The sequence below is a fragment of the Accipiter gentilis genome, chromosome 2 (assembly GCF_929443795.1).
Source record: "Accipiter gentilis chromosome 2, bAccGen1.1, whole genome shotgun sequence".
NCBI classification, from domain to species: Eukaryota; Metazoa; Chordata; class Aves; order Accipitriformes; family Accipitridae; genus Astur; species Astur gentilis.
Genome location: NC_064881.1, coordinates 35,229,465 through 35,301,553, shown reverse-complemented (window position 1 = coordinate 35,301,553; position 72,089 = coordinate 35,229,465). Strand labels below are relative to the sequence as shown.

General features: G+C 38.9%; 1 protein-coding gene across 1 annotated transcript; it reads right to left on the bottom strand.

The window, feature by feature from the left end:
• Positions 1-26,019: 26,019 nt before the first annotated feature.
• On the bottom strand, positions 26,020-71,489 carry EMC2 (ER membrane protein complex subunit 2). The gene is made up of 11 exons (XM_049829690.1): positions 71,375-71,489; positions 65,713-65,826; positions 62,292-62,356; positions 57,869-57,954; positions 54,937-54,994; positions 42,192-42,277; positions 41,962-42,021; positions 39,412-39,493; positions 38,161-38,271; positions 35,685-35,789; positions 26,020-29,645 (listed from the first exon to the last, which is right to left on the bottom strand). Exons 1-11 carry the CDS (start codon positions 71,412-71,414, stop codon positions 29,559-29,561), a joined length of 894 nt encoding a protein of 297 aa, XP_049685647.1. The 5' UTR covers positions 71,415-71,489; the 3' UTR covers positions 26,020-29,558.
• Positions 71,490-72,089: the final 600 nt, after the last annotated feature.

The window sequence follows — 72,089 nt, the reverse complement described above, 5'->3', positions numbered from 1 at the left end:
CCCTTTGCCGCTCTGCTCGTAGACACAACAGAAGAATCAACTGCAAGGCTAACGTTCAGTTGTGCAGATGATGAGGTCCTCTGAACCCCATTTTCCTAAGCTGTCTTAGGTCCACAGACCCCACAACTCCCAAGTGAATCGCAAACAGCAGCTTTCCTGACAGACATCTTCAGCATTCGTCTTCCAAATGCCACAGAGTGCTGTAGATACTCATAACAAATACACACATGGCCTTTATTCATGAGTGGGAACAAGGATGAAAAGATGTTAGTTCCTATGTCTTCAACGGGAGCTCAGAGGCTGAAAAGAGAAACACGGAAAAAGCTGCTAAACAGAGCAGAGCAATTAAAATTATGTCCCACCTTGGTTTGTATACTTAGGACCAGTCAAGAAAAACAGGAAGCACATGTGGATATAATCCTTAGTAAGTATGTATATACACATTAAATTAAACTATTAAATAAAAGCAATTTAACTAAAAGAAAGAAATAATAAAATCTTACTTCTCCATTTCACAGCTACTGATCACTGCTCAGTCATACCAAAGAGGTTGGAAGGACCTGCGACAGTCACCTTGTCCAAACTCTTGCTCAAAGCAGGGATTATGCAATGGGGAAGACCCTTCACAGTTAGTGAGGATGGATATTTAAAGCAGATTAAGAAAACAGTAAAATAATACTAGGAGGGTGTACTCTTCAGTTCTACAGAAGGCCACAGGAAAAGAATTTGGTATTGGGTTTACAAACTAGTCCACTTAACTTCTGTTAATCGCCTGTTTTCCAGTGGTTTTACATTCCACTTTTCATCCATTAGCAATTTTGTTAGGAAAATCACGCAAAATATGTTCAAATCGTGTTTGGGAAAGGCTGTTTGCAGAAAACATGAAAGCAATTAGTTTTGACCAGCCTAGCTGCCAAATTAGCAGAAAGCACATTTCTAAAACAAATAGAAGAATACAGCTGGAAAACAAAATTTTAACTGATGCTTAACTAAGTGTTGGAAACTAAGCCTTCAAATTTGACAGTCAGTAGTAACAAAGTGACACAAAATTTAAATATTCAAGAGCTGTCCGCAGGAGTCAAAAAGATATTGAGCAATGAATACATACAAGGAGAACGAATGACTATGTATAAGGAAAGTGAGACAGAAGGGTGAAACATTTGCCAGCCCTTGGAGCTAATATACTACAGTCCTAAAACAGCCCCAGTGAGTGTTGTAGCTTATTTACACAAATTTGCTAAAATCCATTTAGCAAGATCTCTCACAATTTGGGTAGCACAACCCCAAGAGAATAATTGTCTTGCAATGACTTTTAAGCTGTTGCTACTGGATTTGTCTCTCTTGCTGCATATATCAAGTACTGATTTTGAAAAGTCCATATTCTCACTTGCATGATACTGTAATTCAGAGGGACTTCAGAAATGGTTTTGGTGCATTTCCTAGTGGCACCAAGAACATACGGCACTTTGCAACTGACTACAATTAATGAGGTCACACATGTAACTGATACATGAAATAATCCCAGACAAGTGAAAACCTTCCTTTCTTTTTACATCATCACAATTTTTTTAAAAGGCAGCTTTGGAAATAAGTCAGCTTTGCTGACTTCTAAATGGGTGGCAGTATCAGCCCTACCAAAAATGTATTTATAAGTACAATCCTTATGGGACAGTTGGCTGTATCTCAGCGTTACTGATGTACATGGGATCTGACCTTAGGGAACCTTGTGTAAGTACAGGATAACTCGGGGATGAATCAGGACCTGCATGTACCCATGGCCAGGATGCAGATCATTAGGCCTATCACGTGCAGCCTGCCAGGATGACAGGTATAGCAGGAGAATAAACTGGTATTAAAACATGTTAACGTATTTTTCATGCTGTAATGGACTAATTCTCATTTTCTCAGTTGCATCCTATGCAAAGTCTCTCTCTGATCCTTTCTCTCACGTGCTGACACTACTTCGGTGTCTTTACATGTATGCCCCGGGGCCCAGAGATAAATAAGAACAAATTATTTGGCAGAAGCCCAACGTCTGTAATTAGATCTATTAAAGCTTAAAATGCCTCTATTATTCTCGATTGAAAAACATGCAGTCAAAACACTTTTAAGAAAAGAAATTTATTGTTCCTCTCAAAAAACTTTGTGAAATATTTACCCCAACGTACCATCAACAAGACACGCGTTGAAGCCTTCCGCTAAACCTTCAATAAGAAAGAAGATCTCCTCCGGGGAAAGAGAGGAGCAGCAGATAAGCTTCAGAGGAGGAGAAAATCCCACCGTAGCAGCGGCGGCGGCCAGATCCTGCCTTGATCCGCAGCCTGCCTCACCCCTCGGTTTCGGCGGGAACGCACAGGGCCTAATCTAACCCATATGACAAACGAGCTTCCGTGCACCGCTGCGCGTTCGCCTCACATATCTACCCAGCGTCTCTTAATTTTAAGATAACGTAACGCATGTAATACTTGTTTTTCAGGCGTCATTGCTATCTGTAGTTTTCAGGCACAGGGAGTCGCAGAACTAAGTAACGAGTTTGTGCTATTTGTGCCACAACGGCTCCCAAAGTCCTCGCGGGGCCCGCTCTCCCACCCCCCTCCACGATCCCCCCCCCGCTGCCTGCCAGCAGCCGGTGCCCCAGCCGCCCACCTCGGGAGCGGGGGCAGCCCCCGCTGCGGGCGCCCACCCGCTGCGGGCAGCCCAGGACCGCAGCTCCCCGGCCGGCCGCTCGCTGCCCGCCCCACAGGCCGCGCCGGCCAGCCCCACACATTGCGGCTGGGGTGGGAAGGGGCCTCCGCAGGTCCCCTGGCCCGAGCCCCCTGCTGAAGCAGGGCCACCCAGAGCTGGCTGCCCAGCAGGGCCAGCCCCAGGCCGCCCCGGGGGGCACAGCCGGGTGAGGGTACGAAGGGCAACATTCGCCGTCCGGTTTTGGGCTGCCGCACCGCAACCAGAGAAATTACGGGTATCGGATTGCATCTGGCTGGTTTTGTGGCACAACCTTTACGACCGGAATCAACATTTTCTGACAGCGGCCTGCTGGCTTCTTTTTAATGAACGTAAAGGTTGGAAACATGTTGGTTCCGAGGTTAACCGTTGGTATTCTCTGTAGTGTGCAAAGCAGAGGCGCGATGTTTTTCATGTGCAGCCTCATGGCACTTACTTGCCCACGGTGTAACGCCCTCCCTCCGGCCACGGCTGAGCAGAGCCGGCATAAGCGGGAGGCCTTTTCCCTCTTTTAAATAGAGACTACAAACATACAATTTTTGTATTTCTTATACAGACTTCCCTATTTTATCACTGCTGCACGTATTTGAATAAAAGTCTCCAGCATACACTTGCACTGCCCTGCATACAAGATTTCTCCCTCTCTAAAGAGTCAGAGATAATTCCTAAGTCTCAAGGGTACGAACATATTACACAGCCCTGGACTTTTCAGCTTGATAAAAATAATCTCCATTCTTATCCAAATGTTTCAGAGCTCTGTCAGCAAACAAAGAGTAAATCTTCAAAGCCCCCAGCATCCACCCCCAAGGTATTAACCGAAGCTACATCTGTACCTAAAGTGGCAGAGCATCGGGATCAACGCGTTTATGGGGCTTTTCCTGGATCTCCCTCCAGCTGTTTGCAAACCTACCCGAGAGGTTGTCCCCGTGGCTAGGAACAAAGAGCAGGTAACAGCTCGGGGGACACCTGCACCCCACGGCCCCTGGGAGGAGGACGCGCTCCCTCCCCATGTCTGCCCCAGCCCTGCGACACGCTGCTCACGCAGGAGGGCTGGGCAGGGCAGCCCGAGCCGCTGAACTGCGGGGAAGCTGCACCACTGGCTCATCCATGGCTCCCCGGTGAGACCAAGCCATGGCAGGAGGTGCCAGGGCAAGTTTGCCAGGAGGTGGTGTGCGGGATCTCTCTCGTGTTTGTGCATTTACTCCTCTCTCTGCCTTACCCTCGTTCTCGTTAGCACCAGGCACAGGCAGCGGCTGAGCGTCTGTCAGGCAGATTGCGCATATGGCGCATTCCTGAACAACTTCAAACACCATTTCCAAGCGTGTGCAAGAGCTTCTATGCCATATTCCCGACTGTTGCTGTATCACCCTAGGTGGGCTGCTCAGGGTCTTTCTGCAGGTGTTTGGAGATAAAGCATATTCAAAGAAACATCCATGTCACATTATTACTGCTTCTCTCCCCTCTTTGTCTGATGCCGAAGGGGAAAGAAGGCAAAGTTAAAATACAGCAATTATGTTTACAATATCAAGGCATGTTCATGCAACCATTCGGTCAAGCCTGGGATATGTTGCTTGTCAAATTTCAGTAACATGTGTGTTTGCAAAGCAAGACTAAACTTAGAGAAGACATATGACCGATGTAGATGGAGACTAAGAAAATGATCAGGGTTAAAGAAAGGTAAGAGTTAAAATTACATGACAGTTTAGTGGCTGGAGATGTTATTTACAACTTTGGAGTAAAAATTTTTATTTATCGCTTTAGGTATCTTAAAGTGAGTAGTTTATGATGCAAAACTCCAGAACAGAAAGTAATTACATGTAATATGTTAATCTAGATGAGGAATTTTGCACTATCCATAATTAAGGAGAGTGACAGCATGCTAAATACTAGCTAATCTCTGGCAGGAAAGCTTGTTCCTGGAACCTGGGCAACCCAGTGGTGATCCATCTCCTACGTGCTTTTAAAACAGTAACAGAAAGGCTTCAACTTTTCCAGATTCTTGCAATGAAATCTCACACTACAAATATGCTTCCTGCAGCACACGCTGCGCTAACAAAAATCACATTTGTCATTGCTTTGGAAGAGGAATTAGCACTACAGTGACCAGAAGGAAAGCATTTGACTGTGCAAAAAACCTGTATTTGAATAAACCACCAAGAAAAAAAGTGATCTTCAGAAGTACCTAAGATTGACCTAAATATTCTCTTCTAGAGGGAAAAAGAGGTGCTTTGGCAGACTTCATCAAAAACGCCTCATGGCAAGCTGGCTTTGACTGTGCAATTCAAATTCATGCAGAGGAGATGCAATTCTCGTTAAGCTAAACCGAGGCATATTTTGATTTGACTGGACTTGGGGTTCAGTGGGTAGTCTGTGCAGTGAGCTGTTACCCCTTGGGCAGACACCCTGACTCCTTCTGCAATCAGAGAGTGAGCTGGAATAAACCAGCATGGGTTTTGGTCCTGAAACTGGAAGAGGAACCCTAATACACTCTGTGGACGATAAATGTGCCCCCCCGGGCTGAGGCAAATAGTGGGTAAAACTCTAAGGTATAAACATCCAGTTTGTTAGATGCTTTTGCTGTCTGTGAAGACTGTATGTGATGTGATGGCTAATGATGTAAATGTGCCCGGGTGTGCTCTCCGGCACTGAGACCAGCAGGCACTGGACAGTCCCACCTGCTCCATCAAACTCCCATACCTCACCCCAGAAAACATGGGCTGCAACTGGGCTGCACGCTGGGTGTGATACCCGGCCTGTGACAACTCCTGTGCCAGCTGAAGGGACCCTCCAAAATTTCCTGAGGCAGGGAGTGCCCTGGCTCCTGCCTAGTTTACTTGCATAAAGATAACTGTACACACAGCACGCTGCTCTGAAAATGCAGTATGCTTCACCTTTCCAGGCAATGGTGGTGTGCACATAGGCACGCAGTGCTGAGCAGCCGAACCGTCCTTGCTCACTTGTCAGCACCCTCGCAGACATACCCAGGGTCAGGGCAAACGAAGGCAGGATTTAAGCCAGCATCACCGTCAGCACTCAGCATCACACCACAACCTGGGTGCCTGCGTGCTCCGCCTCAACCAACAAGCGTAATACGAGTAAGGGGTGTACGGTATCATTTCAAAACACGAGTTTTCAGAAAACACAGGGCTAGCCAAGGAGCAGCAGAGGGGAGGTGCATCACACCCGCTGCTGCCTCTGCAGCTCTGTGCCCTGTCTCTGGTGGGCCCCTACGCAGCAACACTCACTACAGCTATACGGGGAGATCAAACCAGGCTGGGAACCGGGCTCAAGCGCCGGCATGCGGTTGTCCATGCTGTTTAGTTATGGGGCTGCTCTCACCCCAGGCAGCACTCGCCCAGGCAATGCCCCAGCACGCTGCGGGGGCAACGCGCGCCAGGGACTTTTCCCGGTAGGCAGCAGTCTGGGGGATGAAAGAATTGAGCTACAGGGGCACAACACGAGCCGCGGTGCCTGCCCTCGGGCTGTTTGATTTATGGGTGCCAGCCAAGGGTGCGAGCGCATGGTGAGGATGGGAGTGCAATGTGCGAGGCATTGTTAGCGAGAGAGGGAGCGTTGCAGCCCCGTAACCCTCCTGCCTCTGGCCCCCGAGCCTCTTGCGAGTCCGGCCCAAAGAAGGGAAGATGCTCATCCCAACATTTGCAAGGAAGCAAACAAAATGCCTTCACCTTTTTAATGCACTTCAACTTGGCTTTGTAAGTTGTGTGGTGCTGGCACAAGGCATGTTTTTACAAAGAAACATTATTTTTTAAAGTGGCAATAACCCTATCCTAATTAGTCATCTTACATTTATTAAAGCCGCTTTCTGAATAAATTGCATTTTAAGCATGATAGAATGCCAGACTTCAGGGGGAAAAAGTTTAAATTAACCAAATGCCTTGCAAAACTCAATGATGACTTTTATGACTCTTCGGGAATGAAAACGACTAAAACCTTTTTTTCCCCCTGTTATAAGCTAAAGTTCAAAAATTGGAGCAAGGTCACTTTTAAACAGACACATTCCACCCGATCATTGTTTAGGTGAAACAAAATGTGAAAGTCACTGCAGATTTATGCAGTAGCCACCAATGAAATTCTATTCGATATAAATCAATGAAATTGGATCTATTCAGATTGATGGGGATAGGGGTCAGGGAAGCATGCCCGTTCCTCAGCAGTCAAAGTGACAGACTGTGTAGGTTTTCCACAAATCTGACGTGGTTTCTTAATTAGAAACATAAAGGAAGCGGATATACAAATCCCACTGGTATCCGGTGGAAATGAGAGGAGAATGCCAAATGATAAACCAATATTTATAGGGGATTGTTTCCAAGAATTTATTACATTGTTTTTCCATTTAATTACCTTGAACTGGTCCTATAGAAATTCTATAAAGAATATAAATGTGCTCTTCTTTTAACAAAATAGCAAATTCCTGTTTAAAATGAGCTAATTAGTCTTACTAAATACATTTGAGATCTGCTGTGAAATCCCAAGGCTTAGTCTGCTTACAGCATAATCACCTTAGCTGACATCTCTCAATGGAAAAGTCTAACCTTTATGGGGCACTGGGAAAGACGATCTCATATATTATTCCAACATCTACAAATCTCTAAGGCAGCTGGATCCATTTTTAGAATAAGATCATACATATCGTATGATTTGTGGTTCATTATTTGCATTGAAGAAATTAATTGTGTGTTTGTAAAAGATGAAAGCAAGCAGCAAGAAAACTGTTTGCCATGAAAAATCACCTTGATTTTTTTTTTAAAGTAACTTTTTCTGAAAGAAATTTTTAGGGAGAGACTGGCTTTAGACTTATTTTTTCTAGCAGGGTTCAGAATTAAACAGGGACGAATATGTACCATTTCCTCTTAGTCATATCCTTGAACCAGATTCTGTTTTGATTTTAACTTAAAAAAAGCCATCTTGAGAAACTGCTGGAATCAACACCTACTTTGAAATCAGAATAGTAGTCAGGAGCTACTATTCCAGACCAACAAAAATGTAACAGTACATATGAAAACAGACAAACACTGTGAGGCAGCAGAAGATAGGGTATAGTTCCTGCAGAAAGAAGTAGGGTCAGGCATTTTTCTACGTACTATTATTTTTTAAAAATACTTTGTACTACAATAACACCTAAGTGTTACTACAATAACAGCTAGACTTGTCTCACTTACAAAAATATATCATCCCTCCTCCAGAAGAATTTAAACCCAAATTCACAAAAACTATTGAGCTTCATATGTCCTATTAAAATTCATAGCTCTGACAAGCTTAAACATATTTGCAAACCCCGGCTTTTCAATCAAATTTAAAACAAAAGGCAATGACTAGATATAGATCTGCAAGACAGTATAAATGACTATGAGCTATCAATAGTGAGTGACACTTCATATTTGTCTAGTTTCCCACAGGCAGCAGATAAAATGAAGATCTGCAACCTACCAAGTGGGTAATGGAAGCTGGAGTCAATCCTTTATACTGAACGACGGACAGGATGAAGATAAAGTTTTGAAAGGTTTTAAGAACTGAGACAAAGGTGCTTATTTTTGAAATGATAAAGAGGGAGCCAGGGAAGGGTTACAAAGAGAAGTGTCACGGTCAAAGCAACAAGGCAGAAAGATGACCCATGCAGCAATACGCTCAATGGAAGTGAAGGGCAAGACTGCATTTATCAAAACTAGAAAAAGTGTGTAGAGAAATCGAGACATGAGCCGATGAAAGCTACAGGGTGAGCTTTAGCTGGGCAGTTAGATAGGAAAGGCCATGTCTTAGAGATGCTAGGCAGACTTCAACCCGTTTTTCTCCCTGCAACCTCACTCCTCTTTCCAGGTGTGAAAACTTTGAAAGATGTGGGAAGGTGATGTGTCAAGTTAGGTGGAATGACAGACACGTGGTGCTGCTATCTGCAGGAACAATGATGGAGGGGAGGGTTAGAGGCTGGTAGGCTGGTATGCCGCTTCCTAGTATAAAGGGGGCAAGATATCTCAGTTACATACAGACCCTCAATGAACAGAACTGCGTTACAACCAGTGAACAATTTTTTGTCCCCCTTCACCAGATGCACACTTACTTGTTGCTATTTTATTACATAAAATGTGCCAGACGGTTTTCTGGCTTTGCACAGCACAGCTGATATCCATGCAGCTGTACCCTCCCCTTCCCTCCGCCAAGAGGGTGCTCTTGTCCATGCTGGCTCTTGGAACAGTCTCTTGGCCGTCTTCTTCCCCAGACTGTTGGGAATGCCCTTTCCATGGGCACCCTTCCATGGAGAAATGATGGTTGTCACAGCCCAAACCCTGCTAGAAAGCGTGCTACCAGTTACACCGCATGACTGACCGCACAGCAGTGCCGTGTCTTCTTTAGCTTGCTAGAAATTGTAAAGACTAATTCAGTTTACCAGACTAGTGCTACTTACTAGAGCCAACCTGAAAGCGTCCCTATCGCTGGGGGGAGTGGAGAGGATGGAAGGAAACGTGTAGTGGGGGGAGTTTGCAAAAGAAACCTCCTGAACAAATCCCAAGCTTAACTAACTCACGTGATAGAAACAGTATTACCAAAAGCCTCCCCCACTGCATAGTTACTACTAGTTGGAAAAATTCTGCAAGGGCCAACTTTCTGCATTAAGCTGTGGGCCTGACTTTTCACCCACTGCGGGCTGTGGGGCTGATCGGATCCATTTTACCTCTTATATAGTACTTCATACATATTATCAATCACCCTAGTACTAGGGAGATGCGAGCAAGCCCACCGCCCCTGTTTTACCTGGAAAATTAGGGCCAGATTGCATCATGAAGCTGTATGCTCATTGCAAAAATCACACCTTAAAGCTCTCCCGATTATTAGTATTTATTATCTGCACCACAGCATAGCCTATGCACCCTGAGCCTCAGTGTATGAGGTGCTATATACAAAACCAGAACAAAAAGATGATCCCATGCTCCAATGAGCTTATTCTGATCTGGCTGCTTAGCAATATTGAAATGTTTTGTTGAATATTAAGATTGAATAAACAGACAAGGTATGTGGCATGTACTCAAATATTTTTTAATGAAAATTTCTGACCCAAATGACCCTTGAAAGGTAGAAGCTGTCATTCTGAGAAATGTGTAGGGGCAGGCGTCATCTTTTACGATGCAGAATCTGACACGCTTTCAAAGCGCTGGCACCAAAAGTAAGAGAGACTTGGGGACAACTTTTGGCATAAACATTAAGGAAAACTGCCTAAACACTGGAAGAAGCAGAAAAGTTTACACCTTTTTGAGAATTTAAACTAATCTTCGGTGCTTCAGGGTGTTTTCCTTTAGCACAAGTATTCCGTCTTCTGTGGCGCTGTACAGTACATACAGCAGAGGATACCATTTTTGAGAAAGAAAATAAGCCTCATGATACAAATCCTGCTCACCACACTTAAGCAAACATTCTTCATACTGAATCCAATAGGGCGACTTATGAAAAGTAGAGAGGAGAATTTGGTCCATTATGTGACTATCAGATTTAAATTACACCAATAACTGAGATGCATGGGGTATCAGTGACAGGAATACTGGACCTAGAGTGTATGATTACTCAATTACTCCAATGTCTGTTGGATGCTTAAAGGCTAAAACAATTTTGGGTTCCTTCCAGTCAGTGCATATCACTGTCAGCTCTTCAGACAGTTTACCTTTCCCAAGAAGCTTTTGCTTACCTTATCACCTTCCCAGATCTGCTGCCTGCATTCTCCAATTACTGCACTTAACTGCAAGCTACGTTACATATACTTTACACTTCATCTTTATCTGTTCCATTTTGGTGATGTGATATTAGGCAAACATCTTAAACTTACAGCACTGGGCTTTAAGTCACTGACATCTTAGATTTATTTCCCCCAAAGTTTTCAGTTTTAGCAGGAGCTCAAATGTAGCAGTGAGAGAGTGGAGCAAGAAGCTGTAGCCATAATTGTGGAGGCAGTTTGGCAAATGGAAGTATTCTTAAAACACAAGGCAAAAGGGGGCAAAAATCTGCAATACTCTGTAGTTCTTACTTATGAAGGAGATCACAAAATTGAAAGTTGAAAAGAAAGCTGAAACAGGAGGCAATCTAAATCAAAAAGGAGAAACGTGTGAAGCAAGGGGGCTAATTAACCTAAGTTAAAATAAATCTATAAAAGAGAATACATTAACTGGAAATATTTCTTATTACTGTTGCAATTTCTATTTAAAAAATCTTAAAAGGAAAACAGCTATTCACAGAGTGAGACAGACATATCTATTTCCTCCATTAAACAGTTTTATCTGATTTAGGTTTACTCTGAAGTACCACTATTTGAAATGTAATGCATCATTCAGGAAAGTAACAGCCAAACCGTAGATCGCTCATAAAAGGAAAGCGGTTAATACTTAATATCCAAAATCTAACTGGTTTGTTTGTTCTAATTTGTCACATGGGTCTTAAACTTGCTTCTGTGTGCTGATAAAATGAATCCATAACCAAGTGGCTTCTGCTTCCATCGATCACATATTTTGAGAATAAGTCATTGCTTCTTACAAATGCTCACTAATTTCCTTGGTTTGCTATTTCTCTGAACACTTTTCTGCTCCAAAAATAAAGGAACAGTTTTGTAATGCAAATAAAAAATTACATCAAAGACAAATGAGACAAATTTATCACAGCCAATATATGCAGAAAACTCATATACCAATAAAGGGAAATAGTAAGAAAATAAGAAATGACTACAAAATAACCAAACTATTAAACTGCTTTTCTAATATTTTTAATATTAAAATACAGTTGTAATATGAGATAATAATACAGTGAAAATGCTGTCTAAAGGAAGTGGGGCTCTCCACATAACTTCAGAGTATTTCTAATCCTTATGCTTTCAGGGTAAGGTCTCACGACAAAGCTATTCAAGGAGGGCTAGAAACCTGAATACCTCTTCAGAGCCAGACTACAGTCAGAACTGGGTCTCTGAAAGAGACTTTACAGTCACTGTATGCACTGGTTTAAAACCATCTTTGGGTTACTGACATCTTCTTCAGGGAAGCACCTAAGCATTCACTTGACCATAAGCAAACGCTTAAATGCTGCTGACTGAAAAAACCACGCTTTCTTGAGAGGGTACCATCGGCACTACTGGTTGCTTAGCAGCTCTGAAAACCATATTTTTCCTGAAGGTGACCCTGTTTAAAATTAAATGCATGAAATTTTAAAATATCAAGTCCAAGTCACACACACATACCCCACCCATCTGTACATAAAACTAAATCATATAAATTCATGGAGTGCCTTGACCAATAAGGCCATATAAACACACTCCATTATTCACAATTTAAGAAAAAAAGCCTCTCTAGATAGCTATATTAATCATTGATTGGAACTTTGCAGACTTCAGAGCTAGTAACCCAAAACCTGCCTCAAATTAGAAAAAAATGTATGTGGTAGTAGTTAACGTTAAGGTGGAATTCTTCTGATTGAACTATTTATCTGGTAGTGTTTCAGATAATTAAACTGAGCTCTGAGTAATATGAAAACGTATAGTTATGGTCAGTTTTTATCTTCTAGCACTGCAGGGCTGCTGGGACTTGAAAATTATATGCAGGCAGGTTTGGAATGGGTCCAAGGTAGACCACACCGGACTAAGTAACATCTGGTGTATAGGGCTTAGGCTTTTTAAAAGTGTGTCTGGACAGCTGTAAAATAGAAATGACATACATCTCTGACTAAAGGCTATACGAAAAGTTGGCAGCAAGTTAATTATATGTTATTTGGAAAGGCACTGTTCTCGTCTCAAAGCTGGGTACAACCATCCTGGAATATGTGCAAAGACATTCCAGTTACGTTGTAAAGAATTTATTTTACATCAAGTGAATGAGAAATACTTGTAAAAGCTTCATCTTTGACTAGCATTTCTCCTGCCTCCCTTTCATGTTTAACAAGTTGAAAAAAACCCCAACCTTTGTCCAGCCCCAGGATGTTACCAACACAGAAAATATATAGATGACTTCAGAAACTGTTAACATGGTATGAAGTGCTGATACACATCAATCTAGTCCTCGCTGAATTTAAACAGTTATACTTTTCACTCTAAGTCTTCAGGTAAGAAAGGCTCTGCTGTAAGTCATGATGTACAAGCAATGTCTGCAACAAGTTGTCCCCGTACTTCTCTCCATACTAGTGTTTAAACATGACAGTGCTTTCTCCTGTGAATCCATAAAATCACCTTCCCATAGATTAAAGCAAAAGCCAGGGGGAAAGAGATGCTCTCCCAAGCCCTGCCCTGGGCATGTATGGTATGGTGGGGAAAGCTGTCAATGGTGGAAGGAAGGCAGCGGAGGCTAAAGTTTATCACTGCCTGTTTCTGGCCAACTCCAGTGCCAAAATTCATATTTGTGCATTTTCTAAAAACAAAAGCAAAACAGCTCCCAAGTGATTATAATCACTCTTGGAAACAAAGGCCAATGCCCACTTGTGTGTTTAGCACCGTCAGCCTGCTCTCCTTTCCTCTCTCCAAATCTTTGTGGCATTTCCCTGTTGAATGCTGTCTTAAATGGAAATGCCCCTGTGACAGGTCACGTATCATGACATATGTCCACAGAGCATGTTAGCGATTCAGAGCCCCTGAGCTTTACTGCAATGATACTGTGTAGGCAGGAAAGAGCATCTTAACTGGCATAAGGAAAATTGCCTAAAAAGGCTTCTCCATTTGGAAAGAGGTGGAGGGAAGAAAAGAGATGCATCTAAGAAACTTAAGAACTAATGTGTTTGAGCACAAGTCAGAACTTTTTTTAAAAAAATCCCAAGCAAATGACATTTTCATGATTTCAACAAAAACATCAAAAACAATTTTCTGTCATTTGAAATGCAAATTTTTGTCAGGAAAAAATATTTGGGCAGAAAAAAATGTGATTTATTTTTGCCGACACAAGTAAAAGGCAGAAAAGCAATCATGTCACTAAAATGACAGACTGTTTATAAAATAAGTTATGTATTTCGGTCATTTCAGATGTATGTGCAGTCAGTTTTACCATTCCTCAAGGAGAGCTGGTTGTTCCTGGGAGCAACTACAGGACGTATGCTGTGGTAAGGGATAGCCTAGACCTCAGCTTTCCAAGGTAACTTCCACCTCGCAGCTACATGCACTGAAACCGCAGAGCACACAACGAAGTGGTAGGTTGGGTTTTTTTAACAGAAGCAGTTGAAATTTCTATTGATCAAATTTGCCTTGACTGTACCAGGACTGGGACTCTGGCCACTTTGGAGTGACAGGAAAACTGCTGGTGCTCTCTGACAGAGAAGCTCTCGCTGCACTGAATTTCAGCATTTCAGACATTTCATTGCCATGAGTCAACGTGCAAGCACAGCGTGGAGAGTGAGCTCTCGGGGAGGTGGAGGTAGGGCAGTGCGGCTCACACTGAGGGCTCTGCCTCTTCATTCGGAGGGAGAGGAAGAAAGATTAATTTAATTAATTAATCTAACAGGAAACTCCTCATTAGAATCACAATGAAAAAGGTGCTTTATCTTTTTAATGAAGCTCATAGCTGACCCAAATGCATGCCTGAGACAGTAAGGATAATATATTGTTATATATACATAAAATAACAACTTTTTTTTTTTTTAATAAATCCTGTGATATGTAAAACATTGTCTTATCACCTGAGAGGCCCACGGGCTCCTCCTGCTGAGAGCAAACTTCTCGCAGCTAACCACTGGTTTGGGCGCCCAGCTAAGTTCCAGTTGTGGTAAACAAGTCCATTCAATACTTCAGTTAAAATTGGGCTGCATACGTGCAACGTGCCGAGTCATTAGTAGCCCTTGAGACTATAAGAGCTGAATCCTTTTTCTTCTTCTTTGCGTGCAATACAACACATTTTTTTCGAAAGGAATCACTGTATGCTGTCTCCTGCTGCAGCCACCCACCCAGCAAGGCTAAATGCTGGGCTGGGCTGGCCGGGGACACCCCATGAGGTCAGCTGTACACATGCACACCAGCAACCACGGCTCCTTGCTCCTGGCTGGCTGGAAGCCACTTTATGAAGGTTTGTGACCTGTTGCTTTCACAAATAGCCATACTGTGAAACTTCGAGAGACACCCCAGGACAAAGCACCTGCAAAATACACTTATTCCAGAAATATTTTTTTCATTTAACAGCATCTGAAACCATTAAGTCAGCAAATAATAGTGTTCCTGAAAGTGGAAAAAAATAAGCCAAGCCATTTTCCTTCCAAAGTCTGAAACATAATTCCTAGACTGCGAACATTGCCAATTTTTATCCCGCAATTACATTTTTGCTCATTTTAAATCTAAATCAATTGCAAACTGTGACTGAGATTTTACAGCATATCAACTCCATATTTAAAACTCAGTCACTAATTCCAATATGACAGATATCTTACAATAGGCAAAATGGACCTTTAACAGCAATGGTTTATATTTAAAAAGGGCTTAAAAAGGGTTAAGTAACTCTTTACAATAGGAATGCTCATGGCAAAGGTGAAGCAGGGAGAAGTTAAAATGCAAGAGCTTAGAAATAGTATGATTTTGTCTTCAGAGCAGAAGATTGCCTATGGAAATATGCCACTGCCCAGCGAAACTTTTCAAGTGACCAGGGTAAAGGATGAGCAAAAGTTTCACTATTAAGGAATGAGACTCGGTAACTGGTCCAGCAGATGCTGAAATGACAGCCGAGCAGCGCCGCCTTATACCCACTGTCTGTCTAAGAGATAAAGAAATGTAGAGAGGTGAAGGACTGGTAAGGTGAAAGACTAGGAAAACAAAATTTGCTGTGCAACAGTGTCACTTCACGCTTTCTCTTCAAAACGCTGCCCCACTCGCTTGAAGCAATGCTCCTGCTTTATGAAATGGTTGCAGGCATTTCAGTGTAGAGATATTAACACCACAGCCACATCACAGTGGCATGCTGAGCCGCAGGTTATTTGCTAACATTATGTTCTTGCTTCCCCATCTTACACTGTGCACTTAGGCTGGATACTCTAAACTCAGTCTCAGGTCAAAATCTTCTTTAAGCAGAGATGGCTACGTCTACCGTACCTCAGAGCTGCCCGCCTGCCTGTGTCTGCAGTGCCAGTGCCGTACGCTGCTTCCCTCCAAGCTTCCTCTGCGATGGCATCTTACCTGGGGGGGGAAAATTCATCCCTCCTTTGAGCTCCCCATATACACCAGCTAAAAGAAGGTCATGCTTTAAAATACCGACAGCTTATTATTTCACTACTTTTTCACTTTTACATGGAAAATACTATTACTTGCAAAGTATTCACAGCTTTTCTTCGCCATCTGAAAATATTCTTCCTGATTTGAAATATAGGGAGCATGGAAGAGGTCCAGCTACAACCTGAAATTCAGACCAGCTTCTAAGTAACACCACGGCCAGGGGTGGCTTCACACCGACCTGTAATTCACGAAAATCTTGATCAGTTTTCATAAGGCCCAAACACCTAGAAGGTCAAGCAAAAGGCAGTCATAATTTCTATAATAAATTTTGGAAAGAGTAAAAATAATGACATAAACCCACATCCCTGGGTGACCTATAAGTGGATTCACTCAGGAGCTGCAAGGTGCAGCTGTGGGCTACTGGAGGGAAACCCAGCATACCTTTACAGAATACATCCGAGGCATGACTGAACCCGCTCACAAACCTGAACTTGCCTCACATCCGCACTGGGTGGACACAAGCAAGCCCAAGATAGGAGGCGGTGCTTTTTTGTGACTGAACGTCAGGAGCAGAACCCTGGGCTCCCGGTAGCGTGGGTCAAAGCGTACACCAGCGTGTACCTGCCACGTGTGGACATAGCGTTACAGACTGGCAGTCGTCCCATGCTTCCAGGATCCCTTCATTTGCTGTCCGTGGTTAGAGACAATTCAGATCATATCTCTAACCAGCTTGCATGGAGTAATTGTTTCCATTTCTTGGTGTTTTTCTAGCTACCTTCCTGACAGTGCTTCTCATCCCAGTGCTGTCCTCGCTCTGTCTGGCCACACCTTGGCTCCTCTCGCCGTCCTACACGGAAGGCCAAACCCGTCCCTCCTGGCTGGTCACCTGGCCAGAGCAGTACAGGGGAGGGTCCCTGTCATTACAAATTTGCTCCTTCCCAAAAGACAGGAGTGGCTTTTGCTACTCCCTATGAGAAGGACTGTAACTTTAACCTGTAGAAACTTAAACTCACAACTCAAGTCATAGCTGAACCACAGCTACTGCTCCAGTGCATACCTCCAGCCACACGATGCGCTTAACCAAAACCTGTTTCAAGTCAACATAAACTGAACTGAAATCCATGCGGTAGTTTACCCAATGTAATTACAGCGAATTAGGTTTAATTTCTCATTTAGTTTACCGTGGCGAGCGCTCAGCATTGCCACTACAGCCCCCACCCATGACCGAAGCACCTGGCTGCTGGCTCTTTTTCCAGCGCACTTCTGCGTGTGCGCAGCTGTGGTTGGCGATTTCGCTGGATGACCTGGCTACTCTATGAACAATTTGACCAGATGACCAGGGTAACTAATGTCCTAGCTTCATCTCTCTCAACATCCGTACTTACAGTGGTTAATAACTACATTTAAACATAAGCCTTGCATGTAAGTTTTCAAAGGGCTTTTACTCTCTGCAAACTTGAATACCATGTTTTCAAACTAGTCACATGGAAAGACTATGCAGCAGGTGACACAATGAGAACCCAGCAACATCTCTGACTGACTTTTGCAGAAAGACTCTCCTTAGACCTGAAGCCTGCTATTAAATTCCTGCTGAAGCAATATTCCCAATAAAAAAGCACAGGATAGGAGGAGGAAGGTAATACAGCACCAGAAATAACGCACTGTAGAAGTTTATAGTTGCAGCCGTAACTGTACAACCTTCACAAACAGGCAATGAGGCTTAGCCCAGTTTTAGCCGAAGAGGCACTGGTCCTTCGCTACACTCCTGTCAAACCCCTCCAGCTCCCAGAGAATCCTCTGAGACACCGTGAGCAGGCACAGAAAAACATCTCCAGGCCAGCGTGCAGCATACGGCACCACGTGTTCCACGTACTCTGCTGGGCACCTCTGGGGCGTGTTCCTCATCGGGTTTGCTTTTGAACATAGCAGAAGGCTGGCATTCAAAAGCATCCTGGGTCTCCGAGCTTCACAAGCACGTGTGGGTTTTGTCTCCCAGACAAAAATCTTCTGTACAGCTTGGCTCTGGGGAGGGCTCTCTCACAATGAACAAGCACAGCAAGTTTGGATATACTATACCTCATCAAGTAGATGGTTTATCAGGACTTAAACCTGACTATACCTCATAAACATGTCCTTTCAAAGAGCCACTCGTAAACTGGAAACAACACATCCTGCAAAGGGGAAAGTGTGGCCTACAGTTAACTTATTTATTCCTATCTAACATACTACAGACGTCCTGATTTTTACAGCATTACATGTTTTGAACCTTTTCAGTAAAGTGGAGGTTTCTCATTTCAGCCTAACTGCTGTTAATCTGTTCCAAATGTTAACATTGCAAATAAGGTCTGGTTACCATCTCTGCCCCAAGTCGATAATAGGAACAGAGCTGATCAGCATCTGGTTTAGTTCAGAGTACAACTTGCTGCCTAATACTGCAGAATTTGGGTTGGAAGATCGTTGCATTTCATGAACACCACAAAAAAAATTAAACTAACAACACTCACATACAGTCATGTGTCATTATTTATTGCTCTATAGGCTTGCTAAAGATGGAATATCACATTACTAATTTTGGCAAATTCCAGCACACATAAACAGGCCAAAACCTCTTAACATAAATTGTGCCAGAGCTGCCTAATGATAATTAAAAAAATTCAGTCACTTACTTTCCAGACTTGTGATGGAAAAATAGTTTAAAAATAAGAGAAAATTTTAAATCAGTTTCTTATTTTGTCATGCACTTCGAATACTTGAATTGTTATGTGTCTGATTCATTGCAAGGCACTGGGCAATACAGCACTTTCAATATATAGAAAAACTATGGTTATAAATTAAAATGGTCTAAAATTGATTTATAAAATACAAATTATTATTTTAATGGAATATAATCATTGACCTAAAATTCACAACACCGAGTTCACGTTTAGATCAAAATAAAACCTCCTGCTGAATTAAATCAGAGCTGAATCCAACTCTCAGTATACAGAATAATTCATCTTGTGATTAGCTGTGACTACTCTAACGTTCAGAACCACTTCTCCTTTTTTCCTTCAGGCACTTTTTATACTTTATTCCAAATTCCTTTACTGTGTGATCTATCAATTTGCAGTTGATCATGTAAAAATTCTGCATACAAAGTATTTCAATTACATTTCTTTTGCTACTCTAAATGGCAGATTATCCTTTATAAGCTCAATGAAGACTACAGGATCAAAAGCTCCTGACACGTATAGAAAATAAACCACAAATAATTAATGAACATTTTAGGTTAGCAATACATGCTATCTTATATCCATCAACTATTCATACTAAAGTTCCATTTGAGCAAAAAAATTAATAACCACCTCAAATATTAGAAGACCATTTTTTAAAATGAATGAACAGAATGCTTAAAACATCTGGAGCCTGTATAAAATGTACATGAATTCTGCCAAATTTACCCTACACTTCCCTGTGACGCGAAGCACTGACTGGGGTGACCCACATGACATAAATTTCTTGTTACCTGTAAGAAATGACTAGACACAGAAATTACTTCTTTCACCAGACAGATGTAGCTGGTTGATCAGCCAACTAGTAACGTGATATTTATGAAGTTAAGCAAGATGAACTCATAAGCACTGTATTAATTTCATGCGACACCTACAAGCAGTGATTTTTTGGGTACAACAGATTCCATTGATCCTATTTTATGTTTGAGAAATCTGAAGCAGAAAAATCCTAAATTACTGAATTGCATCACGTTGCAGAGCCAAGTCAATAACTATACTCACAAAGTGGCAGGCTGCTTCATGCTAGTCACAAAACTGTACCATTGCCCATATTTTAGCAAGCTTTCTCTCATTGTAACAGATTAACTCCCCTTCCACTCTACAAGGGGAAAAATAATTAATCAAAGATGATTTCCAGCAAACTTACCTATTTTCTGCATACAGATTTCATCAGAGAGATTTTACACATTTACTTAAGGGGGGAGGAATAACCCCACAGACTGAGTGACTCCAGAGATGAGACATGCTACTAACAACACAAAGATCAGTATTTACAGGTGTCTTTTACAGAAAGATCAGCATAATAAGGAACCCTATCTACTAAACCCGGCTAAAATCATATACAAAAACCAAAATCCACCGACCTTAGGCAGGTAAGAAAAATAAACTAATGTTTCAAGATCTGTCTTTGCTGAAATGGCATGTGTCTTCCTTACCAGCACAAGTTGCATCATTTGTCCTCCGAGTCAAGCAACATGGTAAGTTAATTGATTGTAAAGAAATGAAGATGCATCTGTATGTCTGAAAGATAATCCACTTTATTCAAGCTCAGTTATCACTTCAGTAGTTTGCTGATATATGAAGTTCTCCATGAAAGAAAGGTGAAGTGTCTAAGCAAGGTTTCTTCTCCTTTCAAACTGCCAAGAGAAGCAAGACTATCTAGGTTGGCCCATCTCTCTTCTCACCTTTCTCTTCCTTTACATTTCTTAGAAGTTATTTTCCATATATTGTTTACACAATACAGAACTTAAGTTATCAGAAGCACCAAAATAGTTTTGTTAAGTTTTTTCTCTATGTTCCTCCCTAAAAAGAAATCTTTGCCAGGCTAACTTACTGCCTGGCTTCTCCTTTTTCACAGTCGTTACCTGAGCTGCAGCCTGCCCCTGCAAATGTCCATGTGTGTAATGACTTTCTTGGACAACCATCAGTGGATAAAGCTGGGACGCGGGCTCTGCAGAGTCAGCGAGGATTTCAGAAGTTTCTTCTCCTGGTTTACCTGCACTTGAGGAGCCTTGGCTGAATTTGGTCCCTGTGGGTAGCTGAGTCTGTACTGCCTTCTCTCAGATTTTCACCTGGGGCTCTCTCCTTCACTCCCCAGAAAGGAGAAGGGGGAAGGCTGTAGGGAACAGAGCTGCCCAAACACACAGGTGAACCCTGACCTTTCCCTCGCCAGATTTTGTTGGAACAGAAAGCTGGGCACAGAGAAGGCAGACAGGCTGCTCAAACAGCCCACCTTCACCTTTTCAGACACAGGCAAAGCTCCAGAAAATTGCCTATTCTGTGCAGCTGCCTGCATTGCCTGCTGTCCTGAGCTGCCTCAAAGCTCAGAGAAACCATTCACATCCACACAACACAAAGCGCATTATCAAGCAAAGAAAGGAAGCAAGCACCGAGAGCAGATTCATGTTTTCCTTTCCCTGTAAAGTTCCAGATTTGTTAGCGAAAAAGATGCAAGTTACTTGAGTATTTTTAATGCCTCTGAGCCACTGTATATTAAGTAAATGGTAAAGTCCACGTCCCGGTTGTGAAAGATTGCAAGTAATAGTGTAGTCATTAGGACCCATAAAAGCCAGATGCTTTCCACCAAGAAGCATTTGTTTCACTGGAGCTTTCTCAGGGTTGGGTTTATTTTAGGGAATTTTAGTGAGAGAGAAACCCAACCTATCAAAGCTAATTGGCCAATCTCTCCTATGGAGTTCTCCATTTTTCCAACCATCCACAGGCCAGAGACTGACTCAGCAACATGATGGTTAGGTCACTTGCTGGGAATACGAGAAACTCAAGTTCAAAGTTTCTCTCTTAATCAGGTAGACAACAGAAACCTCCATCTGCTACAACCCAGGGAAATGACTCAGTCATCAGGTTACCGGTAATCCAATGTGGAGTCAACCTTGTGGGTATGGCTTTTTCAGCAGTGAAAAGGATTCTGTTTTTTTTCTAATATGGAACAAAACCAGAAGTCAAACCCAATTTTATTGTAAAACTAAATTCTTGCATTCTGGCCAGCCCCCAGTAATATCACTTCCCATTTAAACAGTTGTCTTCATTCAGGGTGTTTATACTCCCCTCCCTCCCATCCCCACGGTGGCACTGAATTGTTGCTTCCACAGCTGTCTTCAGATCACTGGGGACCTGACAGCAGACGGACATCCTCCCGACACCTGTGATTCCTCTGCTTCATTTACCTGAAGTGATCAGAAATAAGTGAACGTACCCAATATCTGGCAGCCTTCTGGTATTTTTTGTTCACTGCCAAAGAACACACCCGCAGTTCTCAACAATCATTGAAAAGGAAACGGGACAAAACAACAGAAAAACCACCACCCTGGCATGACCAAACGTCATCCCTCAGTTCTCATGCGTGTCATGGTCAGCCACAGCATACGGACAGAAACCTTGCCCCAAAGAGCCACCACAAAAGATGTAACTGGTAGGAGGTAAGAGGCAAGAGACTGCAGGAATGGATGGAGCATGAAGGAAAAAAGACCACGTGGCTCCAGAGCCCAGCAGAGCACAGGCTTTGTTACATGTTCTCTATTTCAAGTAGACCTTTTACCTTACTAACTTCTACCATGTCCAGCCTCTGCAGCCTTTCTTGCATTAATTTTGTTTAAAATATTGTTCCTTCTGCATTAGTCAGCAGTCACTTTTGTCGCTTTCTTCCTATGATTTTACACATAGATAGCCATATATGAAAAGGCACTTCTCAATCACTTCCAAATACATAGCCAGGGCGATTGAGAAAACTATCTATTCTGCTTCCACTTAGGAGTCTGGCAAATGAAGGACACAAAAGAAAAGAAAAAAAGTCAGTGCCTAAATTTAAGAATCGAATCCATGTCTAAGCACTTAAGCACTTAAATATGTGGTTTGATTTTCAAAAAAAAATTTGGAATCAAAAAAGTGCCAGCAAGGCCAAATGGGAGCCGATGACTTGGAGAATTCCATTCCTTATTTTGTTGCCTAAATAGCAATCCAGGAATAGGGTCCAGGAGCTCATTTTAAACAAAATATTTGTATGAACGCTGGCTAGAGCTGGAGAGAATAAATTGGATCATTGATCCGCTCTGAAACGGCAAATCATTGGAATTTTTTAAAAAGCACTATTCGTATTATACAGGCCTTCAGCAGACAGCGTATGACAGCTGGGCATTGAAAGGACACGAGAAAGGTTGTTCTTGTCCTAAAGACAGATGCTAGAGCTGGGTAACAGGCCCTGCCACCCTGGCACAGAAGGCCCAGGTGCTCTCAACCTGGAACCTGCGTAAGACACTGCTCCTTGCACTAACCTCAGCCACCCACCAGTCTGTCAGGCTCCTACCCCTAAAAATTCCCTTTCTGTTACGTAGTTATACAGCTGAAACGCAGATATCAGCCAGCCTAAATGAACTTTCTTCACAGAGGGCTTTTTCTTCAGCAAACTTTACATTAGAAAAAGGGCCTAAGGAAAACCAGACATAAATCTCTTGCTATGCTAGGCTTCTTCATCCAATTCCCTCCCAAAGTGACGGTATCGCTTATCGATTTGCTCTCAAAGTTGCTCCCAAATGACCGCATCTACATCTCTGCTTTACTGAGAAGACGGTTTGTACGTGGAAAAGCCTTGATATTGCTTCAAACTACTCTGATAATAGGTGTAGCTGTTTCTTTCATATGGCTAATCAGGCTCAAAATTACTTGAATACGGGAGCTTCCCAAGAGGAGAAAATTATCTGTATTGGCAAAGGCTCCTTCCTCGGTCTGGGCGGTGCCTACGCTTAACTTAATCAAAGTTTACTTAAAAGCTTATTAGAGCTTTTGGCTCCATACTGACATCACATTTCTGGGAAGTTTTGATCAAAAAGCTTGGCATGGCTACAATTACAATATTGTTACAAGTCACTAAATATTATTGATACGTTTAAAACAGAAATTCTGTGTTCATTTTATACACAATTTATCTCAATTGCAGTCAGCAAGACCAAGGTTTTTGTAGGTTTTTCAGAATTTTCATCCTCCCTTTGAATCTTTCAAACATATTTCCAGCTTACAATAAAGCCTGCTAATAATGCCCAAGCAGCCTGCACAATAATCATTCAATAAAAAACAGGAATAACAAGGTCGACTACCAAATTAAAAGGACGCAGCAGCTATTGACTTTTAATAGACCTGCTAATAATTTTTCATGGTTTTCATTCTTGATTCTAACTTAAACAGAATAAACTGCAGCAGCTGTCCAGGGAAAGAGATACTGTTCTACTGGGTAGTTTTCTTACGCTGCTGCCCACATCGTGATCTATCCACACTTACTCGATTTCCAAAGTCTGAACTGAAACAAATATTCTCAGATGGCCAGTGACAGCTTTGAGTGTCATATCTGTATATAGTGCAATAAAAAACACAAAGCAACTTGTCAGACACACCACTGTGTCAAGCTCAATTACCTAAATAAACAGAGGTAATGGCTAATTTTACTTGCTGCTCACTTTTCTGAAACTGCCTCAGTGTTGATTTTTGCAGTCTCTTCCCAGGAGGATTACATCTGCCTGGTTTAAAGTTTCACTTCCAAACATCATGTCCAAAACCTAGAAGCTTGCTACAGAAAAACTGTATAAATTTGGGAATGGATCCTTCATTCTTTGGGGAAAACTAGCCTTGATCCCAAGAGGAATCTTACTCATGCAGGCCCTGTCTGTGGGACAAGTAGCGCTTCCACTGACGATGCAAATAGGTCGTGACCTGCCATGATGGAAGCCCATCAGGGACTTTTCCCAAGAGAGCAGTCACTCTAAATGTGTCTTTCTCCACTGGTAGCCCTGAGGCAGATGCCTACGTGCTAGCTGAACAGCATGAGGAACCCTAACATCAACAAGGTCACATTGAAAGCAGTTAAAACACACAGGGTCGAGGAGAAAAACATTTTTGCACTAGTTTTTTTTTTTTTTTTAAAGACAGCCTTACACTTCTCGTTATTTATGCAATGCAAAAGCACAGTGTATTTTGTCACCTTCTGCAGGGAAGAGAACTACTGGACCTATGCTGACTCACACAAGCTGAAAAGATGGCTCTTCCTCCCTCCAGGCCTCCCTTTGACCTTGGATTAAGGGCCTCCCATCTGGAAGTGTTTTCCCCAAGTGATTCACTCCATGCTCTTACACATGCACACAAAAGACCGGCCCACCGCCTGCAAGAACTGAACTGCAGTCACCGTGACACCATCAGTAATAGATCTTTCTACACATTTGCACGTCGCTCAGCATGGGTAAAACCCACCCTCTTACATTCTTTGTCAAGCACCCACAAAGGAGCTAAGCAGACTGCAGATGTTGAACAGGACAGGTCTGTTGTCTGATGTCCTTTCAGCCCAAGGCAAAGGCTCACGCACTGACCTTTAGGTGTGCACTGGTAATTGAGGGCACTGAAGCTAAGAATGTGCAAAACCTGCACAGATCCAGGATCAATCCAGCAAACTGATCCATCTGTACCCTCACCTCCACAGCCAGCTCCCGTGAAACGGGTAGGGTACCACAGCAGCATGAATCTTCTGCAAGATTCCCGCTGTGCAGAAGCCAAGGGGAGAAAAGTAAAACACAGAGGACAGTCCCCAGCAGGGGCAATAACCTGCAGGCAGCTTCATGCCAACATGCAGCCCTGCCAGCAGCTGGGTGGAGGCTGGCGTGCTGTGTTGAGTCTACGCACGCGTATCTGAGCACCGACTCTGTAGGCTCTGGGCAGTGCTGGTCCAGTCTTACTTAGCCCTTTTCAGTGGCAATGGTGCCTGCTCACCAGGAGTGCTAACCTCTGGGATCCTAGGTGCAGAAGAACGGCATTTTCTTAGCAACTTGCCACAGAAGTCCTACCATGACATAGGGGTTGAACAGGCCTTTGTGCTCCCTCCAGCCTTTCCTCCTTCCAGACAAGCATTAAAAGGATTGCACTGCTTTATACAGGGGATTTCCTCATCACAGAACAAAATAAATTCACCTATGAAGTCCACTGATAAAGGTTTTCCATTTCATATCCAGCAGCTGAAAAACAACTTCCTCTATCAGAGGTAGGTTTTGGGGGGTTGGATTTGTTTGTTTGGGGTTTTTTTACTGTTTTTGTGGGGTGGCGCTTGGGTTTTTTGGGGGTGGTTTTCTTTGTTTGGTTTTGTTTGGGGGAGTGGTTGTTTCTTTGGCTGGGTTTTTTAAGAGGCAGGTAGATTAATGACCATTTATTTCTGAAAACTGGTCTCTGCATTGAATCAAACTTCCAGCTGGTGCCTACCAAGAGGATACAGATCTATATGGGTACAGAGTCATTCCAGATAAGGCTAATGACTATTTTCAAGTAATTTATTCTCCATGTAGATTCATGTATGTGTAGTTAAGCAATAGTTAGTCCTAAAATTCTATTCATGCACTGAGCAATGCAAGTAATAAGCAATATTTCGAGACATATTAAGCAGTATTAGTTTTCAGGACAAAAACACATTCAAGAACTGTTCTAACACTCTTCCACTCTGACACCAACTCGAGGGAGGGTGGGAGAACTGCCCTTTCCCTGCAACCAGGATACATGTACGTCGCATAGCACTGCTGCACTGGAATCCGTATGGTTTAGATTTTAATGGAGTGTTGGTTTTAGAGCTGAATATATGGAAGTGCTTGAGTTACATGAAGAATTATTATTGCAAACCTGACTACAGCTACAGTTGGTGTTCTTGGAAGATGAGGGTGCAAGTAACAAGAAGCTAACAAATTCATGCCAGTAAGTCAAGTTTAATTTGCTTTCCTTTTCCCCTCCCTTCTAAAGCTGGCTGAAATACAAGTTCCACTGTAAATGCAGTGACTAGCAAACATGGATGCCATCACAAATACAGCCCTGCCAAGAGGAAGTCCTCCGTTGACTAATAACAGAGTTTCCAATAGCAACAGCAAGATATTCTGGGCACTGAACTGAAGAGATTTAGGGATATATTCTAAACAAGATGTGCTTTTTGCCGCTACAGAATATGAACTGTATAACGTTTTGGACAAAAGGTTTCTAAGAAGTCACCAGTAAGTAGGATTACAAAGGTAGAATCGGAGGTTTTGCTGGCTCTTCAATGACCTTTACTTCAACAGGTAACACTAACCTCTCCCTATCAACCCTATTATCAAAATATGGCTGCAAAAAATAAAGACAGAAGTCATCACTACACAGTTTGGCATTGCAAAGGTCTCAAGTTTTTGCTGTCAACTGAAACAATATGAAAACATAGCCTTTTATTTTGCAAAAAGGAGACTGTGTGCTTAATAATATTTTTGTGTAGCATTTGTCACTGTCAGAGCACAATACAGAACATAATCAAGTTCATTTGTTAACTAAGTAACCCATTCTTTGGAAACCTATTCTTTAATGCAAGATGGCGTCAGTGACCTATTACAAAATCATTTACTAGAACTGGAAAATTACTTTTATAAAGATCACATTATATCACAGTTTCTCTTCTGTACCCTTTACTTGCTGAGAGTGCAGGGCATTTTATACAGTTACTTCCCCTGCACACACAGGATTTTTTTTTTCATTTGAATACAGAAACCCCCTCAAATTTCCAGTGCTTCAATTCAATAGTTCTATCAAAGATTGCCCATGCATTTTCATGGGAGTAATATATTTTATCTTTGAAGTAAATACAAATTTGTCAGAAATATTTCCTAGGTCAATTTGTAAGCTCTACTATGTGGAAATTATGCCAAAATAGAAGCACAAATCAGAGTGCTAAAAAGTAATTTCAAAAAGATGCTAAGCAGTAGCGAAAACTAGAAGCTTCTAAGCAGCCAAATAAGATGAAATTTGTCATCAAAACACCGAAAACAAGAAACAGAACAAACCTTCTTACAGAGAAACTGATACACTATATGCCCAAGTCTGACATTGTTATGTTAAAAGTTGCCTCTGCATAAAAAGTTATATACAACACTTTCTAGCAGCATAGATGCCTGCTGCACAATACTGCACTGCTGTTTTTTAATACCTTGGAGGTAATATGTTATGCACCGCTAAGTAATTCTAGCCTACAGTACAGCTTCCCACCATTTTTAATTTTAGAATGCAACCAAGTTATTTGAGATGTAGGTAAAATAAAAAAAGACTAACAAGGGTTTAAAACTCTAGATGGCACACTCATACAGTAAAAGAGTATAAATCTGAACAGAAGTACATAGGTTCACCTATGGTATTTACTTGGTTTTCCACCCGAAACATACATAATCTATTTGCACATACTGTTCTGAGGCCAGTTTGTGAATTACTATTATAAAAGGATCTGCACTATTTCCCCAAGTTAGAATTGGGTGATTTAGTATAATACTATGCAGTATTTGCAGTTTTGTGTTTCAACAGTACTGAATTAAGTTAATTTAAGATTCCACATACAATTAATTCCCATGGCATAGCACCCATCCTGTCACACTACCATACTCCAACCTACTTCATGTATAATGGGATTGAGATCTTAAGTGTTTCTTAAAAGCACAGTCTTGTGCAACGACCACTTCAGTTACATACATTTTCAAGCTTTGAACTCACAGGGGAAGTTTTTGTTGCTGCTTTGTTTTTAAGCAGAAGCTCAGCTTTATTTCATTACATCAAGTCCAGGGTCATAAAAAGGACATTTCAATACACAGCCTTTAACTTACCCATCTATATAGAGTAGACAGTATAAAATCGGAAACTCCAAACAGCTTGGATGGTGGCAACAGTCATGAAAATGACATCACAATTTTTTTATCAGAATTTGTCAAGGGTATGTTGCTGCTGTTAGGCAATCCTACTGAAGCCACAACAAATGAAATGATAGCTGTGCAACTGAATAGCCACCATATACATCTGAACAACATCCAGAATGATCAGAACTGCAAAATGCCTGCATTAGGGGGTTTGACTCATCATCTGAGTAGATAAGTGCCTAAAGGCAAATACAAGATGGATTTACAGTGTGCTAGATGCTTCATGGTAATGGTATAAAAATACTTTTATCCTCCAGTAAGTACAAGGCAGTTGAACACGCTGTCTCACCCTTACAGTGCAGTAACACTTTGTTACTGTGGAGAAGCTAATATACCATAGCTTACACCACAGTGAAGGGGTACCCATACCACAGGTACAAAATTAGTACAGACCAGCATGCAGTCCTGCATTCAGATGGTTTTGAAATTCACGTGGAACCTATGTACAACAAAGGACACACAGAAGGAATAAAAAAAGTGCATTTGCATATACCGATCGGAGAACTATGTGAACGTGGAAGCATTTGCCCACAAAGCCACAGAGAAGAATGTCTTTGGCCTTAAGCCAGTATAAGAGCAGCTCTGAAGCAAAGTACACGAATAAGTTTTCTCCATTTCTACAGTACTGGATATCAACTCATTAATAAAACCATTAACATCATCTTTTTTCTCTAATAAAGTGTATTCATAATCACTCCTTGCTGTATGGTAAACATTTATCAGAAAGTGTATATCTGTAGCATGCTTTTACTCTTAAATAGGCAAATAAGATAAAAATTTCTAACATATGTTATTCATCTACATACATAAATTCATAATTGCCATTTGCAAGCCCAATAAATCACTGTAATTTTTTATAAGCATTTAACAAGTTTATTTCTACAAATTCTGGCTTAAAAGCAGGTATTGTAGATACAAAAATCTGAAGAGACTGATGTGCAGCACATGTCATTTCTTTATGTTATCTATCTGGATAAGTTACTCATTTCAGTGGGTATTTATCACATTTCTTGTAGCAGCAATAAATAGGCATTTTACTTTTCATAAAGCATTATTTTAGATAGCACTTTCATCAATACAAAATTAACTTTTAACGGCACTAGAGTAACATAACCCATAGGTCATTACAGGTTGATCATGGAATTGGAAAATTTAATATTCGTTCTCTGTGCGAACCTAAGACTGAGTGATTTGCAGGGTCTCCAACATGTCCTCCACTGCCTTCAAAGAGTATTTAGTTTCTTTCTTACTGCGACCTGCAAACTAATCAACAACAAAAAAGGATTGTTATTTGTCATATATCAGAAATTCTGTGCATAGATCCTGCGCAAATAACAGTTCTAAACATAAAGCACTAAAAATTAACTCTATTTACTACAAACGTAAAAGCACAGCCTCTTTATTGTTTCATTAAAACCCCGCATTTTTACTAGAATACAAGCTATATCACCCTTCTTCTAACAAGTAATGCAAATGCAACAGAACTCCTTAATTTCACTCATTTGCTCTGAATGTCAATATTTAGCACTAATAAATACTCCACTTTGAAATTTAACATTTATCTCAATAGAGATCTTCCTGCTGTTTGTTTGCTTTGCAAACTTTAATATAATTTTTATTTCAGACTTTATTTTTTTATGTGATCAAATTAGATTATATTTGTAATTTAAATAGTAGCAAGACTTGAATCTATTATTTATTTTTGTTATAGTGAGACAGAGAAAGTTCTGTTTATCAAAACCTACTATAAAATAATCCAGTCATCATGTAATTATATTTCACAGGTCAAAGTAACTATGAGTAATGACCTTGTATTTGATCACAACCTACTATTACAACAGCAATTTCAGGGAGCATTTGAAATAAAGTCTGTCTTGATAACAAAGAAAGATACAGCTCAATAAATACTACTTATGGCTTTAGATTCCCTAAGACACATGCAGCCAAGTTTGGGAAAGCAAAGAAAGGGGTAAAAGGGTAGGAGATGTTGATCACCCCATGCGGACCTCAAAAGGGTTTTTCTAACTGTACTGACAATTCCCATCACTCATCAGCCATATCTAACACAGTGGATTTATTGACTAGGTTGGTCTTCAGTCAAATGAAACTCTCAACCATTTTTAACACACCTGCATTAAAAAGTTTTGCATTTGGAGTTGGGAGGGGTGGTAAAGAAATTACAGAAGCAGTAACTGTAACTTGCTGCTAGTAAAATAGCCTATTCTCTACCTAAATGTTAACATCTAAACACTCAATAAATTTTCAATTTAATGTTTTTTATTTCAAATACCACTGGTGTCTTGCATAGTTAGTCCTTGATTTATAATGTGTCCCTTCTCTCTTGTAATTAACTTAATTTAGCAAACTCTTCATGACCTGTTAAGAAAGATTAAGTCATCAAACCCAGGTAATATCACACCAGCAACAAGCTGCAGGACCTGTTAACCTGCTTTTGACCCCTAGGCTACAATCTAATGTTGGGATTCCCAATCAGTACTGAGTTCTTAAAAAAACAGTTTTGGCACACTAAATGAAAAGCTATTTCAAATTAAATAGTTAGGAGAATGAAATGTTGTTATTGTGACATTTTATAATTAAGAGACATACTGAAAATTATGTATTTTTATATTTCCAGATGATGAACTGATGTGCCATGTTTGGCTCTAGTAGTATGTATAAACCCATTCTTCGGGTTGTGCAGTTTCCATAGTGACTTGCAACAGTCAATTTCAGAGGAAAATCAAAGCTCTCCCAGGTGAGAAGTAACTTGCTTAGCTCTGACATAACAGAATATCCTCTTTTTGTTCACACTAAACAAGAATAGTCCTAAGCAGATACTTGGGGAGTCCAAATCTTTTCACAAAAACAAGCAAATGAAAAAAACAGAACTCAAAATCCTCAACTGAAAAATTGTTTCAAATTCAAAGCATTCAGAGATTTCAATAAAAAGCACAGAAGCCTGAATATACTGTGGTCAAAAAGCATGCTTGACAAGACACACAGAAAGGAGACAGAGGAAAGCTTCAAAATAAGATGAATTTTACTTATTTTACTTCTCTTCAGGGACACTGAAAGCAAAACCGACATAAGACATTAGTTTAAAAAATGTTACTTGCTAGTTTCAAGACTGGTTGCCTTCATGATACTGACATGTACTTTAAGCTGAACAAATAAAACCAAACTCTGCGTCATAACAAACAGAAGTATACTTGGAAACGTAATCACTTCAAATTTGCCCTGACGAACAATTATTTTGTCTATTCTGCCATTACACAGCAATTTGACTGATTGAGCCGGAATCCATTTCTTAAAATCATGATTTAATTTTCTGTTTCCCAAATGGTTTGTAACAAAATCACCTCTCCAACCATAAATAACATGTGGACTGCTTAACACAGAAGAATTTAGCAATGTACCCAAGAAGCATGTATCTGGAAAATTACTATGAGTAGGATCACATTAAAGATTTTTGTGAGCATTAATCAAACTTGCCTGCCTCTGCTGAAACACTTCTACCAGAGGACATGCTAAACCAATTACCTAATCGAAGAGCACTAGGTAGCCATATTTTGTTTCGACGTTAAAGTAACTGTGACTCATGTCCTCAGAACAGATACACATTCTTCACAGGGTTTGCACAGAGAGAATAATTCAGTTTCCCAGTGATACAGCAAAACCAAGCTTGTAATAATAATAAACTTAAAATAATTCTTTGAATAGAGTACTTCGCTAACATCTGAAATGAAAGATTAAAACTAAAAAATATTTTTTTTCTGTTTTTTCCACCCAGTCAATTAAATTTAAGTGGCCTAGAGAATAATGACCATTTTTTTCAGAGCATATGTTAGCAGCCAGGAATTCCAGCTCCATACAGCAGCCCTAGCTACAAAACCTTTCTGTCTTCCTGCAAAAGTTTACATTTCTTCTAGATTAGGCACAGGTGAGAAGTACTAAGCACGGAGGGTTACATATTTAACATCAAAATAAGTATATTAACCAGATGGAGCGTCAAATATCTGTGCTTTTCAGAAAATTATTTAATTCCACTATTCTTTATCACCATGTTTTCCTGTAAAGAAACTGCTGTACAGTCTAACCAACATTGGTGAAAATAAGGTTTTCTTTTCACACCCAAAGACTGTTTTCTTTAAATGACAATAAACTAAAAGGTTCCTCTGATTTCATACAGGAATGCATAGGAAAAGCAAAAATCAAGTGCCAAAGCAAACTGCCTGAATAAGAGAATAAATTGAAAGAAGGGGACCAGTAAAAATATTTCAAGTATATTGCATATAAAATAAAAAAAAATGCAACTATAGCCAGTGCTGAATTTGAAAAAATAAAGGCAGTTTTCCAAAATTACTGAGCAAACTGTTCATAATTCAAGTTCAAATCCAGGCTGAAAATGAGGAAAGATCTCACTGTAAGACAATTGCTTGAAAATAACTTTTTGAATTAATAACTTCATATTTTAAAGTCACAAATTCATATAATTTGTCTAGGCACCCAAGCCAAGGTTCTAAATGCATCTTATTCTCTAGAACATGACTACCGGAAAAACTGCATTTAACAGTATAAGAAGGTCCAACTAATAAAATAAGTCAATGCCAAACTCAACAAGCTCTTAAGGCTCTTATTACAAAGTGCTTTGGATAATGCAAGGAAAGTGAGAAGGATTTATACAGATAATGTTAAGTATCTAGCTTAAAACCTGGCTAGACAACTCTCCACTAATGGAGGAATGCTGTAAGGGCTTCCACTGGCATAAGCGACCACGGTTACATCCCTAGGTCCAAAAGATGACAACTTCCAACCATCCAACACGTTAAGGGAGCAACAAATCAATACTGGCTCATAGGGGAAACTGCCACCTACTACATCACCAAACACCATTTGCTGTAGATGTTGGATGTTGTAAGTCTCCGACATACACACTGGAGTGGCCAAACCCTTCTGCAGTCATGTAACAAGCTCGGTAGGGTTGGGCTGGGGCAGTCCTGTCCAGCTGTAGTCACTAGAACTTCTTGCGGTACTTCTGGAAGGGGGTGTTCACGCCATTTGCTTGCCAAATACTAGCTTGAGCACTTACATTTTCTGTATGGCTAAATTCCCCCTATGACTCCAGTCAGATATGGTGTTCGTCATTTTAATGTCCCAAACAGCTAAAAAGAGCAGCTGAAGTATGCAACGTATCACAAAAGTATGAAGTCACAAAGAAGTTATGACATGTGGTTTAGATATATGTTAGTTGTGTTAACATGATCTGTTCTGGTAAGTCTAAACCAAAAATGCTTAATGTAGGATCCAAAAGAGTTTCATAGAAACAATGGAATTGCACTTTCCAGTGAAAAAAACACAAAAACAAAACCCAAAGAACAAAAAACCCACCCACTCACCCCCCATTACTAGTCATATTTTGTTTGAGATACTGTGATGTTAACAGAAAGCCCCGTGGAGAGAAGAAAAAAATAAGAAGAAAAAAAAAAAAGGGGACATGCTTATCTGGCTGTGAGTCAAGTAACTACAAACTGTCATAATTAAGCTTTCATTGTATTCAGAACCAGGAGATGCGTATTTCTAGGTCTTAACCTTGGTATGCCACCATTCCACAGCCAACACATCCTGATGCACCCTGAAAGGGGCTGTTTCCCAGAAGCGCTAACGGGTCTCTACTGCTGCTTTGAACTGGAAACTTCAGTTGCAATATTCACTTAAAACGTGTTCAAAACCACTCTAATCTAAGCAGTTCGTTTTATTAAGATGTAAAGCATGGAGTAATAGTTTTCACTCAAAATTCACACATCTTCTAAAACCTCTTTTGTTCTATCAGTGGTGAATCCACTGTGTATTCTGTTCTTCACGGGGTTTTGGGGGTTTCTTTTGTTTGTTTGTTTTTAAATCCTGCAATACTTGAGTTTTCCATCAATACTGTGCTTACAGGAATGCCAGACATACCGAGGTCAAAAGAAGTCCTGCTTATTTATGGGACATCAGACAAAGTTGGTAATTCATACACACCTTACTGTCATGAGCAGGTAAATGATTTATAATGAAAAGCAGGGACTCATTTAAAGAGCAAAACAGAGAAATAAACTTTATGCACACAAGTACAAAATGGTTAATTATGTCCTCAGGGATACAATATTCTTCACTGTAAAGTACAGTCAGAAGCTACAGGGCCAATCAGGGTAAATGGAAAATACTTCAAAGTTGTCATACATCGAAAACACATCAGCCACAAGGAGATGCACTCTTGGCAATGAATTGACATACAGTGTATTAAGAAAACTACACCGGCCATAAAAGAAAATCCTAATTTAATTCCATAATAGATGGAGCTGGTCAAAAGGCCATTCAGTAGTATTAACTGTGAAACAGTAGCAGCAAGAGAAAAATGAAATGTTGGCTTCTGATACTGAAATATTACAGTGAGAAAGAAGCATTACATGTATAACAGCTTTGCATTTAATACCAACATTTTTGCTCAGAAAAAGTTCAAGGGAGAACTGGACAGTATGATCTTGATGTTCAGGATTACTTACACATAAACTTTCATTGGCAGATCATTAAGAATAGCTGTAAGGGAGTCAAACATGTACAATTTTTGGGATGCACAGACAGCAGAACCTATGAGGTAAACCCTGTTTTCATTTGTAGTTATAGAAAAAATATAGAGGTTCGTAATACAAAAGCAAATCTAAATGTTTATGTATAACCTTTCAAATAGCTGAAAAGACTCCTAATGACTTCAGTAAGCTTTGATTGTGACCTACAAAGTCTACATTTTCACAATTCAATGAGCATTCTTCTATAAAACTATGCGAAACCAACTTCAGTCGCAATTACTAAGGTAATTATTAGGAACACCATTAAATATGATGTTGAAAGATCAGAATAAACTGAAGGAAAATAGAATTCTAGAATTTTCATTTGTTTTCTAGTAAAATAGAAGTAGATGACCAAATCACTCTTAAGAATTAAGATATAAGGTTTTATTAAAATACTTAGCTGTAGAACTGAGTCTTGGAGGTCAACATTACACTAGTGTACATTCAGTTAATGTTAGTAGAAAATAATCTGTTTAAAGCTAATAAGTAAATAATACTAATTAATAACTGCAAAACATCAACCTTATATTAATTGGTTGGCTTCCAGGAAATCTAACAGAAGCAGAATGCAAAAAATCCAAGCAAATTATGCAGATGTACATGTCGTATCTAACCTCTTGAATAGCAGTTGATAGAAGTGCAGAAAACAACTACAGAGCATGTCAAAAGTATCATAAAACTATGACGTACTAACCTGGTATGCTCTATTTATTTGGTTAGCTGCCCAGCTGGCGTATTTCATATTATCTTTTTTCATTTTTGCACTTGCTTTTGGATTGGAAGCAATATGGCTGGCAGACTAGGAATAAAAAAATAAGAACAGTGTAACTGTAAAATATATGTGCATGAAAAAAATGAGAGCATTCAGCGCCTTTGCATTCAGAGCCCCATGCACAGTGATAGCGGAAAAAGAGAAAAAAATAAAAACAGTTACTGGTAAATGCGTCCAAATAAGAATCAGCTAAACCTTTAAAGAATTGCTTTATTAATTAAAGCTAAATTAGGCTTCCGCTCAGTTGTGTTCCTGGAACCTGTGAACCAATCCTGGACATGATCAGCTAATCCAATTTTCTTTTCCTAAAGTGAGAATTATGAGTTAGTTTTTCGGATTCTATTTGTTACCAGAGATGGTATAAAATACATCACTTGTGTGTCCAAACTGCCATTAAAATGACATGACATTTTTCCCTTTGGCATCAGAAAGCACATTTTAAATGCAGGTAAGACTCTGTACATAAACTATGCCCATCTTCCCCTGAAAAAAATGAAAAAGACTTTTTAAGAACTAAACTCATCTCAGAGACTTTTCCACTTATATAAATAAATCCACTTTGCAAGGAATCACTGTTACTCCCTCCCAGAACATCTTTCTGAGTGCAAAAGTACTTGAATGCAAAGAACCACAGAACCCTACTCTCACCCATCAATGAAGAACCTCCAGAGAAGATTTTAAAAAGGAGCATGGAAGCAAATGTCTACATGAATAACACATTTCAAACTTAGAATGTTCCCTTACAGTTATCTCCCTGAAACTACCTACAGAAATAGGAGAGGAGTGGGACTGTCAAAGTAGCAGCCTCCACAAACTCAGGAATGCATTCTCTGAAGCCGTGCCCACATGAATTGAATTTGTGATCTAGTACAAGGTCAGGGCCCTGAGATGAGGCATAATTCTCTCTGGTTTCCTGAATTCCATGAAGTACTGACCAGTTTCCTCAGTAGATACAGCTGAAAGCCTTTGTGGAAAGTTTACACAGTTATGGACATTCTTTGGGGGACTACAAACACTGGGCACGTCTGTCAAGTACAAAAGCCACAGCCACAGCAAACCCAGATCCTAAAGCCTGGGAACAGCATTACAAAGAAATCAGGAGCCAAAGGGTAGATACTGAAGCAGTGATGGCAAATTGTGCTTGCAAAAACCACCTAGTAAAAATGTGACAGCAACCAGCTGAGCAAAACTGAAGAACTGAAACAGAGCATACACACATTTTTTGGAGTAATGAACTTGCATTATGCAAATCAGGGTTTATGTGTATGACTTTCAGGCACTGCCAAAACAAGTTTACCAAATGCTTGGGTCATGTTAGCTCAAGGTTGCCAGCCAGATCATCATAGATAATGGGCTCTACATCTACTTTACAGACTGAAAATAACAGGCAGAACATAAGATCTGACAGAGATCAAGAGTCAAGATTGGCCATAATAAACCCCAGGCCTGTTCTAGAATCAATGCAGAAGTCTATATGTATACACACCTTAAAAATCAGTTTAGGCCAATAAACAGATTTGGTACAAAACTTACTCCTAAAAAGCTAAATGACCTAAGGAACAGCAAGGAAGCAGGCTCTTCTCCTTCTTGAACATACAATCACCATCCCAAGAATCTCTGCAGATGGGCTAAGAAGATTAGGTCTAAGTCTCTTGGAGTCTTAATGGTGATGCCTAACAAGTCTTTGAAAGGAAGCTGGTATTGCCTGGTATTAGCAGGAAGCCTCAAAGTTACCTGCCTGATGTGTCTCTGTAAGCTGCCCCCCGCCCAAGGAACCTTTCTGGTTTTGTCCCTAAAAAGATCTTTTAAAATCTAAAATCTAAAGGAAGATCTTCAATAGAAGCCTCAGTATCTTTAGAGAAATTGAAGAGCTGGTGCCAGTACGTGTTACCCATAGTTACTGTAGTCATGGTCACACTCAAGCCAACAATGCTGCGCAAGCTGAAGACTCATTTTGAAACCGAAAGTAGAAAGTTGTATTTAGAAATTGGAGTGAGAAAAAACAAAGAAAAAAACCCCCAAGCTGGTTAAAAAAAAAAAAAAAGTAGGGAAAAAAAAAGCAGCCATCATACGGTGCTGGTACTCTTCAGCAGTTCACCTTCTTCTAGAGAGGAGTATGACTTTAAATCCTTTTTCAAGAAGTTACCTTCATGTGTCAATAGTGATAATTCTTAGAAAACACAGCCAAGACTTAAAGCTTAAAAGCACTTGAAGTAAGGAGTACCTACTGGCATAAATTTCTCCATACTCAGTATTTAAAAACAGTTAATAATCTGAGCTATTAAGTCAAACCAACAGAAAAAAAACACCAAAAAAACCCAGCAAATGGTAAAGGATAACATACATGCATAAAAACATATTCAAAATGATAACATGGAAAATCTATAATTGTGCTTACCATGTAAAGTCCAAACAAAGCTCTCATATTTCTGTTGTTAAGCTTCAATGCTTGTGCAAAATACTTTCTTGATAGCTCAAGGTTTTCAAGCCCCCCTTGAGTGTATTTAACCTGTAAAAATTATAAGCTCCTGAAACTTGCACATCATCCATATCTCAGACATTCACTCTTGAAGCAAAGATACTATGAAACCTCACTTCAGGTTTGTTTCACATGGTATTTCAAATCAGGTGAGTGCTACTAAAAGCCAAATACTGGCTTGGGAGAAATCCGAGCTCTTTTCAATATACAAATTTTTAAATATTTAACTATAGGAGGAAAAAAAGCCAGCATTAATTTAATTAATTTATTGCTACAAGAATAAAAAGTGATTATTTTACACCTACACATACTTACAACTTTGGCATAGTCTCTTATGAAAAGTAACACAAACTTTAACTTTGAAGTGAAATTCTGACCACTATAAATCCAAACTAACTCTGTATTCCTTCAGCATGCATTACACCAGCACACAAAACAACACAATGCCTTTCATTATCTATTCAACTGCAACAGTGTACAAAGTTTAGAATATTACTCTGTTGTTTTTCTATTCATTTTGCCTGTTATTAGATCAACAAAAAGAGGGATAAATACTAGAAGACATGCTTCAGTCTTTCTACCAGAAAGCTATTTAGACTTTCAAGTTTTAATGTTAATCCCATTTTATCCACATTAAGAAAACACATCCATTCTAAGCAGTTAACAGTACAATTGAGGACAAAAAAAAAAAAAATACATCTGAAAAAAGAATGCTAATAGCTAAAAACCTTGAGCTAAAACTTCTAAGGGCCCTCTCTCCCTCCAGCGCTCTTTCAGGCAAAATTTCCTATGTGGATCCCGAGATCTGGCTCCACAGTAACAGGCAATATATCATAACCTCCTAGGCAGCATTGTTGTGGAAAAGTTTAACTTCTCATGCACTTGATTTCAAAAATGCATAAACACTTCAACGAGAATAGCTCATTTAAAATGAATTTTTATCTTCAATAATTCCTGTCCTTACTCTTATATTTAGCTTAGTCACACCGAGTAAGAAAATACAGTTTTCTTAACATGTTAAGTTCTATGAGATATTAACATTCTCTGTGTACTCTCTTAAATCTCCTAGGGAAAAATTAAAGAAACCATTTGTATTCCATTTTCACCACTTCAGTAACATAAAAACAGAATATGTATTCAAACATAATTGATTTTTCCAGAAATACCTACTTCAGCATACTGCTGACAATATAAGTGGTTGTGTGGATTAGTCATCATAAGCTCCTCTAAGCAGAAGGCTGCTTTTGCATAGCTAAGGAATATAAAAACAGCGACAAAATGAAACAGCGTATACAGTTCTTTGCTTCAGTTTCTTTACAGAACAAAAAAAGAAGTCTTACTTTTCCCCCATAACTTCACGTGATTCACAATTAAGAAAAATATTTTCTTTTAAAATTATGTTTGAAACCTCAAGTTACTATTTTTACATCATAGTGAAAAATGTACAAAATTTAACAGTCTAGGTATATATGGAACAGCTCATGGAAAGCATTTCATATACTCATCTCCTATTAGTAAGTGCTATTTCTTATCAACAAGAGTGATGAGTAGAAACAGGCATTAGATACTTAAGACACTGAACTCAGACTACAAAAGAGTTCATTTTTTTCTACAAGTAACTTCAGCTACCTGAGGATTCACAAACCAAGCTACAGACCAGAGCACTTACACTGTCAGTTAACTTTACCTGCTCACAGTCAACCACAGAAGTGAGATCGAAAAACCATACTAAAAGCAGTTCTAAAAATCAAACAGTTCAAATGTATATATGAAAATAGCATCGTACCAGTCCAAATGGGCAACAACTTATCGTTGATTAAAGAAAATGCTAGTACTTGTTCTTTAAATGAAAGCTTTCAGAAAGAATTAAGAAGTCAAGCTCAAAATGTAGGCTTATTTATAAAAATCTTAGCTTCATAGTCTTTCAACCAATACAGCTCCCTGCAGAATTTACATCTTCTACAGATATGCGATAGCACTGTTGCACAGAGTGTACATGATAGGATTCCAAAATTCAGGGCCACAATGATTATAATGACAGTGTGGGTAGATATTTAATATCAGACTAAAAGCAATTTAGCAATTATGAGACAATATTAAACCATATAATCTGTAAAATCTTACTTCTTAAAATTAATACATTGTGGTTTTCTCCTGTGCACATTATGATAGTCACGTATGTATTTCAAATATTAATTTGAAGATAAAAGGATAGCCATCTCATTCTCCAAAAGCAGAAGTCACAGTCCTCGTAACGGAACAGAGCGTATATAAACCTTGTACATCTAAGTGTGTTTATGAACAATGGTAACAGCATGGTGATTTCACAAGCAAGACTAAATTTGTGACACCGATAAAATAAGTAAGCTGACGAATTGTCTCTTTTTTAAAAAATTATCTTTTAGTTTCTTTTTAGCCAAGATCCCAATTTTCTCCCTATTTAATCATCAAAATAATTATAATAATCATAATCATGTTCATAAAAGTACAGTGAGCAGTCAATTCTTTCAATGAACTGGAGAAAGTTCTACATATTATTTATAATTGGAATTACAGACCAAGACAAATATAAGCAAAAGCAATTTCTCAGATTTGATTATATAATTTTGTAATAACAATTATAGCCAAAAAACCCCCAAACCCAGTAACAGAATATGTATGTTTGCACCACTCTATAATTCACTTTTGTACCGACAGACTTGACAAGCTTAAATATCTTTCTAACCTTTTTTTTAAAAAAAATAAATAGCTATTTTCTTGGAAAACCGGCTGGTGAATTTCCCAAAACAAATGGAAATCTGGATATCAAAATTCTAGATTATTCCTTAAGTCAGCATTTGAAAGAGCTTAATAACTGTTTTCTTTGAGAATGGGGTGGAAGTAGAGGTGATGGGGGAACAATTTTTCCATCACAGTGAGAATGGCTATTTCTTTCTTTAGAATTTGATTCTTTTACTACTCTCTGGAAAGGAAGGAAGGAAACAATGCGATATAATTCAGGCTGGGCTGAAGAACTAAAGAAAAGGAAAAAAAAAGATACGCCTTTGGGTGGAGGTTAGAATTAATGCTGTGATATTAGAAAACTTGCACTAAGGCTTTGAGCTAATCCTCTCACACTGGGATTTCCTCCTGTCACTACAGCAATAAAAAAAAGCTAACAAAAACATTAAATATCCAATAAGCATGTTACTACAACATTCAGCATTCTTGATTGCATTGGGTTTTGTACCCAGGCGACCAGATGCCTCTAAATCTGGATCCATGTTTTGTTTGGGCTTTTTTATAAAGGTTACTAAAAGTTCTTGCAGAGGTAGGCTAAAAGAAAATCAGAATACCAGTTGCTGGGATCAACTGATTTTAAAGGTAAAGAATTTAAAATCTATAACTAGTAAAAAACATCACTTGAATGAAAAATTATGGAAAATAAGTGCTGTTCCCTGCTACACTTAAACCACTTCTTTTAAAATACTGGATTTAAAAAAATGACTGAAACATGCACGTAATTAAGTAAACTGTTTCTGTTTTAAAATCAAATGCCTTCTTAAAGCATTTGGTAGTCAGATAAGTTTGGCAATCATTTTCTATTGATGCTTGTTATATTGGAAATGTGACAGCATACTTTCTAACACTAGTCCTTCAAAAAAAATCACTGAGGTATTTGACTTACACAGAGTAGGTTTCAATTTAGCCATTTTTATGCGGACTTAGCAAACAACTTACTCATGTTCATTGATGTAAAGTTCGGCAAGTTCATGCCAAGCTTCTTGGTCTCCAACAAATCTGTATAGAGAAGACAAGAGAGGAAAAAAGGAAAAATAGAAAGAATGTGCAAGGGATTCTGTAAATGACCAGCATGGAAGCAAAAGCGTAAATCAAATGCAAATTCCATTTTAATTAAAAAGATTTATCAGAATACCAAAACACAATCTGTATTCTTATAAGACACTCACTGTTCCAGATACTCATTCAGCTCTCGGATGGCCTCAAGATTTTTCCCCTGGGCTTTTCGAATGGCAATCTTACGCTTTCTTGCTGCCTATGGATTGACATTAATAAAGGATTAGTGTCTCATAATTCCCTGGGTTTTTGTAAAGAAAGCAATTTGACTGTGCAAATTATTATCTCAATACCAGTGGAATTCCACCGCAGAGCAACTGCTAGGTTGAAGTTTATAAACATACCCTATGACATCCCACTGAGAGACTGAAAACCTCTTCTTACAATCACATTATGTATGCTTTTCTTTGGAGACACAAACTGTATGCATTATTTCATTCAAATAAATGACTGTCCAGATTCTGATAATTACAAAACAGCAGGGGACACTAATCTTCAGCCATTCCAAAGACCCCCACCTTGTCATTCACAAGATCCATGACTGAAGAGGAAAGATGGTGACTGAGCCTTAGAGAATCCCACAGATGCATCTTGGTTGCCGTTTATAAAGATTCTTGCCGGAGCGCTGAATGCTATCTTTCATTAATGTTGAATACACACCAATTTCATAAACCAGTCTCTTACCATTCTTGGAGCACAAAGAAGGCTCTTCAACGTAAAGGGAATATAAAATAGCCGTTTCAATGGTAAAACTGAGCAGTACTTTAATATGTGGGTGGAAACAATAAACAATAGAAAACCAAGAATTATAAAGCATTTAAATGTTGAACACTGTAAAAGTTATTACAGACCGCCAGGAGAAAAGATACACAGAATTTTAATAGTTGATTATTCTGTACTTCAATCCAATATTCCAGTTTCTGAAATACATTGGTTACAGTTCTCTAAAAGCAGTTTTCAGACCTGTAGGAGCTGTGAATCAAGATACGCTTGAGGTGTAATTCAAAACAATGGATGTCTTCCCAGCAGTCTGACAGAGCTGGAGCAAACAGCACTACACCTCTGCCAGCCTGAAAGTCATCATCAGATCTGGAATCTGACAGAAAGAAAGTAAAACCAAATTCCAGTGTAACACGCCTCAAAGAATGAGCACCATCAGCCTCCTGTCTCGCCTATAACTGCTGTTCTCCCTGGTGATCACAACCGCTGTAGTCAGACAAGAGGACAGACGGTCTGGTGTGCATGATATGGCTGCATATACACACACACTTATATGCCATTTGTCCATGAGATAGTATTAATAAAAAAATAAATTTAAAAAAAAGGCACACTTTATCTGGGAACGAAGTCCCATTCTTTATTCCCCTCATAGCTCTCATCCCATTTTGTATCTTATAAAGAGGATATACAGTTGGGTATCACCTTACAGAAGCCTTGACAGCACAGGAACAGAGAAGTCTTCAACAAAACCTTAAACAATTTTAATCTTTGAATTTAAGATGGCTCTGAAATTAGCTTCTTCATCATGTATCTTCCCAAGATCACAGTCACATACACCCCAAAAGAGTTCTTATACTTTTACAGTATTTTAAACATAACTATTCTCTTAAATAATTTATCCTTTGATCACCACCTGAACAAATTAATTGCTTCCAGAATAGAGTGTCGCATTTAGAGTAAACTAGTTCAAGCTACCAAAACAGCACAACTAGAAAGCTTTTAACACTAACTGTAGGTTAATGCTTTCCTTTGAGTTTTTCCCCTTCACCTCCCCCACAAATATATTTGATGAAAATTCAGTGAAAATTACTCAAGTGAGGAAAAAATATTTCACTCTTCTGCTTAAACGCAAGGCACAGGCAGAGAGAAAATTCATCAGAACAATCAGGAGACAAATTAGGACACAGGCAATGTGGTAGGTTTACCCATAGTCATTTTGTTTTCCACTGCTTCTTTGTCAAACTGCAACCTATGAAGTTACATTCATCATTCTACTTTTATTGGGAGACATTCGACTAAAAGCCGTAACTGACTGTGGAAATTCTAACTGCTGACCACATTTATCACTATAACAATAACACACATTTGTTATTTTATTTCTGAGTTTTTAAAATAAATATAACAGTGTAATTGAACTTTTTTTTTACTATAAAAAGAATAATCCCACATTCTTATCATATTGCTGCTATTACTAAACAAAAACCAAACCAAAACCAAACCCGTTATTCTCTATCACATTTTATGAAGAGGTCTCAAAGCATTTTGTAAAGCAGGTCACTACCCTTGCTATGGTGGGAACACCAGGGTAGTGTTAAACTCGCTACCCAAGGCTGATATTATACACAGCCCAGCGGCCTGCCCAGTGAGCCCGAAACATGAAAGAAGGGAAAGTGGGGATAACAGCATGCACAGCCAGAGAGGCGTATCGTGCAATTACAGCTTACAAAGAAGATTTTTTTGCAGGTAACGGGCTATCTACTTTAAAATATACCTTTTTGATTAAAAATTCAGTTGTTATTTTCAAAATCTAAAGAAAAAACAATCAAGAGACTGATCAAAACTAAACTGCTTGGGAACCGAAATAATCTCTTTAATATATAAAATCAGTCAGTGCATCTGACAACTTAATTTGCAATGGCAAACAGGAACAGTATACATAAGCCACCCTTCTTTTTTGTTTCTAATGCAACTCCTTCAATTGCATGCAACTCAGTCCTCCAAAAGAATCTGGAAACAGATTTTCTCCATGGCTGCTTTATTTCTTAACCACAGCACTCCCAAGTAACATAAATCACTGGAATCTCAAGACATTAATTTATGAAAAGCTACAACCATTTCTAGTCACAAATATAAACTGATGTTTACCTATAAAAAGCATGTCCTCTAATGCAATCAAATAATGAGGACAGAAGGATTAGACATAATTAACATGTTCTGATGGTAGCATTTAGGAGTTAAATGAATTACATACACATTTGACAGAATTTATCTGCTTCTAAACTGCACCAAATCCCACAACATTTCTTCAAAACTACACTTTTTGTTTCTTATTTGAGGAAAAGTAGTATTTAGAACTTCCTTTTTTATCCACCTTCCTTATCACCAAAAATAAAGCAGCATCTAGGCTTGAAATCTGCACTCTCTTTACCCTCAAATAAACCTTCAAAAATGCTGGGGTAAGTTTATTTACAGAGAACTCTTAGTTTACAATAAAGAGGCTCAGCCACTTCAAACAGTGCTGACATTCAGAGGATGAACAAAATGTTGTATAGTAGCATAGAATTTTTCAAAGTCTCTTTAAAACCACTGGGAAGAAGTCAATGAGGATATAGGGTTTTTTTTAAAGCAATTACTAACATTTTTCCATCACATAAATAACACAAATATTCTGAACGCATTGCCAGGAGACATACACATAGGTGTTCAGTAGATTTGATATATTCAAACCTGTGATTCCTAGGAGTGGTAAGACAGGCTAAAAAATAGACATGAAAACAAACTACTATTGCTTTTACCTGTATTCACAGACTCTCTCCCATCTGACTTTCTAGTTTTTGTTTGAAACATAAAGACTATCCAGAGGTTTTTTTAAATAAAAACTGAAAGTCAATGACTCCAGTTGTCAATACTTTAAGAAAAACATATATGAAAAGGCCTGCCCTAAAACCAAAACATGGGACATTTAGTGCGCTGTAAACTTCTAATTCTCATTCTGATTTATATTGCCTCTGAGCCCCTATCTAGCTTCCTGCATGTATCAGCTTCCTCCTCAGTGAGCTGGGGCTCATACTCAGTATGCTTACTGAGCATCCTGAGGAAAGTGGCGTAACGAAAGACAATTTATACACATAGCATCAATTTTTATTTCCATCACATTAAACAAAACGTTTTACTGTGCAGAACCACTGCCAACACTAATAACCCCTTTACCTGGCAAAAAAAAATAGTTATTTGATAAGGAAAGGCAGCCACTCCTCCTAATTCTACATAAGCTTTACCTAGCATTTATGTCATATATCCTGATTTATTACCAACCTAAGTATCAGCTCATATAAGAAAATCAGGCAATTTCATTTAGGCAATTTTATTCTGTTTCAGGCCTTTTTTTAGTAAAAATCTCACATTTCAAAACGTAAGCTCATTTTTAGGGGACCTATTGCAAGATACTAAAAACCAGCAAAATGCAGAGTACAAATCTGTTCAATCATTAATTTCAAGTCCACTAAGAATATTCATGAGAAACTTATTTTTAACTACAAGATCTGAAATTATTTTGAAATCTACAAAGCATACTAAAATAGTCATAACAATTAAGTTAATAAAGGTAAAAAAATAATGTTCAAGAGTTACATTTCGGTTCTTCACATCATGACCGTAAAATTTGTAAGACAAGCCTGATACAAAAATGAAATCAATCTCCTTTCTCCTTCCACCTTAAATCAAAAGGAAAAGACAAAACTTTCAGTGCTGCAACAAGATCTGCAGTGTTTGACCATGCAGAACCCATGACATGGAAATCCCCCTATCAATTTTCCAGAGTTTAAAACAAAACACCAGAATGGTTATTGGCCAATTCTGTAAATCCAGCATTCTTAATCAAAAGATATATGCCACCTTAAAGAAACACTTATACCGTAATCAGTATCATATGGACTAAGGTACTTCAGTATGTCACATATTTATTAAATAGTGAACCTTTCTAAGCTATTTCTTTTAAAGACTAATAATCCCCAATCTGGCACAAGAACTAATCCTCCATTTGTCATGATTCTTTTTAATTAGCATTAGGTAGACTCAAAGTGAAGTGAGGAGTTGAACATTTATCAACTTCTGCATGTGATTAGTAAAACATACCAAGAGAGAGTCTAAGATTGTTCTAAATTCCATGGCTGCAAAGAAAGTATTAGTAGGAGAATTTTCAGGGACTGACATCTCTAAGAAAGGAACAATTTCGTATCTGTATAACTGCTGCAGCATTAAACAAATTATATTTTGCATCTTAAAAAGAAATTCTTCTAATTTTTATATTTGTTTTTATCAAGGACTTAAAATTTTAGAAAATGTGCATTTGGTCTGAGAGTTTGATACATTGAAATAATTTCCTTCAAATTGCAATATGCAAATCAAAACAGAAGCGTAAACAACTACAACAAAGATAAAGGGAAGGGATTACACAGACGTCAAAAAATACCATATAATCTGAATACAACCACCATAACGAACGAACTCTTACCAGACTTACAGTTTTTTCAAAGTTGACCATGGAAGACAGTTAAACCAGGCCAAATCTTGCAAATGAATCTATGCAGGCACAGAGCTGCTGAGTTGAAGCTGCTCCTTTAGGGATAATGTCAAAGCTTAAGCAGCAATGGTGAACATAACTTTTTACAGGATTCTAAGGGGAATCCAATAAATAGCCTATAAAGTCTAACATCAGCACACAGCAAACTCGTAGAAGCTATAAAGGCTAAAAAGCTAAAGTCTGGAATTGGAAAACATGAAAAATGTTATATACCAAAGAAGAGTAAGAAGAGTTTACACAGAGGGAAGTAAGGTTTCCCTGATCTACTGGAGTTCTTAAAGGAGTCATTAAGAGTGTGGATGAATAAAGATCCATTTAAAAGTCAACTTCAAAAATAAATTCAGCAAGATCTCTCACTCTGAAGCTGAAAGCTCTGAAGGAAACTAAGCTGCCACAGTGTAAGTGGTGAAGGTCTTCACATGGATAAATTAGTCAAAAGATATAAAATAGAGGAGAAAAGAGTTCTTGTCTACCACCAGTGAGTTCTCTGCACTGAGAATCCCAGAGTTGCCTGTACTAAAAACGACTGCTCAGCATCTTCATAAGTGATCTAACAAGGGAATTATCAGTGATGTGCTTCAATTAATTGATGATAATGAGTTATGTAAGCATAAAGAACAAAAGTCAGTTGCAAAGAACAGCATTCACAACAGTGAATGTCAGCATGATAAAACAGCCCCTGAAATTTAATCTAGATCAAGGGCTGCAGACAGAGTAAAAAAATACTAACTTAATGTACACAGAAAAGCTGTCTGAATTTGCCCAGTTAGGAATGAGAAGCGGGAGCTGCAATGAACAGTTCTATAAAACATCAGTTCAATGTTCAGAAGAGGTCTTAAAAACCAAACAAAATAAACACCTTAAACCCCCAAATCCGCAACACTATGATACTGGAATTACCAGAAAAGAAGACAGAAGAGAACACATCAGTGGCATGATTTTGCCATTGTATAATTCCATAATGCTCTTGCATTTTTAATACTGACTGCAGTTCTGTCCTCTCCTTCCTCATCCAAATATAGAAAAAAAACAACAGAAAGGACACTAAGAACACCAGCAGAGTTTCACAGGGCACAGAATAGCAACAAGAACTGCTGGACAGAGGAGGACTTCTCACCTTAGAGGGAAATAAAATGCAAAAGACCCCTAAAAGAATGGGCATTACCCCTAAAAGAATGGGCATGAACAAAGTGAAAAGAAAACAACTGTTGACCATAACAGGCAAATTAGTGGTATCAAATAAAATAGTTAGATTTGAAGGGGGGGGGGGGGGGGGGGGGGCAGGAATTTGCCTAATCCATGAATAATGAAATTTCATTTCTGAATGATGTTGTAGACTCAAGTACACCAAATTTATACAAGTTCAAAAAAGTAAAAAAAAAAAAAAAAAAAAAAAAAAAAAAGAGGCAGAAATTTCATGAAGAGCTATTAAAAACAGAGTTACCCCTTCCGACACAGGAAAACCATAACTTGAAAATGAACAGAAACTCACAGAACAGACCAGAACATACCGTGATTGTCCCTGTCTTGTACACTTCTGCTATCTGCTATGGGTCACTGTCAGAAACAGGACAAGTAAAATGGACTTTCGGCATGACTCCAGTATAGCTGTTCTTACATTCTCGAATACTTAATTTCAAGGGACAAAATCTCCACCAACATTTAAAAGTGCTACACTCAAAAAACAAAACGTGGGGAAAAAAACTGGAATGCACTCTGCTCTCTTCACTGATCATGATTGAACAAGAAGCAAAAAAAAAATATCTCACAAAGGTAAGTGATGCTCTAACTGTCAAAAGAAGAAAACACTTCTTTGGGATCCACATAGTGCATCCTCAGCTTAGCCATCAGTCCTCCTTGGGGACGATCTGAAGCAGCAGCTGCAGCTCTTCATACCTCTCACCAACTCCATCCTGCATCAGACACAGTACCAAACTACCTTTTTTGATTCCCTTTCGAACTACCATTACACATATTTAAGTTTAGGGCTAGTTGTGTCTTTCCCTGCAGTGCTAGCAATATATTTAATGAAACATACACACATCACCTCAGAAAATTCTCCCTATTAGTAGGTACTTCATTTGGTGACCAATCATCCTTCTTGCAACTTAAAGCACCCTTTAGACAAACGTGCAAAGCTGCAAGAACTTCACAGGAGGTCTCTGTTCAAAACGAGTGCACAACTACTGCAGGAGTTTTAAAGAATTATTACTGTTCAGATGATAAATAGATATCCAACGCTTAGACTTAAGTGCTCATTATTCTCATGTTATTTAGTGGACAAGGAACTGGGGAGGGGAAGTTACCTATACAGTCAAGCGGGTAGTAACACACAATGATACAAAGAGATGCTAGGAAGAATGAACTCAGATATTCGTGATATACAATTGCTGCCTATTTATATGGTACTAAGTACTAGGATTTTGCTCTGAATCTTTCTAGTATCTGGACTCCCACATGTCTTAGCCTCCTCCTGTGCCTCTTTTGAAACATGCCCAGCTTGGCTCAAAAAAGAATCTCAAAATAATATGGGAAAGTGTAACTTCATGTGAGCACACACATACACTTGCTCCTGCCCACTCCCATAAACAACAGAGTTATTAGTGAAGTATTTTATGAACCCTGGAAGGCAACAGCTTCACCCAGAACACTATCTTGTTCTGAGAATTCTAATATTTAATTCTTTGTTCATACAACTATATTACTAGACCCATGAAGTTAATCAGATTATCCACACGCTCTAAGCTAAGCAAGCATATACAGTGTCTTGTTGTATTAAAAACTTAGTTGAAACAGCAAAATTATCACCCCAATAAAGACATCAGATTTTCTGTGGATTAGAATTAAGGCAGAACTTGTGCCTCATCTCACTGTCCCCTGGCGTTGACCAAGTGCTCTGCAATCTTCTTGATGGTTGAGCTGAATAATCAGAAGAAACTGCAGATGCACTAGGATGACAGTGGAGTGGGTTAGACACCAATGTAAGTGCTGAACATCATCATCATCAATCTTCTTTGCTCTCCTGGACAGCCACCTTGAGAAGGGCCTGACTGGCAAAAATATTTAGCTAGCTAATTAAAATAGATGGGTCTATATTCAAATTGCTCTCCAAAGCAGAATCTTTGCCAGGGTAAAATAATGCAAAAAAGCATTCAACTTAATCTGATACAGACATATATATATATAGTTTAAAAATTCCTCATTTAATATTCATCACAGAATTGAAATCAATAGCAAAATCAGAGAGCTAACTGCCTGCTTAGGAACTGAATCCTAAATAATTTTGCAGAGCTGGGCTTTCATCTGCTCTCCATATGTCAGTACTATTTCATCTCACATGGCTCTGGAACAAATGAGAGAAAAAAACCATCCAAGATGCTACTTCCATTTGTGAGGTTCTTATGTATGAGCCCCATTCACAGAAATGAGGACTTACATATCAAATAGAAAATACAGATATTATCAATTCCATGGAAATTGCCTACTGAACTTAACACAAGCAATCCATCCAAAACATAAACCTTAATGTAGTATCCAGACCACTAATAAGGATACTGAGAACACTGTGAAGATCAACTTGCAATTTAAAAATGCCTACAGTTTGAATGTGGCATTACATTTCATATTGCAATATTATATCAAAGTTTAGCCATTGTGTTACCCCAATTTACAAAGGATACAGCTGAACAATAACTACTTACTTCAAAAAATGTCTAGCCATTTTAAGGGCAGGCAGATTCTAGAATTTCTTAAGTAGCATGCTTGAGCATTTAGCCTTATCTCCAGAAGGTATGAAGTGTACCTGGGCTTTCTTTAGTGAAAGAACAGAAATCCCATGTTGCAGAACCACAAGTTTGGTTACTTGCAGCATTCAAATGGTATATGCCTTCACTATTAGAGCTAAAACAGTTAATAACAGAACTAATACACACCAGGTACTACAGGGAACAAGAGACATTTCACCAGTAGGTCTCAAAGCTATTTACTGACAGCAGAAAATACAGTGCCTCAAGGCAAAATGTGATTATTTTTTTTTTTTTTTTTTAGGGAAGAAAAAAAAAAAGCATGCAAGACTTAAATGTTAATACAAATCCCTCTGTTCTGATCTCCTACTTACCCTTCAAGCCATCTGTTCCCCTACATCTGACCTGACCTCTCCTGTTAACTAACCACCTAATATTCCATTACCTTTCTCTTTTGGTCCTCACAGTTCCGCTTCCTTCTCTTTTTACTCATTTTCTTCTGGATGTTTTTTTTTTTCCTTCTCCTGCTCATCACCTCGGTGCAACTCAGAAAGGAAAGGAGTCTCCCTACTTTCTCCCCCTTTCCCACAGCCCTACAGCCATGAGGAGCAACTGCAAGGAAGTCCTGCTTAGTCTCTGTAGCCTGGGATAGATCACACTCAATACAAATGGGATTTTAAGAAGATGCATTTAATAAAAATTCCAGCAGTCTCTACTGAGAACATGAAGCAAAGATTTTCAAATGCCTGTAACTTAGCCAGTTTGGGTGTTTTTCTCATAGTATAATAAAAGCTACATTCTACCAAGAGCTCTTTTCCTGTTGGTATCCAAGGCTTCCCTCCAAAGCAGAGCAGGATGAGGATTTCTCAATGAAATACATTAACAGGAAAAACAAACAAAAAAGTCCTTTCTACCAACCCTACTAAAAAAACAATGTCCCCCTTATTTTGTTCTGAGAAACAGACTAAGCATTTTATCTGAAGATCAACAAACAACTCAGCCACTGTTCGGCACCAGTATAAAGATTTTCAATTGCATACTACATTAAATTTCAATTAATAAAAAGTCCCTACAATGGAAAAATGTTATGCAGCCTTAATAACAGAGTAATCTGCCAGCTACAGCTCTAATAAGCCTTCATTTCAACCAAAATGGACAAGAATGGAAAAGGTTCACATTCTTATCCTATTAAAATGCACACAAGTTCTGCTTTTCACAGGAGTCACATTTCATTCATTAAACTCTTTAGAGAAGGGATAGACTTACTGAACGCCTACATGCTTTGAAAACTGAAACACGATCTCTGAAGTGACAACATTTAACATTGCTCCATTGTCAAATGAGTCATCTTTTTCAGCAAGTAAGCTCACAGTGAGAAAAACCATTGAGAGATGATCACCTTTTAAAAACAAAGAGTACTTTGAATTCTATCCTAAGAAATGAAATAAAATAATTACTGTTATCTTGATTTCAGAGTTTTGCATGCAACAAAACCTCACCTGAAAGTGTAAATGTCCATTACATTATTTGAGTTCAAAGTTCACTTTTCATAATGGAAGAGTCTGCTAGGTGTCTAAAATAAGTATTTTTTGGAAAAAGTTTTTTCCATGCTTCTATTTGAAACTGTCAGTCGATGCAAAGTATGATTTTTACATGATTTGGGTGAACAAATGTCTATGTTTCACCTACAGCACTTGCCAAAACATTTAATGTATATAAGCAACTCCATGTGTCAGCAAACCAGAAGAAATTGCTATAAGGTAAGGTGAGTGCCAAGACAAACTCAGCAACAGTTTCTTTTTTAAAATCTCAAAATATTTATTTTCCTACAGCAGCCACATGCGTGCACGGAAATAATTAACAGGTAAAAGACACAAAGAAATCTGCACATGACAATTTATCAAAACTTTCTATTTAACTTTCACTCTTCATATGCAAGGCTTAGCCAACCTACTCTGTAGTTATATATTAAGGAACCTTTGCTTTGCATTTAACACTCCACTTCCGTTCTCCGATCTTAAGAAATCCAACAGATCATGCAGCTGTTTTAATATTTACACTTTATGCTTCTAAATATTACCATTTTATGGATCTTTATGATTTTAAGGAGGAAATCCAAATTAGGTAATAGTCATGCATATTACTTACATAAATATATCACTTTGTTCTATAAAACTATCCAGCAAACCACTCAGATGACGTTAGTCATGTTGAGATGGCTGAAGAGTAAAACTGCCAAAAATGCACACTTCAAAGATCTGTGGTCCACAGATGTCATTGCAATATGGTGCTCCATTTTCCACTGGCTTCAGCAAAAGGTCATAAAAAGTACACCCAGGTGACCTATTCTTGTGGCTTCACTGTAGATGTGTTCCATCTCGTTTTAACATAACTCTGAAAACTTAGTATTTCTGAAACTCTTTGGGCCATACACTGATAAAATCCATCAAGATTTACTGCAGACAGCTATACACCTTGTGCTAAAACTTCTACTCGAAAACACTATAGACATTCAAAGGACAACTGCAGATCACCTGCATTTGTCTCGCAGAACATAGTTCAAGTAGCACTGCTTTAGGGAGACCAAAAAATAAGTGAAGAATTTACAGTTCTTTTTACCCTCACACAAAAAATATGAGTTCTATCACTGCTAAAAGACACAGACTTTAACCTACCACTGTTCTCTGAGTGTTTAACTTAGTATTAATGTTTTCAGATCTGTTGCCTTGAAAATAATTTTCTGGTTTGGTGGTTTTAGGTGTTTTTTGGTTGTTGGGTTGTGGGGTGTTTTTTTTTAATTTGTTTTCTGTTTTTTTTTAAATGGTTTACTTAATTGAAGTGATGGTACTTTATCTATATCCAGCTCTGGCATACCCCAGTTACCCCCAGTTATCTGTGTTTCTGTGGGTTTTCCCCTCCTAAATAGCAGACCACATCCAATAAGCTGACTGAAGAAAGGTAGAGTTTCATAACGCACAAAGGAACATTGACATGAGACTGCCAAAACATCTGCAATAGCCCAAGTATTACATTTACATAGAAGTTTACCCAATAAAGAGAACCAGTTCACCAAAACCAAGTTACATAGACAAACATATGCCCTCAAACAGACAATGATTACTACTAATAAACTGACTCTGCATCATGTGATATAAATATTTGGAACTGCATAGTTTCTTCATGTTTCTAGTTTTATCCTCGTGGAAAAAAATGCATGAAAATACATTGCTACAAGTTTCCCTAGACTTTCATTTTGGTATCTAATAGCTCAAGGTGGTTTACACAACAAGTATTGAAAAAATGCTTAGAAGTAAAGTACAGTCTGCCTCAGATTTTGTTTTATACAATTGGCAAGCTTTATAGTATTTTGATTCAAAAGCTAGTAAAATGTCCCAGACAATAAATCAAAATAACTGCTATTCAAGCACTATCTGAATGTATTCATACGCAACCTTTAAGTAAGTTTAAGTATTAGGAAGACAGAAGACACATGGCAGACTATATTGGTCCTGTAAATACTGAATATTCAGGGCAAATGGAAAAGCTGAAAGGCCCAATCTAAACTCTACTAAGACTGCTGGAAAGGTTGCTAGTTATAATCCTGTCTTCTAAATTCAGTGTTTAAGCAAGCATTATATCATGCCCTCACATCATGAAACGAAACTCATTTGTTCTAATGAAGGCAACATAGATTACTGTACCAGGAAAGGAAACAAATACAGTAATAGACACATTTTTCCACAGTGAAACCCACAAAATGTTATCACATTTTCAAACAAGCCACTGCAGTTCAGAAAAATCTTTTAAACTTACTGTGTTAGTTGAATCTTCTTGTAAAATTCTATCATACAACTGGATAGCATCGTCATACCTGTTCAAAGAAATCATTCTGTTTATTTCTGAGACAGAACTCCTGACTTTTTGACTGTCCTTCCAATAGTTAACACCCCCCCCCGCACTTTTTATACTGAATATATTTAAGCAAACTATACTCATACAAAATTCTCTTGAGTGCTAGCTAAATATGAACAGCAGTATTTTATGTCACCAAGTTAAAAAAAAAAAAAAAACCAACATGGTAATTTGCTTCATGGAATATTGTTTCAGGAGCAACTTATATATTTTACACCCAAATTTCTTACTCTCCTACCTGTTCTTTTTTTTGTACCCAACAGGTCCAATCATCACGTCCCAACTCTACCTTTCACCTCTCCCAAGAGAAACCCCCAAATTTGAAAGGCCACCCAAAATAATGACTTTTCATTTCATGATTGTCATTTAAAAGTTCATGTAAGTTTCTTCTGTTATGATTTTATAAAGTATAAGCAGCCACATACAGTAAACTGGGGGGATTCCACAAAAGTCCACCCCTAGACTATACCATAAATCTTGAAAGAAAATGTATTCCACCATCACTACATAGGTTTTATTAATTAATTCTGCTATCTGAAGTACGCTCAAAACAGGTTACTCCAGCTGCTACAAATGCTTTAAACCTTCTGGGAAATAGATCTGTGTGTTCAGCCAGCTGTGTACATGACCCAAACTGGACAAATTAAATAAGTCAATTCAAACCACATTTGACTACACAGCTGTTATGCTATCACCACATAACTAGGGCATACTTTGTGTCTTCATGTAGAGTTTGACAATTAGTTTTTCAGAGGTACTGCCAATTTGGTTTTGATGCTACACATATCCTCACCTTGAATACCCACTGACGTACTCTCACTGCTCCGTAAGCACTGCTGACTTTAGCACAGCTCAGCTGTCCAGTCCAGTTACCGTAAGGTATGAGAACAAATGTCAAAGGAAGCACAAAATCAGAAACAAGTAGAAGGTGACTGCTGTGGACTTGAGCAGATGTACTGTAAAACGCTGTATTCATGTTCCTGTTAGTTACTACTTTATCCGATGTATTTTAAAAGACTGAACATGATGGCCATAATCCCAGCTTTACAGGGTGAAGTTCCAGAATACTGTTCGTTTGATTAGCAAGCATCTACGGGAACGTCTCAGTCTACAGGAATGTTCTTTACCCTTTTTTGTTCCTGGGGGGAACGCAGAATCTTATCCACTCCTATAAGTCACTTAGAATTTAACAAGAAGCTCACTTCTTCAATTGAAAACGTGATCCCTCCAGCTTAAGCCTCCCTAGGCTAGGCTTCATTTGTAGTCAGTGGAGAGAGACAGGCTTCTCCAGGACATGGCTTAGAGTACCTGCAGATGGTTTCCTGTTCAAGACAACCCAGAGTTGAAGCCACTTTCTCCTCTGACTTCTGCAGAAAATCTATAAGATGAAACATCAGCTTTCGTTATTGCCTCTGCTCCCCCAACCTTCCAGTCTCAAGGACCTAAACTGACAGAGACATTTTGTCAAGACTTTTTATGAGCGCTTTTGGAAAACTGTGGCTCAATCTCAATTCATTGCTGAAACAACACATAATGTTTATGCAGCAGTTGTCTCCCACAAATATATGTTCCCATGCAGTAACATCTTCAATGCAGTCACATAAGCCTGCACAGAATTATGTTCTTTTGCACTTCTGAACAGGTTTCAGGAAGGGGGAAAAATCTGCTGCCATTCTCTCACTATCTTCCTACACTACATCAAATAAAGACAGAAAGAGAGCTAAGTTTAATGGAAAGTCTTCATAAATGTGTATTTGATATAAAGCGACTATGAAATGTGGAACGTCCAGTTGTCCCAAGACTGGCCCTGTGGTTGTGGAGTCTGGTTATCCACTCCTTTTGACCCAAGCAATGGACATTCATTGGTGGCTCATATCAAGTAACATTTTAAAAGTTAATTTTGCAAGGATGCAATGGATGAAGAACATCTGCTAAATAAATAAACTACAAAAAAAAAAAGCATTTAGGGATTTACTTCTAAGTTCCAATTCCTTCATATAAGGATGGCCCAAAAAGCTCAAAATCTCACCAACTCTGTATGCAAAATGTGGCATGAAACAGATTTGCTAGCATTCAAAGGCACTGGAAGCTGGAATTCCTTCTCAACACCCAAGCCAAGTGCTTTAGGAAAAAAGTCAATATCAAAGATGTATACAAAGGAGAAAGGTGGACAACAAAGGTCAACCTCAAGCCCTGAGGTCATTCCTCTTAGAAAACTGTAAAGTTTTAAGCTGTTCATTATTTTAATAACTCCTGTTAAACTTAGTACGTTATAACCATTCCATGCATTATTTCAAAAAGGTCAGTCTGACTTTTAGGTTCTGCCATTCTATTCCACGTTTTTTTGAGTTGTTTCTATAACTAACCTTGTAGATTTAATCCTTATTAAGTTCTACTTGATTTATCTACACTCAGAAAACAAGGGAAAAGACCTACATCCTGCAGTAATTAGAAGCATAAGAGAACAGTGAAGACAAAAAAACGTTGGCACTGATTTTCATATGCTACTCTAGCTCTGCGAGATGAAACCTATATCTCTCAGACTTCGTCAAAAAAGTGCCTAGTGTTTTACTGTATAATGACTTATGTTGAGTAAGATCTTTTTAATGTATGAAGTCTGATGAGAAAACTTCAAAAATATAACACTGCATAGTACATGCAAAAATGCAATAAAAATGTCTAAATATTATATGATCATGTACATTGTTGTTTTCCATAAAGAAACTGCCCAGCATTGCTTTGCCATGTGTATATAGTGCCTGAATTCCTTTTTAAGAAATCAAAAGCACCTTTCCAGACAGAAAGTACATTTTTTTTTAAATTCAGGTTTTACCTTTCCATAGCTTCAAATCTCATTCCAGTTAATCGTTTAACTCTGTGGCTCCCAGGAAACTGCCGCCTTAGTTCCTGAAGACAAAACTATAAAAATAAAACCAAAAATACTATTGTGAATATAATTATCTACACAGAAGCTGGAAGGAAAAAAAAAAAAAGTCCTTAGGTGATAAATTCAACAACATGAAATGGAACTTCTAAATAAAAGCAAATAGCAATTTTTGAAATAAGCAATAAAAAGTATTGATAAAGAAAACCTCAGAAACTGGAACTTTGTCTGTTAGAAAACAAATTCTAAGAAATATCTTCCATACAGGTCATTAGATCATCAGGCCTTCTTGGAAATAGTTATTTGTCTAGAAAATTAAACCTACTAAAACAGTTCTGATACTATTAAAACTTGAAGTCTACTTAGTTGCCTCATAACAACACAAGACAGTAAAAAAAACAAAATAAAGACGGTAAGAGCTTATGTGAAGCTTCTTTAATAAATGGATATCTTACAATGGAACAAACTATGCTAATACTATGCTCTGTGTTTATTTTTAAAATAAAAATTGAAATCCAAAGAAAATGTTTGTCACTGGCTTCGGTTGAGCCTGCTGGCAGAAGAGGCATAGCTTCTAACTCCTGAAATCAATGAGACACCTGGGCTGGATAAAAGAAATTCATCACAGGCAGATTTCTCCGGATTAGCGAAAAAAGATGTTTGGTAGAGGAATTGAGTCACAACTTCCCCAGAGCAAACTAACTCTAACCATATCATGAATGCAGCTAGATAGCATTGCAAAGTTTGTAGCTGACTCATTACAGTGGGCAGGACAGTCCCCAGGCTCTCAAAAAACACCACTAGTTTGAATCACATTAAAAGCTTCACACAGAACCCTCCTTTTCCAGGCATTTCTTTATGCAACTCAGCTTATAAACTTGTTCTTCAGACCTAAGGTCGTAGCAGAGGCCTATCTTCATAATCTGTTCCATCTCATCACATCCACTGGTCAAAGGAAAAATCCAGAAGCAAATCAGTAAAAATTAATAGATTCCCTCTCTGTTTCTATAGATAAACAGGTTGCTAGAGCACAGAAGAAAGAAATATTCACATCTCTCCATATGCAAAAAAATAGAGAAGGAAGAGATAGGAAACAGTAATCAAAGCAGTAATGCTTAGCCTCAAGTAAGCACAGGAGATTTTCATCATGATCATCCTAGTTTCCAACAAACCAAGATCTCAAAAATGCAATTTCACATAGCAAGACTCAGGTTTAGCACAGAAACAGTTTACTGGCACTTACAGTGATGTCTAGGTGAACTCCTGCTGCTCTGGACAACATATTGTCATAAAAACCTACATGTACTTAGCAGCACATTACATGACATCTGAACTAATCTATGAATGTTCTTAAGAGACAGGAAAATTTACATAAAACTACAGAAAAGTAGTTTCACTCCAGCTTTTACAATACAAACTTCTAGATTTTAAAAAGAACTTTTGCAGATAATAAATCCACCCATTGGCCCAGTGATCTGGGAATCCTGAAGGACAGTGATTTTCAGTATAAAAACATGCACTGCTTTTCTCCAATAAAATTTTTAAATGTCAAAAATTGTAACATTGGCAATAATACTAAGCTCCACAATCTGCAGATGGACTTTTACATCTAGAAAAACCCCACTGACAATACAAAAAAAGCTGATGAAGTAGCACTCAAGTGCAGCAGTACTACAAGACCAGAATCGTTCACGTTAGATCTGACTACCTGATCATCATTCAACCGAATACAGCAGCCACAAAGCCAAAATAAACTCCTGTAGATTAAGACATCACATACAATAAAGTGACATGAAAAGTTGTGAGACAGTCACAAACAACTCACTGCAAGACTTTCAAAAACAAAACTGCATGAATAAGCTACACTACCCGTATCTTCAAAATGTTCTGGACTCAGCAGCACCAAATGTCCTCCTTTTAAAATTAACCTGTAATCCCCATAATCATTTATGTTATTGAGCACCAGTTCTGCACTATGTCAATAACCTACTTTCAAGATTCTCTCAGAAACTCCGCAATTCCAATGGCAAATCTCATTTGTATGTGAAACTTTAATTTGCAGTTAATTTGTTTTCTGCTTTTTTTAATCATGTCAGTTTTTACTTTTAAAGGTCTGACAAAGGCAAAGAAATAGAAACCTGGACTTCGGCATGTACAATACTGGTAGTGCAAGTACCTGCCAACAGTAGGTGATTTCACCAAAACATGCACATGAAAGAATTGGCTGATTGCAGAAGCAGCATGCATTACACAAAGTCATTTTGTGCAGGACAGAGAGGACAACAGTAATAAAAAGAGCAAAGAAAAAGCACAAGCCAGATAAATTACTCTGAAAACCATCTCAGCCTCCTCATTTGGAGCAGATGAGACCTATCCCCCTAAGCAAAATGCATCACAGCTGTAAAAAGCTCACTGCTAAAAAACAAAAGTTCCAAAGCCGTTTGCCTACTTTGGGGCTACAGCTATAGCAAAAAGCCACATATGATGTTGACTTGTTTGAATTAATTTCTTTATTATAAATCAGTCAGATTTAAAAAAAATAATAAAAAAAACCAACTAAGTTTCCCTCTAAGCTTTTAACCTTCTTTCTGAGCTGCATATAAAATGTTGCACTCCCTCATCTCAAGCAATATTCCTTAGAGGGCACAGAAACTGCAATTTAAAATCCTTGCCACAGTTAGTAAAAATAAATAGTATTTCACAACTGATCTTTCAACACTGGCTCCCTCAACAATTTTGTGAAAGTCTTCCTAAAAAGACCCTGAAAATAAAGACCAAAACTGTTTAGATATAAATCAGAACACAGAAATATATTTATTTAAACAGTAAGTCTATTTGTTTTTGTTTAAACAAACATCTATATTACAACAGTATTTTCTTCTGAGGAACAAAAGAAAGGGAAGTTCAATGAGTTCATGACCAGTTCAGCGTGTTACGGCTGTATTTTCCAGTGTACTCCATTTTACCATATACATATGGGATGCAAGATAAACTTGTCTAATTCTGCCTACTTTCAAATTGCCCTTCTCCCAACTACATCCTCTAGTCTGACCCCTTGTATATCACAGACCATTAAGTTTCACCCAAATGACATCACATGAAGCTCAAAGACTTTATGGGGTATTTTGCCATCTGACAGAACAAGGCACTGGAAGAGTAATTCCCATGAAACACCTGGACTCCTGAAAATACCTCTCTTTTTACTTAGGATAAGCTCAAGCTTGCTGGCTTTCAGGGCACTAGACAAGCTCATGGTTTTTTCCCAGCATTTTGTGAAGGAGGGATGAAAAGATTATTAAAATTTGCCTGCAAAACACACTTTGCCTTTTTCAGTTGCTGTCTTTAAAGGATTAGCTAAGCTTCATTGGGTTTTTTGTTTGTTTTGGTGTTTTTTCATTTTTAATCTAGTGAACAGGTGTTACAGTTCTAAATAAACTCTTTATCTAAATCATTATTTGTATAATTCAAATACATTTGCATACAAATTGACTAAACCCAAATATCCATTAGCAGTATTTTTATCAAGAATCACTGAATAATTTGGATTGCAAGGGACCTTTGGAGGCCACCTGCTCCAAATCCCCACTCAAAACAGAGCCAGCTTCCAAGTGAGTGCAGGACCATATTCCAATCCATTTCTGAGCATCTCCAAAGGAGATTCCACAACTTCTCTGTGCCACTTGTCCCAAAGTGTTCATTAACCCCCTTGTTAAAAACTTTTTCCTGATATCTAATCGGAATTTCCTTTGTTGCAGCTTGCGTCTCTTGCACTTGTCTTTTGCTGCACATCTATATAAATATGACTCTGTCTTCTTTATATCTTCCCATTAGTACCTATTCAAAGATAGCAATAAAATATCTTCTTGGCTTTCTCAAGACTTAGCAAACCCAGATCTCTCAGCCTTTCCGTATACATTATGCAGTCCAGCTCTTTATTCGTCTTGAAGACTTGCTCCAATATGTCAATTACTTACTTTGACAATAGCCAACATGACATATAATATGAAATGCACGACAGGGCGTTTTACCTCAAAACATTCAAAAAGACAATAAAATTGAGAAGTTTTCAATAAACAAACACTCTCTGTACAATATGGCAACTTCAGTATTATTCTTGACATTTAGCCCACACCAGAGTAGCTGTAAATATTCTCATGGCTATTGGAAGAGACATGATCTGTCTAAACAAAAGTTACAGATTAGAGAAGGTGGGTGGAGGCAGTTTCTTCCCAGCAGTGTATTTCTTGATAGATATTCTACAAGTCCAAGCTATGGAGTTCAGAATATCCTATAGCTGTCCAAAGAACTATCTAGAAGAGATACCCAGGAAGAAAACTTAAGGTTTCAGGGAAAAGTCAACTTGAAAACTTACCAATGCCAAATCATCTCGACTGCAGTCCAGGGCAGCAATCATCACCTGTTCATATATTATCCAAACTGGACACAAAAGAGACATTAAATGCAGATAATTTATTTTTTAAGATAATGGGAAACACCTACAATGTAAATAAGATTAATGAATTTTGTCTGTGTATTTTTCCCCTTCTACTCCTGTGGATCACTACTGAAACAGACATTTTAAGAAACTGCTGGAATTAATTAAAAATGCATTTAAGCAATTTTATTGCTTTTAGTCACAAAGTACCTTTTGACATCTTGAGAGGCAAAAAAACTCTAATTCTCTGCTTTTCCTAACATTATAGCTGCAGTCTTCTAAGCAGATCCCCATTAGGACTTGCTCTCTGATCAGACCTGAAGAACAGACACTTGGGCTAGAAAGAAAATAAATTTCCCTTAACTGTTTCACTGCTGAAAGTCCTACAAATGTTGTCTTCTTCCTGGTGTTGAACAATTTCTCTAAATCAATGACAGATCATGTTATTTCTGTTCTAGGCCAGGTTCTTGAATATAAAGAACTTAACACTGTAGCTACACCAGCTTCAGAAAAGAGAGGTTATGGTAGAGGAAAGCACGTAATGTGAGTTTAGAAGTACTAAGTGTTTGGAAGTCATGTAAATACAATCAGGTGCACTCAATAATTCATAGAACTGAAACAGAAGCAAATGTCTTGAAAATAAAAATAGAAAATAAAAATAAAATATAAAATAACAATAACAAAGGCCCTCTCATTTTTCAAAATAATTTCTATGCTATGAATTTCCACTATTTTTTAAAGAAAATACTATTTTTTGCTAAGTATACAAAAGAAGAGAAACAGGCATTAATTGCCTGTAACTCCTCTTCCCCACTGGAACTATAGAACATATATTCTGTTTTTATTACATAACATATACATTTTTTCCATGAACATAAAAATGCATACATAGATGCAGACAAAATACAGATAACATATATCCATGATATAAATGATATAAGTTTTTTTAAAAAATTCTAAGAATAAGATACTTTTCTAGTTTATGAAATGGCTCTCCCCATTCCATCAAACTTCCACATTGATGCTCTAACGCTAGCACAGGTTAGTGTCAGCTATGAGGCAAAAGAACACTCGTAAGAGAATCAAGTAACCAGTCCACAGGGATCAGTTTTTCTAATCTGTACTAGGGCTTTCTTGTTCAAGCTTAAAAAAAAAAACAACATAAAAAGCCAAAGGTCTTACTCCTCTAGTTTAAGTCCAACTGTATAGCTTTGGACTACTGATTGCCCATAAGAAAATCCCAACTTTTCATTAAAATTACAATGTGGATAATAGTATCCCCGCCCCTCAGACTGACTATTCAGTAAGTTATTTTAAAAACTCTAATAATAATAAATTTTTTGTTCACCAATTACACTGGATGTCTTCTGCCTGAGGAGGCAAGATACCCAAATAATTTACCCCATTGCATTCATTATTCTCTCTTCTATATGCATTGTGAAGTTAGCCACTGTAATAACCAGATGTTTTCTGAAAACACATGAAGCAACAAGACTAACATTCATCATATACAACTCATTCACCTTCCATGGCTACTCAAGAAAGAATTCTATGTCTACTGTAGATGTTTGTGGGTTTTTTTGGTTGTTGGTTTTTTGTTTGTTTGTTTTTAAAATGGTATATAGTTGCTTCTGATACTACTTTAAAAAAAAGATAAACAGAATGCAAATATGTAAATTAATTTCAGCTACTTTTATGCATTGGCTAAGACCATCAGGAACATCACAGGTGATTTATCTAATGAATCCTGAATGTCAAGTCTATGAAAGAATAAAATGCATACATCTTGAAAAGAAGGACAAACTCAACACTGAAAAGGAAGGAATGTCTCAGCCTGTATTACTGACAACAGAGTTTCAGAAAGGATTTGGTAAGATCTAAGAGGAATATCAAGCTCTTCAACAATTTCTTACTAAAATACAATTCTCATAAATTACTAGCAACACGGTAAGAAGAAAATAAAATCAAGGTTAGTTCTCAAAGTTCTTCTAAAGCAGAGGGAACCTACCACAACTCTCTTGCAGGTGGGTGTATTAAGCCTACCCATGTAGTCTAAAAACAAGCACGTTCCTCAGAGTTACAGTATAAGACCCCCTCACAGTGCAGTTATCTTCTGCAGGCACTGAATCTCCAAACGCACTTCATGACTCACTGCTATGCATAGAGGTATCTTCAATACATGATACTTTACATAGATTATCCATGTATTTATATCCAAAAGAGTACAACACTTGCAGTGGCAAAGTTCCTTACAACAGAAGGAATTCCAGAACAGAATTACAGCTTGGAAGGTGCAAGACAGAATCAGAGCAAAGCATTTATATAAAACAAATCCTATCTGCAGAACCCCAAACCCAATACTGAAAGATTCCTCACCTGACAAGAAAGGAAGGCAAAGTGTCCTTCTGAAATGACTATGTGGATTTTAATTCCTGGAACACTGTACGAAGTTAGGTATATAAAATTAAAGTTAACTAACTACAGCTGAACAAAGTTAATCATACGGCATACTGTAACTTTTATTAGTAAATACAGTGCACTGCTGTGGCTGCTAAAATCCACTGCGACTATATAACACAAGTTAATAAAATGAAAGAACTACAAGAGAAATGTATTAAAGAATGTCTGTATTAAATAACCTGAATTATAAAAAAGGGAAAAAGAAGAAAGAATGAGCATTAAAATAAAAACCCGTGTGAGATTAATATGCAAACCTATACAATCTTGATAGCACTTTGTTATACTTTGTTTTATTTTATGCTTATAGTAGAGTGTTATTGTATTGTGGCATGTTTCTAAACAATTCTCTTTTAGTAAAAAATGTTATATCCAAGCTTTTGTCTACTGAAATTAGTATAAGGCAGTTAAAATTCCCTGAAAATAATAATTTCATGAATATTGGAAACTTAGACTTACCTTCAACTATAATATCACAAATGTAATGTTGTAATAAAAGCAGCCTTAATATTAATTTCTGCAGTATGTATGACTTGATTGAGGAATAGCTTTCTCTGTTATAAAAAGATACTTCTCAATTTTTGCCACAGTGTTGAAGAACAGAAAATCAGTCAAATGACAGCTAAATAACAGTTTCACACTAAGTTTTCACATAATGGTCTAACTACTAATACAGCAAACTAACAGTTCTAGCAGGTAATTTTTCCATCTGTTTTCACTGCAGCCTATATTTGGAAAAGAAATAAAATCTAGGAATTCTGGAAGCCTATTAGACTAAGTAATATATATTTCAGCAACATCAGCAGATACAGAAAGGGAACACAGACATACAAAATAGAATCTGAAAAGAGAAAACAAAATCAGAGAATGGAAGTTTTAAAAATAATGATTGTTTACTTACTGTCATCTCCAAGTTTAGATGCATATTCATTAATTAACTCTTCTCCAACATCCACGATCTGTTCGCTGTTTCGGTAGTTTTCTTCCCTCCATTTCCTCATTTTATCACGCATATCTGGGGGCAAAGGGGAGAAAAGAATAAGAAAATATTGAGATTTCCAGATAGTAATGGAATTTGAATTTTATTTCTTAAAAATATGCATATGAAGAATGGGTTTAGAGAGCAATAGATCTAAAAAAGTAACTTCTACTAATATTAGAAACTACTAGAGAACAGATAGGTGTACCAGACCTCTGAAACCATATCACACAAACCACGTTCATGCTTTAATATAATCGATTCAATTTCTAAGTTTGCACTCTCTCAGGTTAGTAACATATGCAGTAAAACCCCTTTATACCTAGTTATCCAATAAATGACAAATTTAACGGACATTACCCATGGTTAGGAAAAATAGGCTGTGAGAGATTTCCCCCAAGTAGTTCCACATTCATATTTACAAACAGTACTATAATGCATTTCTGCTCCAGGTGAATAAATTTTCACTCTTAGTATTAGAAAAACTATGAGAACTCAACCACTGCTCATGTTTATCATTGTAAGCAAAATGCTGTGAACTTCGACTCTCAAAAGAATCTACACACTCCTACAGAAAGGAGCCACAAGAAAAGCAGACATGAAAGTGAAGGCTTTCTACACCACAGAAGTACCCGAAGGTATAAAAATTATCACTATCTAGGTAAGATAGAAAAGACAGTTTCTTTTAGCACTAGGATTTTTCTTTCAAGAGTACATTTACTATGGATCAGATCTCCAGGACAGCAGGCATACTCAAAGTCAGCTAGAGAGCACTACTTAGCCTAGGTTTTAGTTGTCCTCTGGATCAGGAAATTGCTAAGAATGGGATTTTATATAACCATATACATTTATATACGTGTAGATGTTCCACATACAAGAACAAATTTTGAGGGAACTTAAGGAAAATAGTTTTCATTAATAGATAGTAGCTTTACTAATATGAAGGTACCATGACAACTGTTGCCAATATTTTTTTAAAACTTTACAACTGCTGGAAAAACAAACACAACAATAGATCTAAACACTGTCAGTTTTTCTTCAAAATGCATAGTTAACACAACTGACAGATAAAACTTAAACATTGAGCTTTCTTCCATCTACCTGAAGTGATCTTGGATTGCTCATAAGACTGTTATTGTGCTACATTTTGTATTTTGAAATTCAACCAAAACCACCACAGGGTTACATTTCATATGTATGGGTAAAGTTAAACGGTTCTAGACACATGATGGTCCCTGGATATTCAAAGTTAGACAGCAAGAATGTGAGAGAACACAAACATTCACAAAAGCTGACAATCTAAATGCATAAAAATAAATAAGCTGTCTGATTTCTATCCACTCATTTACTTGGAAATGATCAACGCCTCCATTCCAGTGTGATTCCAAATGGAATAGTGTCTGAATTATGTATTAACAGAACACACATCTACCATTCATCACCCAAGCACAGCATTTACAGCGATGGAAAAAAACTGTTGACGCAGAATGGTATAACAGTGTATACGCTGATGACCAAAAAACAAAGTAAAAAAAAAAAAAAAAAAAGTTCTCACTGATGTGAATCTATCAGGAGGCTCATCAGTTTTAGAAATAATGAATTTTAAGTAAAAGGCAGAAGAAAGAAAATGCTAAAAAACCGCAGTAAAATTTACACAAGACTTTTCACAATGTTGTCAAACTTAGTGAATTGTTTACTAAGAAAGCTATCAAAAGTCAGCCAATAATAATTTAAGTGTTGGAGGCAAATCTACATACAGCACATAATACAAGGTTGGGCAATAGCAATTGGAGATTTTAGAAAAAAAAAATTGTTAAAGACATGTCTAGCTTCAGCTACAATTACTCCTGTCACAAATATAGGCTGGTCCTGAGCAATTGATATATTTGTTTCAGTCCTAAATTCTCTTAAATTAGCAAGCTTTGCACATATAAATCAAAACATTACAAGTTCAAAGGAGCAGATGCACTTGCCACAACGTTTGCTGTTCCCAAAAAACATGCAAGCAGCCTACAGCAAGCCAAAACAAATAACCTGTGTTTTATTTTTGTGTCTGTTAAGGCATCAGTTAATTTGGCTTGAGCAACCAGATATGAAGTGATCCTCTTGTAATTACTTATACTTTGATTGTTTAGTTGGATCATAGTTTTCAAGTCCTCGATATCTAAAAGCACCCGCTGAAATAAAGGAAGCTACGCCTATTAATAGAGACATACATTGCATACTCCAAAACATTACCTTGACATGTAACAACTGCTGCCACCAGCAGTCACTCAGGGACCCCATAACCATTATATTTCTAGAGCTCATTTGTACATTGTTCTTCTGTTACAGACACCAAATCTTCCACCACACCTCACTCACCTTCCACTCACTCTCATCTTCCAAAATGGGAATCAAACCAAAAACCTCACAAATCCACCAGTTCAACAAGCTTACCTAAATGTACAGGGTGTGCAATGGCCTGGCAAACTGCTCTCTGCGGGTTTCCAGACCCCTGCCCTTATCCGGATGCCTAACTAGTACTTTGCAAGTGCAAGCAGAGGCAAAGGCAGCTCAGCTGGGCACTGCGGATGCTGTCTCTAACCATAACAACTCAGCTTTCAAAGTGGCCTTAACTAATTCCCCAGCATCTCACCTTTGCCTGTTGTAACCCCGCAAATTCATATATAAAATCCAGAGTAAAGTGATCTGCCCCTTTGATTACAACTGAAAATTAGGAATACCTAAAAGCAAGGAAACACAGCATGGAACACAACGGAAACACCTCACCAACACTTAATTGCACACAGATTACGACAGAGATAAAACATTAGACTGTCTTCCATTTCCTAGAGTATTTCTATACAACCTAAATACGAATTCAGTTTCTAAGTCACAGGAAGGAAGCAATTTTGTCATCTAAAATGGACTCAAATGACTGGAGACATTAAAAGATAGAAGTGTTCAGGTTTAAAATCCGTTTGGGATTTTCTCTTTGTTATATATCATGTTGCCCAATACATACATTTACAAGAAAATGGCCTCACATATACAGACTGTTAAATTTCATCCTATAAAGCATTTTATGGTATTTTCAAAATACACTTTAAAGCTCAAGACATAGCAGCAAAGTAAAGGAAGAAAAATAGACAGCTCCAACAGTAGAAAATAGTTATTTTCAGTTATCTTTCCTAACCATCCGTAAAACGCATTGATCTAACATAAAATTTAATCATGGTTAAACTCCTACCTTTGTCACAAAGAACCTGAGTGAAAAGCGAAGCAAGGTAGAAACTATATTTCATTTGTCTCATGTTATTCTTTTTCCCTTACCTCCAATCAGTTTCATCTTTGAGCAATATGCAAGTAAAAACCGTCTTGTTTATAAAGGACTGAGCATATAAAGGACATTTTTCAGATAAATATCAACCATACACCTGGTTGTTTAAAATGCTTAATTTCTATGAAAAATCAAGATGAGATACATTAAATTCCTAGAGCTGTGTCCAAGTTCTTTGCTAGGTACTAGGTCACAATGCTGCTGGGATCATCCCACCCATGATAAAAGTCCCCAGCCGGTCCCCAAAAATTTCTTGTTCAAGAAACCCATATGCAAAACCACGTACCTAGCACAATGTCACACATGTCAATCAAAACTCTTGGAAGTAGAATACGGAAGTTATTTCTAAGAGTAGAATGCTCACCTCAGTATGAATTAGCCAAGTCCAAAAGCAGTAAGCTTTAGCATCCTGTACCTAGCCTTTACATTAGAGGACAAAGACACAAGTTTGCAATACTGTCAGCCAAAACTATCTAGGGCTAAATGTACAGAAACATATCCACAGTGCATGTTACCTATCCTGTGAAAAATCTCATTTCTCTTCCCAATCACTGACACCTGAGAATAAGAGGAGGGAAAACACCCCCTACATCTCTGCTTTTTGTAACCATGTATGTTCAAGCAAAATAAAAACTAGAAAAGATCTTTACACAAGCTGGTTTAGAGCAACTTCTGGGAAAGCCTAATGGCACCAGTAATGCTCCATACAACTTCCCTTCCCATACAGTGGCCTGCCTGCTCTCTAACCAAGCTGAGCTTCACAACTGCTATACTTTCTCACAAGAGAGATAAAAGAACGGGCAACGAAGCTTTTTCTGAAGTGCTAAATTAGCCTAATGACATCACGCTGATGCAACCAAGTATCAGAGCAAAACTACCGATAAACCGACCACCAGAGATGCTGGCAAGAAAGCCCTCTTCTTCATCCTTAATCATTCAGTTACAGCACTATTTTCTTCAATACCAGCTGAAGTATTTTCTGACATGAATGCAATTTGAGTTGAAGACTGAATATTTCAAGTTCCATTTTGTTTTGCTTCAGAATCCTACAGAAAAAGGTGCAGAAAAGACAGCATGGGCGCTATTTCTGATAGGCAAGTTACTGGCACCTGCTACAATACATCCCACACAACGTTCTTCCTGTTATCCCCATACTACAAAACGAAACTAACCAACAATCTATGCTCGGGGAATTATTCTATTGCTCAATTATTTCTTCAGAGATTAACAGTAAATAAATAAAAAACCCAAAGATCACACAGCTTCTCTCCACATTATCTTCTCTACTGTATAATGTTCGTAATGCATGGGGCCGCCTAGCTAAAGGTTCCCCCTTTATGGCCAAATTACAGAGAAGCATTAATTTACTCCTGACAGGAGACTGTAATGGGTTCGAGTGCTGTATGAACTCACATTTGAACACATACTGCTTATGAGAAAAGCCACCGTGGGTGTCAGGTAAACCTCAGAAAGTACTGTTATATGAAAAATAAATAATCATTACGATCAAACAGATATGAAAGCTACAAAGATCTGGGGAGCAGGATTTCCAAAAGCCTGCATGTCGCTTCAGAGCTTCTGGGAGTTCCTCCACAAACGCTTATGATCACGTTTCAGGAAAGCATCAGGCAATTTTCAGGTGCTCCAAAAGGTGAACCAGGACACAAGCTGCCGACCCAACCAAGAGGCCTTTTTACTTGTAAGCGCTGGGTCAGCACTTGGGGGGGGGGGGGGGGGGGGGAGCAGGGTCGGGAAGCAGGGGTGAGAGGAACCCCCCGCCGCCGTCCTCCGGGGAAACGGGGGTCCGTCCCCACCAAGCGGAGGCGGCGGCTGGAAGGCCCCCGCCCGCAGCGGCGCTGGGGAAGCTCCCCCCGCCGCGCACCGGGGACAGGCACGGGGCCCTCGCTGGGCGACGTGCGCCTTACGCGGCCGGCGGACCGGCGGGCGCCGCGGGGCTGAGCACCGCTCGCCGACGCCGCTTCTCCGGCGACGCCGCCACGCTTGCGCCGGCCGGCCCGAGGAGCCCGGCAGCTGCCAGAACCGCCGGCCCCGCCCGGGATCCGGTGCCGGTGCCGCCACCGCCCGGCAGCGGCTTCCGGAGCACAGGCGCCGGCCTGCGCCGGGCCCGCCGCGCAGCGGGGCTCCGCGGGCACCGCGCGGGTGCGGCCACCGCCGCCCCCACGCCGCGCCCGGGGACGGGTCGGTCGGCCCGGGCCCGGCCCCGGCCCCGGCCGGGAGGCCGCCGTCTGGCCGCGACGTTACCTTCCCAAGTCACGTCGTACATCTCCGACACCTTCGCCATCTTGGCGGCCGCCCGCGTGACGCGCCGCCGTGACGGCCCCGGCCGTCATTGGCAGGCAGGGCGGGCGGCGCCCCGCGGCGGGGCCCGCCTGCCGCGCCGCCCGCCTGCGCAGGGCCGCCGGGGCCGCCGCGGGGCTCCCGCCGCCGGCGAGGCCTGGCTTGGGTGCCGCGTTAAAACGCGCAGAGAGCCTGAACCGGAGGCGGCGCTACGGGCTGCAGGTTAATTTCTCCCGTGTTATCGTGCACGTCAGCTCCCCGTGCCCGGTTCGCGTGGCGCAAAGCCCTGCGCCTTGAACGCGAGGAGGCCCCTGCCTTGGTTTGCTTTCAGCCTGCAAACTGCCAGGGCGTTTCGTGCCCCCGGGCGCCTGGAGACGGGCATGAACCAGCAAGGACGAACCACCCGTTCCTCTGCGGTTGCTCCAGCCGCCCCAGGTGCAGCGAACCAGCGGTGGCAAATTTCTGGCTACGAGTCGGAGAAGCCCGGAGGGGGCCTACAGCCCGGAGCAGGGCCAGGGGCCGGCTGCCGGCCGTGCCCACCTCTGTCTCCTCTCCACCACTTATTTTCAGACGCTGTGGCTTCTGCAGACCACCAGTCACGGCGATGAAGGGTTTCTTAGTAAAGAAGGCTCCCGATGTCAATACTGTGTAGTTGTTAAGAAATACGTGTATCTCCGCT

Coding starts and splice junctions, on each gene's coding strand:
- EMC2 (XM_049829690.1), bottom strand. CDS start 71,414: ATGGCGAAGGTGTCGGAGATGTACGACGTGACTTGGGAAG. Junction 62,357..65,712: donor ATCTAAACTTGGAGATGACA/GTAAGTAAACAA, acceptor TTTTGTGTCCAG/TTTGGATAATATATGAACAG. Junction 38,272..39,411: donor ATTGTCAGCAGTATGCTGAA/GTAGGTATTTCT, acceptor TAATTTTTACAG/GTTAAATACACTCAAGGGGG.